Below are 72,089 nucleotides of genomic sequence, written 5' to 3' on the forward strand. Positions count from 1 at the left end.
TCATAACTCTTTAGCTGAGTGTTACTGATCAGAAATTTGCTCATTTATGCCGCAGTACCACCAAGCTGCCACAGGAGCAACACCTCCAGGGTGTTTAAGCAGAACAGCTCCAGGTATGTTGTATCAAGGCTGAAGCAGACATCTGACCCAAACTTTATAAACTGTAGAAGGCAATGTAAAGATTCTTTAATGATCTCTCCTGAAACCATACTGCACCTATATGCACAATGCTTTAGTCTCTGTATTGTATATAAACCATCTCACATATGGGTCCCAATCCAACTCACATTAACACTTACAATGGTGCTTTTTAATCTTATCACTTATTTACATACAAAAACACATGGTCTGTGACACATAAAACCCAGTTCATTTAATATACAATACATACAATGCTACAAAGGGATAAAATTAAATGCACACACCATTATACAAAAGCTACATCTTCATCCAGACATTTCTGTTCTCAACACAATATTTAAATTACATGCATGCTGTTAAAAAGGGCATGAGTGGGAGATTAAAAGAGGAAAATATCTTCAAGTGTGAGTCCTTCGAGCAGATGAGTAGTGCTAAAGGATATGCTTATGTAAGTGTTACACGAAAACACATACACGTAAAATTACTGAGAGTAAAAAGAACTAAGAAACAGACATCAGGTTAAACAAATTCATCAGTATGTTTAAGATTACATGTCCGACTGATTGTGCAGTCACATTCGACAGGTTTAACAGGTCCATGAGATGTAGTGAGGCATCAGGACCTCCAGCTGTAGGAGTAGTCCCTCATGTTGAGGTGTCTGAGGGCACTCTTGCCAAGCGTCGCCTGCTCCATCAGCTGCTGCACTGTGTGTTGCTGCAGACCACACCGGCTTAATTCCTCCAACACGTTACTCTGTATTTAAAAAAGAAAAAAGAGAAGGAAGTGATTATAATTTGCATTTCCAGGCAACACTGACCCACTTCATAACTGTGAGATTACAGATTATTTTCTGCATCCAGAAAACAGTTAAGTGACTGTCCAAAGACCAACCAACCCCAATAGTGGCTTATTCTCTAATTTATCAGTGACAATTGTCTGGCATCATAAACAAAATGAAGCCTGGAGAGCGACATACCTGTCCGTCAGATTCAGCTGGCCTGGTGACTGGTACATTTAGAACAGCAGTGGGCTCGTGTGTGTAAATTGCCATGGAGAAGTCGCCCCTCTGGGCTGGTCTCAGGAGCTGTGAAAGTGTGTGTAGTGCATGCGGCATTATGGGGCCAGTGACCTCCAGACTGCACACGTCCTGAAATCCTGTCCTCACTTGTGTTTTCACATTTACACTTCGTGCCTGGAGTCACAAACCAGTACACATACCCACATATTAACACAGTACACTTTAGATAAACTGATGTTTATTGTTAGAGGACACTAAAATAGACATGAGATTAATTTTGGCTCCTCACCTTCAGTGTGTGCAGTGTAGCTCCTCTGAATGCTGTTGGAGCCAGCAGTGTTGGAGGTAACCCTGCCTGAGGACCAGCTGCAGCTACCAGGCTTTTGCAGTTGATGAGGAAGTTGATCAAGGTGAACGTGTTTGAGCCTTCTACCAGAACTACAGATTCAGGCCTGTGGTCCACTCGTACCTCGTTGTGCTCTTTACGCCTATCAAATAACACAATCAATCAATGTATATGAAGACCTACAGATGATTATTTTGAGGTCTCCAGATAATAAAACTGCAGTCAGGTCCATTAAATGTTCTTTGCAGCTGTGTATATTTTCACTCATTGAATCAGACACATAAATAATGACATAAAACAAACTAGGGCTGTTGCTATTGATTATTTTAGTAATTGAGTTTTCTACTGATTATTTCAACGATTAATCAAATTATCAGATAAGAAGTTTTTTTTTTTATTAAAGAGGGATACTAACGAATAGAGAAAATAGGACAGGTCTCTTAAATTGAGTAATTTGTTTTCTTTTTAGAAAAAACTGCATTGTGTTTTCATGTTTTAATTAAAAATTTTCCAAACTTTGGAATCTTATCCTCGACCTCCTTCATTTTTCATTCTGTAGTGTCTTTTGTGTTCCCTGTAAAGTGCGCTCCAGAGTTTAGTGGGTGGTGCGTCAGTAATAATGGTCCGTGGGGAAACGCAGTTCTCCCTGTGTAGTTAAATGAACTATAGCTAAGAATCGAGGTAAAATTTGCCTTAATCAATTTTTGTAATCGAATTACCAGAGTTACTCGAGGACTCGTTACAGCCCTAAAACAAACCCATTCATCATAAGATACAAGAAGTTACTGAGCAACTAAAAATCTTTGAAGATGGATTTGGACTGAAATATAACTCTGGTACAGGACCACAGTTTGAACAAACAGTTCTGTTTTTACACGCCCATCAGATGAACTAAAATAAATGGACATTCAGCGCCACCCAGATGAGGAGGGGTTCCCTTTTCAGTCTGGTTCTTTTTAAGGTTTCTTCCTAATACCATTTTAGGGAGTTTTTCTTTTCCACAGTCACCACTGGTTCACAAATTTGGGATAAACTTTAAACATTAAGAACAAACTTATAGGCACTAAAATTATACATTCCAAATTTATAATCTTTTTAAAGCTGCTTTGGGACAATGTCCATTGTTAAAAGCGCTAAAAACAAATAAAACTGAATTGAATGACGACAAAAGAAAAAGTGTCGTATGTTGTGTAGCCATGTTCCTATGGGCAGAGATTCTGGCCAAAGTTCCAACCAAAATGTATCAGTGCATTTGTTTAATAAAAACACACAAAAAATGCTCAACATACAGCTTGATTGAGAGGGCATCAGGCTTCTTGATCTTGTCTTGTACCCCCATCTCTTTCAGCCAGGAGAAACATTCATCATCGTCCTCCTCCTCCTCCACTTCGTCCTCCTCTTCTTTATCATCATACTCATATGTCCTGAAACAGAAAGTGGTGTCAGTGTTGCACTGTAATGCTGAAGTAGATGCAATCCACTGAATTCAGTAAACAAAAACACTAACAATGTACTGCTTTGTTCATTTCCATCAGTCAGTTGAGAGTCATTAGAATGAGAGGAGCTGTTCTCTTTGCTCTTCCTTTTCTCCTCCAGCAGAGGGAGTGAGAACTCTATGCCTATAGAGAAACACAACATCCAAACAGACAATGCATCAAATATTGACGTAAACATAGGATATGGTCATTCTCAGAATTTCCAAAATTATTACAATTATATTTGAAATAGGGAAAATAAATAAAATACAGCATATATACATTATTAAGTCACTAAATAAAAAATATTGACTCAAAAAGAAACTATAAGATACTGTTTTATGAAGCTGTGACTTCAGTGATAAAAAAAACAAAAAAAAAGGTGCAAAATGTATTCATTGACATCATCTAGACTATGATCAGTCTCAGTTAAATAGTTCAGCTCTTCTTGATATACTTGTTTATGTAATTAAGGGCATTTTGCATTAAATATTACATTTAACATTTCAGTAAACAATGTGTTTTTTTGTTTTTACCTTCAGCTTTTATGGCTTCACGCAGCCCCCTGGTGGTTGGGGAAAGCAGTGCGCTGATGCCTTTAGCACCACTCAGTCCTGCTGCTCTGAACAGCACAGTGAACTGGTAGGAACAAAGGTAAAAGTATGGACAGAGTTTGGCCTTTAGGAGACTGTACAGAGAAGTCAAGCTCACTGACCTGTAATATGAAGGAAAAGCACAGTAAGTAGTTATATAAATATATATCAATGGCAAATTAATTAAAACCAGGAATAAGAAGGTTTCCAAATATTATTGCAACATTTTAACAAATAAGACATGCTTAGCATGTACAGCCATATAACACCATGTTATCTTTCTCGCTTACCATTCACTCATCAGGCTCTGTTGTAAGGCAGTATCTTGAGCCCATGGTGTACTCTTGTCTGAGAAGCTGCGCTTGGCGCCGATCCGGGGGAACAGAGAGAGCCACGGCAGAGAAGGATGTTGCCAGTACTGCAGACACTGCTGGAAACCACAACGGAGCTCTGCACAGCTCCGAGGGTCCTGAAAAATACAAATAATGAAAACAAAATTTTAATTTTCCTACTTTACAGGTTTCAGGAGTTGTGAAATTGTGAAATGCAAACACAGTTTGGGATTAGTCATTCTACATCCACATGAATGTCAGGACCCAAGTTTTCTCATAAGATCATTGCCCAGAGTGTCACATTGCCTCATGCTTGCCCATTTTTACTGATTTATACACAACTTTGAAGGACTGACTGTTCACTCACTGCCAAATATATATGCCACTCCATGACAGGTGACACTGTAATGAAATAATCAATGATATACAAATCACCTCAGCGGTTTTAATGTTATAGCTGATATAATTAAAATCATCTTTCATTAATTCAAAGGAATGTCCTGTATGCCCCATTCATTGACCGCTCAGAAAATGCTGAAGCAACATGTATGTTCATGGTCCTGCGTTCCAGTGCTAAAGACATTGATTAAAAATATTTTGTAAAGAGATTAAACAGTGAGAAAGGACCAGGGTCATTTTCTCCTCCAGGTCAGCATGGATTATGTCTGTGTGACACACCAGCATATTACATATGTTTATCATCACTTAAATGCAAGTGGAAAAACAAGTCTTTATTAAAAATTTAAGATAAAAACTGATGTAGCTCACCAACTCTAATGAGGAATTAATGCATTACCATTAACTATATACATTTTTGATCTTCCCCAAGTCGCTCACAAATAGACTTTATTGTTCCGTGACTGAGGCATCACACGTTCATGTGTCTAATTTTCTTGACTGATGTTTTTATTAGAGGAGGAAAAAAAATTATTTTGAGTGCTAATTATAGTAGTGTGTAAAAACATTGAATGTACACAATGAGAATAAAGTTGACAACTTTGGCAGGTAAACACGCATCTGCATCATTATTTCTAACACATCAAAACATGCATAAATATAGAAGTAAATAATGGTCTGTTGTATGCATCATAACAATAAGTAAAGAATAAACTTGTTTCGATGAACCAGTTCTTAGAGCAGATGCAGATTTGCTCGAGTATATAAATAATACCTGGATATTCTGTGGTAGAGGAGTGTACTCTGCCCTGCAGTGCAAGCTCAGGCCCTGGGCTTCCTCTTGAGCTTTCAGATGCTCAGCCCAGGCGAAAGACTGTGGAGAGGTGATGAGCACTCGGGTCTTCAGGCTCCAGTCTGCTGGGTATTCTCCACACACTTCTGGCTGGGACTCACTTCTTACATCAGGAGCTCCTGGACTCTATAAGGAGCAAAAGATAGATCTTTAAGATCTAAAAGGGATCCATGAAATTTAATGCTCAACAAACTTTGAAAAGAAAGGACCATCTTAGTGCTAATGAAAATAAGAAAGAAAGACTGATTAAAAAAAAAGTCATATTCGATGAGCATGAAATGAAATAGCACTGACAAAAAACATCCACATAAATGCCAGGACTCAAGGTTTCTCCACAGAATTTTACACAGAGCATCGCAATGCCCCCACTGCTGCCTCTGCCTTACACTTGCCCATTTTCCTGTTTCCAACACAGGAACTATACGAGCTTACTGAACTCACTGCCTAATATATCCCACCTTTTGACGAGCGACGCTGTAACAACAACCATCACATAAAGTCCACATAGGAGTAGCGATAGTACAGTAGTAAACATGGACATGCCACATTATTTGTGTACCGTTACATCCTGTGCAACGTCAGTCACGCAAACAAAACACTTCCTCAAATGACACAAAGATGCCATTCTGTTAAAATGTAAGGAGTTAAACTGCAAATTTGCCTAAAAACAGGTTGTGTATCGAGTCCAGTGTTTATTGTCTTTTTTCGGTTGTTTGTCTGAATCTCAAGAACACAGGACAGTTTTCTCAACACTTCAACTCTGTCCTTTGGCTCAATTTTACAAAAAATGCTGCCTGCAATTCATCATAGATACAGTGCATTGCAAAAGTATTTATACCTCTTAATTTCCACATTTTGTCACATAACCACAAACCTAAATTTATTTAATTGGGATTTTATGTGATAAACCAACACAAAGTATCGCATAATGGTGAAGTGGAAGGAAAACGGTGTACATGGCGATAAAAATCTGAAAAGTGTGGCGTGCACATTCATCTGCCCTGAGTCAAACACCTTTAGGGTCTTTTTGAGAATGTCTCTACCAGCTTTCCACTTCTACAGACTGTAATGTTTGCCCATTCTTCTTTGCAAAACAGCTCGAGTTGAATCAGATTGGATGGAGAACATCTGTGAACAGCAATTTTTCAGTCTTGCTAAAGATTCTCAACAGGATATAGGTTTGGACTTTCTAACATATGATTATGCTTTGATCACATCCATTCCATTGTAGCTCTGGCTGTATGTTTAGGGTCATTGTTCTGCTGAAAGGTGAACCTCCTCCCCAGTCTCAAGTCTTTTGCAGCCTTTAATATGTTTTCTTCCAGGATTGCCCTGTATTTAGCACCATCCATCCTCCCATCAACTTTGACCTGCTTCCCTGTCCCTGCTAAAGAAAAGCTTTTCCACAGCACAATGCTGCCACTACCATGTTCTACAGTGGGGATGGTGTTCAGGCTGATGTGCAGTGTTGGGCTTCTGCCACACGTAGCATGTAATCCAAAAAGTTACATTTTGGTCTCATCTAACCATAGCACCTTCTTCCACATGTTTCCTGTGTCACCAACATGCCTTGTGGCAAACTGCAAACAAGACTTCTTATTCTTTTTTTTGTCAATAATGGCTTTCTTCTTATCACTCTTCCATAATAGCCAGATTGGTAGAGAGCATGACTAATAGTTGTCCTGTGGACAGACTCTCCCTTCTAAGCTGAAGATCTCTGCAGCTCCTCCAGAGTTTCCATGGGCATTCTGGCTGCATTCTAGATCAATGCTCTCCTTCCCTGGCCTGTCAGTTTAGGTGGACATGGTCTGAGGTGGTCTTGGTAGGTTAGCAGTTGTGCCATACTCTTTTCATTTTTGGATGATGGATTGAACAGTGCTCTGTGAGATGTTCAAAGCTTGAGATATGTTTTTATAAGCTATCCCTGCTTTAAACTTCTCCACAACTTTATCCCTGACCTGTCTGATGTGTTCTTTAGTCTTCATGATGCAGTTTGTTCACTAATGTTCTCTAACAAACCTCTGAGGCCTTCACAGAACAGCTGTAATTATACCGGGATTTAAGTACACACTGGTGACTCTAATTACTAATTAGGTGACTTCTGAAGGCAGTTGATTGCACTGGAATTTATTTAGGGGTATCAGAGTAAAGGGGGCTGAAAACATATGCACACCACACTTTTCAGATTTTTTTTGTAAAAAAGTCTTTAATGCCATGCATCATTTTCCTTCCAGCACAATTATGCGATACTATGTGTTGGTTTATCACATAAAATCCCAATAAAATATTTGGGACACATTTAAGTTTGTGGTTATAACATAAAATTTGGAAATATTCAAGGGGTATAAATACTTTTGCAATGCACTGTATATAGGAGTTAATAAATAATAGACTTGTTTAATATGTTTATCCATGTTTTCTTCTGCACAAACTGACAGACCAATAAAACATAGCAGGAATGAATCTGAACAGATACTAAACACTGCAGATGTGCAAACACATGCACGCATGCGCACAAACTTCTGATTTCTGTCAAATATATTTTCAAAAGAACAGAGTTTTTTTTTTTTTTTTTACACACCTTCAGGATGGGTGTGGATTTTTCCACCTCAAACACATCCTCTTCGAATAAGGATTGATCTTCAGAAAGAGAAAGCACTTCTTCTGGCTGTGAGAAACACAATAAAACAGAATTATTACTGAGATCCTGAATATTAACATGAATAAGGACATGGCTGATGTGAGGCTCTTTTATGGTCCTGAAGTCCAGATATGAAAAGCAATTTCATGCCCATTAGGGAGGCACAAGCCAGTGCACTCTTAGTGACGGTCCCAAGCATGGATAAATGGGGAGGATTGCGCTATGAAGGTCATCCAGCATTAAACGTGCCAAATCTAATATGTGGATCACAAACCTAAATTTCATACCGGACTGGTCGAGGCCCGGGTTACCAACGACCACCACAGGTATCGTTAGCCAGCAGGGTACCAGTGGAAATTGGGCTACTGTTGGCTGAAGGAGGAGAAGGAGAGAAGGAAGACGTCTACAATGACAACAGGAAAAGGAGAAGTGTAGGAGAGTGGAGGCTCGGGTTGATGCTTTAAATGTTGGTACTATGACTAGAAAAAGGGAGAGTGTTAGCTGACATGATGGATAGACGTGTGTTCAGTAGACCGAGTGGAAAGAGAGCAAGGCCAGGATCATTGGCAGTGGGTTTAAACTGTTTTATCATGGTGTGGATGGAAAGAGAAATGGTATAGAGGTGATTCTGAAGGAAGAGTACAGTAAGAGTGTAGTGGAGGTGAAGAGAATTTCTGATAGGGTGATGAACGTGAAGCTGGAAGTTGAAGGGTTGATGATAAATCATCAGTGCTTATGCTCCACAAGTGGGTTGCGAGATAGAAGAAAAGGAAAGATTCTGGAGTGAATTAGATGAAGTGGTAGAAGGTGTACATATAATAAAAGATTGGTGATTGGGGCAGACTTTATTGAGCATGTAGGTGAAGGGAACAGAGGTGATGAGGAGGTGATGGGTAGGTATGGCCTTAAGGAGAGGAATGTGGAAGGGCAGAAGGTGGTAGATTTTGCTAGAAGGATGGAAATGGCAGTGGTGAACACTTATTTTAAGAAGAAGGAGGATCATAGGGTGACCTATAAGAGTGGAGGAAGGTGCACACAGGTGGACTATGTTCTATGCAGGAGATGCAACCTGAAGGAGATTGAAGACTGTAAGGTGATGGCAGGGGGAACAGTGTAGCTAGACAGCATTGGATGGTGGTCTGTAGGATGGTTTTGGAGGTGAAGAAGAAGAGTAGGACAGTGAGGACTGAAAGAAGAATAAGATGGTGGAAACTGAAGGAGGAAGACTGTAGTGTGAGGTTCAGGGAAGAGGTCAGACAGGGGCTCGGTGGTGGTGAAGAGGTGCTGGATGAATGGGCAACTACTGCAGAAGTGATAAGGGAGACAGCTAGAAAGGTGCTTGGTGTGACATCTGGAAATAGAAAGGAAGTCAAAGATGGAATGAGGAAGTGCAGGAGAACATAAGGAGAAAGAGGTTGGCAAAACAGATTTGGTATCTGCAGAGTGATGAGAAAAGTAAGCAGGAGTACAAAGAGATGCGGAAGCAGGTGAAGAGGGATGTGGCGAAAGCCAAGGAAAAGACATATGAGGAGCTGTAGGACACTACACTAAGGAAGGAGAAAAGGATTTATACCGATTGGCCAGTAGAGTAGAGCAATAAAGGATGGAGAGGGAAATGTGTTGACTAGTGAGGAGAGTGTGTTGAGAAGATGGAGGGTGTATTTTGAGCAGCTGATGAACAAGTAAAATGAGATAAAGAGAAGGGTGTATGGTGTGGAGTTGGTAAAGCAGGAAGTGAATAGGATTAGTAAAAAGAAAGTGAGAGCAGCAATTAAGAGGATGAAGAGTGGAAAGTCGGTTGGACCAGATGACCAGAAGTGAGGAGATGTTTAGGAGAGATGGCAGGGGAGTTTTTAACAAGAATGTTTAACAAGATTTTGGAAGGTGAGAGGATGCCTGAGGAATGTAGAAGTGTGCTAGTACTGATCTTTAAGAATAAGGGAGATGCAGTTACTACAGGGAAATTAAGCTGATCAGTCACACCATTAGGTTATGGGAAAGAGTATTAAAAGCCAGGCTGAGAGAAGAAGAGGTGCCCATCTGTGAGCAACAGTATGGTTTTATGCTGAGGAAAAGCACCACAGACTCATTATTTGCTTTAAGAATGTTGATGGAGAAGTTTAGAGAAGTTCAGAAGCAGTTGCATTGTGTGTTGTGTGAAATGAGTTTATTAGATGGACCGTGCATGTAGGAGGTTTTTGGGAGAAAGTGAGGTTTGATTGAGTTGGTTTGGACATGTGCAGAGGAGAGACATGGGGTATATCGGTAGAAGAATGCTGAGTATGGAGCCACAAGTCAAACTTTGTGATCCTCTGATTTAAAGTATTAGGAAGTAAAGTCCACAGGCAGATTTACTGTCACCTGGAGCCCAGACAACAGATAAATAACAGTTTCCTCTGAATAATTACACCATAATTACACTATAATTATTACACACATAAAATAACCAGCTTGATAAACAGATGGATATAACCTCTCTCTCTCTCTCTCTCTCTCTCTATATATATATATATATGATTATGTACAACTTAATAATTATATTACATTATACACAACTTAATAATAATATCTAAATGTACAATATGTATTTAGAAGCTATTCAGAATATATATTAAAAAAACAAACCTCTAATTGTTAATTTAATATTAAAATAGTAAAGAATTAAACCCATGTAGGTTTTCACAGCTTCACTGAGACTCCATTCCTCCTGTACACAGTAACCACACGGTCGATTGTTCATCAGTGATGAGCGGAAAAGGCGCTGAATAAACGAACCTCAAACAAATAACAATAAAATAACAATAAAATAACAATAAAATATGCGCGCGCACGTCTATATCATTGATCTTTATTAAAATAGTACCTGTGTATTATCGCCGCGGAAGAGTTTCTCTCCCCGCCACGGTACCGCGGGGTTTTCTCCCTCACACACAGCGCTGAGGGACGTCCTCCACTCCTCCGGGTTCTCTGCACGGTTCCTCTTCTTCGGGCTGCTGTAGGTGTTTTCGATGTTGGCGAACGGGTTTCTGCGCTTCGCCTGGGCGCCTGCTCGGGTCTGAGGGTTGAGCAGTGGCCCGGGGGAGAAAGGCCGGATAGAAGTTCCTGCCGAGCCGCTGGTTGCTGCAGCGCCCCGGCTCAACACCTCGCTCCGGGCCCGCTTTCTCCTCATGCGGAGGACATCACACGGTTTCTTAAAGCTCGGGGAGTAACAGCTCTGATCCGCCATCGCGTAAAAAGGATGATTTAACGTGACACGAGAGACGCGCGGAAACACACCACACCACACCACACCGTGCTGAGGCTCAGCGCGCGCTTCGCTTTCTTCTTTTTTTGCCTTTTCTAAATTTCGCGCGTGACGTGAGCACGTCAGAGTCTCGCGCTCTCGCCGTCACTACACTACTGCAGCTGCGTTTATTTTACGCAGACCCCGCGGTTCCCCGACTGGGCGTTCGATCACTGAAGCTGCGTAATTCTCGCGCTGATGTGTGTGGGTTTTTTTTAAGCCGACAAAGTAAAAGGCTCTTCCGACACACATGAAAAGAGCTGCGAAATGATCAGTTTGGCTGACATGCGCACTAACATTGCTCACTAGCATACTTTACAATTTTTTTTTATTTTTTTTGTACATCAACCTAAACAAGTAAACAAAATAAAAAACAATATAAAAACATTAATCAATGAAAGACTCCCACTGTACCTTTATTTATTTATTTATTTATTTATTTATTTATTTATTTATTTATATTTGGAAATGCCAACCAGCTTAACATGCCACCAACAAACATGCCTTTGGACTGGGAGAGGAAACCGAAATACCCAGAGGAAACCCTGATGCACACAGACTCCTCGAACCTGCAAGCCTAGATGCAGACCAAACATGCTATTGTATTGCATTGAATTATATTATAGGACCAAGATGCACAACGTGAGGCCCAGCATCTCTCCAGATTTCACAATTATTAGTAATTTCTCTACTAATTGCAAGTTTATTTACTCAAAATAGCTTTGCATAAATTTCATACAACCAGCAAGCACTACCAGACATTGGTCACAGACATACTGACATATTTACATATTTATCTGCACTTGTTAGATTGCACAATGCTTATATTTGTACTTCTAGTAGATGCTATTCTGTTATACTGTTATGCTATACTATATTTTGTTGCTGTGTACCTGTACTATGCAATAACAATATTGTATCTATCATATTCTAATATACTGATTATTTTTTAATTAATAATTATACTTATAATTTTTTTTGCTGTGTTTGAATGTATTAGAACATAACAATTTTTATGTATTTTTAGATTTTTAGATTCTTAATTTCTATAAAGCTGCCATACCACAATTTTTATTTCTATAAAAAATTAATGTTAATTTAAAAAGAATATTTCCATTTAGAAAATGGACACAAAATATTTAAATCATCAATAGTAATTAGATTAATTTCATTTTTGTTTGTTGACCTTATTGTTTAGTTTGTATAAAAGGTCAAATATTAACTCAGTTCTGAACTCCAGAATATTAATTTGATATGTAAAGCCGATTCATTGAAGACCTTGTTTCAGTGGGCAGTACAGAAAAGTCCGTGCTTCTCCCCCAATATCATCTGCATGCTGGAAATTTATATTCAGATATTTCCATGATGAGTAGGACATGGATTTCACTCATTTGGGGACTTCTTTTTAATATGTTCCCTCATCTCCTAATCCATTCCTCCAGTGTCAGGTGTTTAGATTAATGGAAGTGTTTTGCCTCTGACCACAGTTAATTTCCCCCTGTTTACCATTATCATTTGTGATTAATCACAGTGTGAAATCTGTGAGCAGAACTCAGCTGAAATGACAGGAGATGAGAATTGTTGAGGCAGACGAGTTTTCAGGGGTTAGTGCCCTGGTTATTGATTGTGTTTGCTGTCAGGGCAGATGCAGGAAAGAAGCGTCTGCTTGATGAATGGTGTGTAATTGATAGGTGAGAGACCTTGACTCTTAATCAGTCTTGGGGTGTTTAGGCTAAATTGTGTACGAATATGGAGATCGGGCCAAAAGATCACGAGGAGTTCTCAGCGGTAAGTGAAAAGATTGGAGCTGAATTTTAAGCAAGTTTTCAATTACCTGGTCGATTTAACAGCAGTGACATATCACTCCTAGATGATACCATCCTGTTTATTTTTACTCTGGTTGCTCACTGGGTTTTAATAATCTTGCTTTTATCTCAGACATCTTTTAGAGCTGTGGATCATATCTGCGAGGTGCGATGACAGTTTTAATGTGGACAATATTCTAATTGCTATAAATAACATTACTAACATGCCATTATAAATTGGGCCATGGTTCAACATCTTTTTGTCTTCGTCTCTATTTCTCTCACACTTGCGTGAGAACACACACGTTTGTAACTGTCTCTACACAGATTTTCCATATTTGTAAATGCTAAGTCTCACTGGAACCCCAGTCACTGGAAATATTTTGAACCAGCAAAAGCTTTGCTTAGTGGTGATAGCAAAATGGTGGAACTGTGCTTTCCAATCGTTTGTGGGGAAAGTAACACACACACACACACACACACACACACACACACACATTAATATCCACATATAAATATAAACATTGGTATGTGTGTGTGAGTGTGTGTGTGTGTGTGTGTGTGCGTGTGTGTGTGTGTGTGGGCTAGTGGTGTCATGCTTCTCCAACACCCTCTGCTTTTTATATAATTTTTAAATATATTTTATGGACCTTGGCTTGGATCCTGGAGCTGGATTATAGCTAATGCTCTGTAGTCTCTCAGTGTTGCATTTATGTAGGCCCATGGCCTCTTTTCTCTCATGTGTATGTGTGTGTGTATATATGTGTGTGTGTGTGTGTGTGTTTGTAGGTAGGGGAGCTGGAATTCCAAAATTACAGGTATCACAGAACATTGTGTGATACACAATGTGCCATAAACAAGATGGCAAAAAACGAGGAAAGGAGACAGACTATAAATCTGGAGTCGAAGAAAGAATAGAACTATAGAGACTGGTGAGTATGGAGAACATAAAGTGAGTGCGTATTTATCTGTAAGATAGTGTTGCATGGCACGGGCAGGTCAGGGCTTGTTTGCTTGTCTGTATAAATTCTTCTTGGGTCAGGAATAGCACATGGAAGCAGGGGCTGGCAGAGGGGGTATTAGAAGCTGGCACCATTTTAGGAGCCTGGCCATTCTTGTCCTATCAGCACAAGATGACACTGAGAGCCTGAGTCTACCCACTTTCCCTGTTGATTTCTTGTGACCCTGAGCGTTGCTCATTGAACAGAAAGAAAGACGCCACACGACGTTGTCTACAAACAATCAGCTTCTTCACAAGGTTTACATTCACAAAATAAAAGCAGTGCTAAAAAAACATATAGGCTATGTAGCATTTCTAGTTTTCTCGAGTGTGGAGGTCAAAGACACTGTCACCGCCAACACCAGTTAACCAGTGAGAAGTAGTTTACAGTCTATTTACATAAAAAAAGGGTGAAGTGTGGGTTACAGCCAAACCTGTCCACTATCTAGTTGTATCTGGAAATCAGGTGGAGATCTGAAATACAATAGAGACGAGTTTGCACTGTAAGAGGACAGCCTTAATAGGGCAGTGACTGATGAGGTAAAGTCTTATAAACCTGGGACTGCATGGGCAACAGTGCTCTAGGTCTCTTTTAACTCTTAAATGGAAATCAGGCAAAGCAATCCAATGTAGCATGGCCAGATTTGTGAATCACTGGACAATCACAAAGGTCTGAAATCTCAGTGCTTGGTCGAGACCTTATTTAGTTATTGTAAATGACCAGGCAGTTATGTGTGAAATTCATCATTCATTTACACAAATGAATAATTTCCAGCCTACAAGCTGTTTTGGCAGATATACATTTTCTGGCTAATGTTTTTCAGTTATGATGGTATAATTTTTCTTCTTCAAGTTTGATGACAGTGCCATGTCAGTGTATTCATCTAGAAATAGAAGGACCTGGTGTAATAATAATAATAATAATAATAATAATAATAATAATAATAATAATTACAACAACAAGAACAACAACAAATTATCCATAATTATCTTAGGAAAAACAAAACTGAGTCTCATGCTGTGGAAAAACGAGTCCATGCACTCCTCCATCAGCGGTCTACTTCATATTGGTCAACATGTCAGTCCTGTTTCGAGTAAAGCTGGTGCTCAGTACGGCCTCCACACTGCCTCAGAGGACATGCTGGTTGGGGAGCTGCTGTGGCTTTCCTCTGCCTCTACAACAATGTCGTTCTGATTCGGCAGTGAGGGGTGGAGGAGGGCCGAGCCCGTTGAGGCGCTGGTGCACGGCGGCAGGATTCTGGGGGGTGAACGGTCTCCCCCACTTCCACCCGACATCATAGAGAACTGGTACGAGCCGGTAGCGCTGCTGTAATAGAGGTGATAGGGGGAAGAGCTGGCTTGGAAGTGTCCGCTCTGGCCCTGGGAGGAGCCGGCAGGGTAGGGAGGAGGTAAGTAAGTGTGGTAGCGGCCAGCGGGGGCAGTCATGGCTGACATGCCGATACCTATAGCGTTGGTGACGGTGGTAGGAGTGTAGGTGAAGGCTGCGGTGGGGTACGGGACGCGGTGGTCAGCGAAGCGGTTGTCTGGCAGTGAGGGGATGGAGGAGAAGGGACGCTCCAAACCGACACGTGGGTCACTGAACAGATCCGAACCTACAGGAGGGAAATAATTTTAACATGGATGTTTTCTGTGGAGAAATGAATCTTCAAACACATGATACTGTATTTACCTTCCAGCTAATAAAAAACATACTACATGCAGACGTTTGAAAGGCATCAGCCAATAACTACATTAGCTAATTTCACTTCATTATAACTGTATTAAATATTTTCATGAAAACATTTTGTAAAAAGGTTAGAGAGACCAGAGAAAGAGTCCAGTCCAGAGTGTTATGAAACAAAATTTTTTTTCTTACACAAGCTATTTCAAAACAATAAACCATTAAAATAAATTGATGATTGTCAACACTGCTGCAAAATGAGTGAAGAGTTTAAACATGTAACATGCAGCACCAAAAAGAGAAGTGTTTTACGCACAAATAGAGAAAGCTTTTGTCTTCTATTCCTTTATTTACATGGCATAAAGACACGATCAATCCAAGTTTTCTCTCATATCCTTTTAATCTACATGTCGTAATAGTGGATTAAGGACAAAAAATTCGAAGCTGAGTTTGAGTTGCTCCGAGATCGCTGTAAATGGAAATGTATGCAATAACATTACTGAGGGCGACAATCTGATAACGAACCACTTTCCAATGTCAACTGCAGACATATTTTTTGTCGAACTTGAATATGTCAGACTTTATTACACCAGATTGAATTAAAGATTTATTTAAGTTTCTCTCCTGAGCAAAGACAAAAATCCATATCCAATAATTTGTGAAAATTACCAGTATGTATAGTGTGCTTTAAATATGAATTAAAACATTATTTCTTATTGTAAACAAATGCACCGACTCACCTGAAGGATTAATATGCTGATAAATTCAAATTTATGTTTATAAATCACACACTGACTCTAAACCTCATGATGTAAATTTTGATAATGCATTGTCATTTTCTGTGTTATTTGCTATTATTATTATTATTATTATTATTATTATTATTATTATTATTAGCTATTGCCCTTACTACTGCCTTGATTTATGATTTATTTCTTTTAAATTATAATATTACTCTGTATTATTAGTCTGCCATGAGTTTGATCATACAGATACACCACATATAAATTTGATTAATAAGAGAACTGTAGGTGGAATTTATTTACGCACGTTTTAAAATCAAGCCTGATTAATACAGGTCTCTCGTACTAGCATGGCCATCAGTAATGCACAGATGATGTGTGATCATACGTAACATGCTGGTGCATTTCAGCTCTTACAGTGTATTGGATTGCGGCTGGGCGAGATGGGCGTCGTGGGATGAATAGTGGGTGCAGAAATAGCACCCAGGTAAGGATAGGATTGATCATATGTCCAGGACGGTGACGTCTGCATTTGCCTGGTGTCTGAAAAAACAAGATGGATTATTATTATTATTATTATTATTGTTATTATTAATATTATCATTATATATTTTATTATTATCATTATTATTATTATTTCATATCTGTAAATAAAAACACTAAAACTCATGTGCTTAATGTCAGTTTCTTTTTAAATAAATAGGTGTAAACCAAAATGTGAAAAAAAAGATGATTTCCATGAGATGTTCTCATATCCTTATATTCCTTATACTGAATTGGTGGCTTTAATACAGATATGCGAAATAACAGTGTAACATTTAAACAGCCACAGAGCCTCCATTAAACACTGAACTCTTTCTTAACATGTGCAAATCAGCGCTGTAACCAGTTTACAGGGCTGGAATATTGCATTAGAAGTGGGTTTTGTGAGAGCTGTTATGTCCACCTGGAAATAAGCATAATATCATTTCATGCTGATGTGTCATAACCAGGAAACACCATTTTAGGAGATAAATCATTGTTTAAGCCTGTGATGTGGTCTGGATTTTCCTTCATCCCATAATGGTATCAGGGCTAATGCATAACAAACACTCTCTCTCTCTCTCTCTCTCTCTCTCTCTCTCCTTACGATCTTATAAATGCTTGCCGATAGCCTGCAGACTTCCAGACAGAAGGGGAAGGCGAGCGATCAGAGAGGAAGCAAATTACGCACGGCGGCCAAAGCGAGCGTTTCAGGCTGTTTCAAGTGGAGCCAGACTGCGGCACAATGCCAACTCTCTACCCCCCCTGAATCCCAACAGCCTTTTCCAGAAGCCTCCCTCTCTCTTCCCTCCACCTCCCCAGGCCTAGTGCTTCTGCTATGGGCCAGGAGTCACACATGGCTGGGTGGGTGGCTTGAGGCGTCGTTGTGCATCCGGTGCAGGCAAAGCTCATTCATGTTTTACTGGACTCCCACATACACGCACATGTGGATACAAAGTGTGGAGGGAGCAGAATAAGGAGCGAACATGGTGCTCATACCCATACACTTATTCCAAGACTACACACAGACAGAAGTGTGACACAAACATTTTTTGGGGGCTTTTCTCATAAATGATGATTTTCAGAAACGGTACAAATGAACAGGTTTGATTTGATCATCTGACCCAGGTGTTGGTAAGTTGCTTTGTAGATTTTTGCATTCAGAATTAATAAGTGCATATGGATTCTCATTCGTGAACTGATGGAGAATTTGTTTTTGAGTCTTCGTGTTGAATAGACACACCTATCCTATTTAAAGCTATTTATTCTTATCAACATTAGAATGGTTTAGAGCATTTTTAAATCTCAGTCTGCACTTCCTAAAATTCCACTTATGCAGTTAAATACACTCACTGCATTTCACCAATGCTGTCACTTCCTGTCAAAGCACTAACTGCTAAACACACACACACACACACACACACACACACACACACACACACACACACACACACAAACCAAACACACACATTCACAACATACGCACACACATACAGTACACGCTTCTCCAATTTTATTTACAAACATGAAAACACCACAAAAGCCTGATCCTCTAAACTCATACAATCTAATACACACACACCTACACACCCATACACAAGCCTGCCTGTGGTGCCAGCTGCTGCTGATTTACTTTATTATAAAAGAAATGTGCAGAGAGAAAAAGAAAAGAGAGGAGAGTTTATGAAAGAGAATGCGAGCAGGGAAAAAACAGAGAAAGTGCTCTTGAATGACATAATAACAGTTTCCGTTGACGGTGTTTCCAATGCTATTTCTGGCGGCAGGATCAGAGAGAGGAGAAAACAGCACGCGGAGGGAAACTCGCTGTTTTAAAGCTCCATCAGTTCCATCAGCTCTAAGCACATCAGCCAGCCATTCTTCCATCTCTCGACCCTCTGCGTTACTGTGCGTTCACTTTATCTCTCGCTTTTCCATGCATTCCTTTCTCCGTGCCCATCCAAGCTCAACTGTCACACCTTACTTTACTTATCATGTACTACAGGGAGCATGTTTTCATTCAGTTTTTATTTAATAATAATTATAATAATAATAGGGAAATATTATACTTACTCCTACTATATTTTCGCAAATATTAGCTGCTAAATCTGCCAGTGTTTATATATTGCTTAATACTGAATTATTCCCATACGCCTGTATTAATAAAATGTCAGATTTTCTCATACAGCTGCTTCCTGTCAGTGGATTCTCACTTCCCTATTTCCCTGGTCTGCTTCCTCTACAGATGCGTATGCAATCTCTCTCTCTCTCTCTCTCTCTCTCTCTTACACACACACACACACACACACACACACACACACACACACACATGCCTCACTCCTATTTACACTTCACAGAGGAAGAGAAAGTAACAATCAATCTCTCAAGCAGGCCCTCCTGTTTAACTACCCCAATTAGGTATTACCCAAAACAATGAACAAAAAAAAAGGAGAAGTACGCCTAACATGCTAATATAATACCTAACTGTTCTGGTCAGATTCATTTCCCAGAAATTGGCTTCTGTTTTCATCTGGGAAATGGGTTTAAAAAAAAAAAGGCTTACTCACATTTCACAGTAAGCAGTTACTCAAAATTAATGTATAAATACTAAGCATATGTGAACAGCACCATGATGTGGCTTTTACCACATTGGCGTCTGTCATGCAACCACTTTTTGTTGCACTGTTTGTGAATGAACTGTGATTGAAAACAGTCTTGTGTTTTTATACTGTTTTTTTTTTTCACCCAGCAGGATGAAATGGGGCTTTCCAGCCGAAAAGACTCAAAGTGAAATTGAGAAATGATTTTTTTATGGCCTCAGTTACATTTCATAGGACTTGGGTGTATGTGTATTATAGTGTCTAAGTGGTAATGTTTGTATAGTGGCAATGAGCATATGTGTTTGTGTGTGTGTGTGTGTGTGTGTGTGTGTGTGTGTGTGTGTGTGTGTGTGTGTGTGTGTGTGTGGTGCTCTGCTCAGGCACGCTCATCTAAGTTGCAATCAAAGGTGGCCTTGTTCTCTTTATTTGTTATGTCTGTATCTTCGATGGTGTGTCACTACATACCCTCATGTCACTCGGTAAGAAAAATAGGACATCAAACAACTTCACTGGTAAATGATGAAAAAATAAACTACCATCAGTTGTGACCTAACTGAAACTTTTATTTTTACACATGTAAAACATCTTAATTATGAGCTAATTGATCTAATATTTCCTATCAAAGACATAATTCCGAATAATATTTCATTCTGTTTGAAGTGATTTTAATCATAACACTAGGTTTAGTAGGTTGTTACCTTATTATACAGGTTTTGACCATATTTCACTATTTGACTATATTTCATGTTTTTCACCTTAATGTTGCTTCTAAAAGGCTCCTAAACAAATAATTAATAGAAAATAAAAGTATCCGAGGCAAAAAGTGTGTATTTGAGGCTGTCAGGAAATATAATTCTATCGGATATGTGAGCTAAACACATGTTTAAGTGACAATGCAGCTCTTTTCATTCATTAGTTTAAAATCATCAGGTAACTTACCAGGTATTTGGCTGTGGGTGGGGCTACCAAAAGGAGGCGTGTTCAGGGTGGGGCGGGGATTGGGTGCAGAAGCTTGGTGAGGACTGCATCTCATGGCACTCCTCCGCAACTGCTCAGAGAAGGCCAGAGCACCAGGCTTTACTGCTTCTTCCAGCTTTTGTCTATGACCTTAACACACGAAAGAGATGTACGTAAAATATGGGAAGAAAGAGAAAGACGATCACATCAATCCCAGGTGGCTGAACAACATGTAACACTAATACAAGTATAATGGTCCTTATTTATAAGCAATACTTCAGTGCCCAAGCCATGATATACTTTATTTTTTATTTTTCCAGCTCTTTTTTTTAAAAGTCCATTTTAAACGTTAATAATGACTCCCAGACACAGCGGTTTCTGCTGTATATCCTGCTGGTGTAGTGGCACCACAACAGAATGTTTCAGTTAGATGAAGAGGAAGCAACTTGGCAGTGCCTGTAGACTAATGTTAGGGATAAAGGGAGGAGGGAGGGATGGAAATATCAGGAAGGAATTTAAGTGTTATATTGAAGTATATGGAATATCCTGGTGGATCAAATGCTTTTTTTGAGTATTTCACCTCAGAGATTTAATTCAATGTAATTATATTTTTGTAGCAAGCATTTAACGATGGACATTGTCTCAAAGCAGTTTTACAGAGATAAAGCATTTATAAAGTTGCATAAGTTTAGTGACTATAAGTAATAAGTAATGAGTGAACCAGTGGTGACTGTGGCAAAGAAAAACTCCCTGAGATGGCATGAGGAAGAAACCTTGAGATTCCAATTGGACCCCATCCTCATCTGGGTGGCAATAAATGTAAATAATTGAATAAAAAAACCATTAAATTAATAAATTAATTAAATGTTAATTCAGCATTCATCTAGGCTGTGTTTTGTGAACTTGAAGCAGTGTGAAAGAGAAATGATCATTTAAAAAATATTCTGGGTTAACCAAATTTCATGCTATGGCTGTTGAAGTTTCTAGATTTTGAATTGTATCTCGAAGTAGTATGTTTTCACATGTGTGTTTGTGAGATACATTTCTTATTACAATTAGTCAAGTACAACTCTGTTACATCCTGCATGAAGTATGAAAATGTATTGCTGTTTATATTTGGAAAGTGCATGCAGCTGCTAAGGGAGAAAAATACAGTCCAATTTATTGCCAAATACATACAAAAGCTGTCCTCAAATGTTACTGAGCTAGTCAGTAGGTTATGCAAACCATCCAGGGAAAGGAAAAATCTATCTATCTATCTATCTATCTATCTATCTATCTATCTATCTATCTATCTATCTATCTATCTATCTATCTATCTATCTATACACACACACACACACACACACACACACACACACACACACACACACACACATACGTGTACGTGTATATATATATATATATATATGTGTGTGTGTGTGTGTGTGTGTGTGTGTGTTTTATTCTGTGCATAAGTTCCACCGAATAGCATTTTTGCATGTGAAAGTTGTTTATGCGCTGTATACTCCACTTATACACAGTCCACTCCCAACTGAGCATGAATGTCTGAGTGTCTGCTCCTGACCTCACACATAGACAAGCAGGAAGCAGGAGGGATTAATGATTGCAGGCGATGAAAGGAAGAAGGGGGGGCATAAAGGGACAAAAAAAGACAAGTCTCTCAGCTGTGCGAAACCATCAGACACACTTGCCTCGTATTCTCATAGGCACATGCACGCCGACACGAGAGGAGGAAGTCCTCCTGAAACCAGAGCTCCGGTTCGAGGACGTTGAAGAAGAAGCCAGAAGTGGCGAAGCCTCCATATGGTGGCATAGCCCTACAGCTTCCATAAGCACAAGGGCTGGGCATGATGTGCTCTCATCTAAGACCCATCCACCCACACGCCTACACACATTTACACCCCTCATATTAAGCAAAGTATATCAGTGATTCATGACAAGAAGCATCTAATGTTTCTATTGAGTTCTGTAGTGAAGTTTTAATATAAATAATTATATTCAATTGTATTTAAATACTGCACAAACAGCTATGAAGGAACCACGTCATATAAAAGTACATGTTTCAAAATAGCTTGGTTAATGTGAAAAAACCCAATGATATACATTCAAATTCCTATTGTATCTGATGAAACTCAAAACAGCCTATTGAGTAAATGTGAAAACCTGAATATTTCACACGTTTTCCCTTGAAAGCTTTTCTTCTCCATTTTGTGCTCTCTACAGCTACTGGAAAAAACTCACAGAGGTACACCACAATCATCTGCAGACCTCAACACCCTGTTTCTATTAACATACCACCAACCACCACATTAGCATAAAAAGCTGTTGGATAACCATCAACCACAATAAAACATACCTAACCACACACACACACACACACACACACACACACACCACTAAACATGCTTGACTCAGTTCTGGGCATTTCAAATCACATTGATGTGAAATAATTAATACTATGAAATAAAAATAGATATGTGATGAATAAATCCTTCGTTAAATCTTTTTTTACTGGATTTGATTATTCAAACTTACGCCGGGGTTCCCTTGGACCGTCGACTGTAATCTTGATGGCTCTCTGATAGGTGGCCACTTGAGGGGGATTAGTGAAGACAGTGATGGTGAGTGTAAAACTCTTCCCTAAGAAAGAGAGATATAGTGAGTAAGAGAGAGAGAGAGAGAGAGAGAGAGAGAGAGAGAGAGAGAGAGAGAGAGAGAGAAAGAGGACAGTCAATTTATCAAATTATTCAGCTTTATATTAAGTATAAATAGGAAATATCTTGTTACTGTTTGCAATACAGCTTCTGAACAACAGTGGGTTCATCTTTTCCTATTTATACACTCAATCAGCTGGACATTTGTGTTAAATATGTGTAGACACACATGCAAGTTGTCCATGCTACAAACGCTCAGAGGACAACATGGTGCAAGAGAGAAGAAGAAGAGGTGAAATGAGAGAAGCGCCAGTAAGCTGCACCGACTGTCTTTACTCCTCATAAACACATCCACAGACAGACTGAAATGCAAAACATGCTTATGTTAATCCACACAATTACACACACAGATGCTTACATGCACACATACACATGCAAATATGCAAATACACTCCCAATAAATGATTAATCTAAATAAGAGACATGTACAATATCTCTATCATTTTTGCTCAATTCTATTTACACAAGCATGCTAAAATACAAGCAAACTCTGAAACCTTACGTTTAAATCCAATAATGATACAATGTATTCATTATAATAAGTACAATAAATTATTTGTTGATTTCTCTCAGTGTGATTTGTCTAATTTATTGCTGCTAATACTCTGAGACATGTGCAGGAAGCCAGAGAGAGAATTCCTGCACAAGTGGCACACTTCCTCCATCTCTGCCCTATCACTCATCACTGCAATGATGAGACGGACCCGCGAGATGGTGTGGACTTAGAACTGACGCTAGTGTGGAGTCACAGCTGCCCGTGACACAATGCCACACACACACACACACACACACACACACACACACACACACACGCACGCACGCACACAAACACACAGATGACCCGACAAGTGGACATACTCATGCACAGTCTATTACTTAGTGAAGCAGGCCTGGGAAGAACCCTCAGCTGTTCCCAAAAATCTGATAAACTACCTCAGCTACACACATACACACACATATGTATGCTTACACACAAACAGTTTAGAGTGGAGCTGGAGCTGGACAACACACACTCGGTGTGCTATTCTCAGCTGTCAACTCTTCTTTCAGAAATGACCTCAATGCACAAACCGGCCGGTGTATAAATATTATACTTCAATATTCCTGTTCACATAGAAACAATTCTCTCAACATACCTCGACACAATTTCAAAAGCTTTTCCTCAGATTAATTTCTATCTGAAACACATGTTTATCAGGTCAGGTTTATCCTGAATCACAGATACATCCACATGTCATTTACTTAATGTGTGATAAAGCTGAGAAACTACAACTAAATACATGGGTTTATCAACAAAAAAACAACATAATGAAGCTTTTTGTTAAGGATTGCCACACTATCTTTACTTGGTTATTCATTTTATGACAGAAAAATTATTTTCGACAGTCCAGATAAAAAAAAAAAATCTATGTAAAAAAACATACATATAAACACACTCACACACACACACACACACACACACACACACACACACACACACACACACACACACACACATGTATATATATGTAATAAATATATCAGTAATAGAATCTAGATTCAAAATATAATATCAGTGGAGTATAATAGCACAGATAAGCACTACTGACCAGAAATAACATAATAACAGAAATAGAAACTTTTCACACACACACACACACACACACACACACACACACACACACACACACACACACACACACACACACACATACATATCTGTCACATATGCTATACACACGCCCACACACACCCAGACACAGACACACACACATTGTGGTTCAGTAGTTTTAGTGTTTGAGAAACAGACATAGAAAAATAGATAGAGAGAGAGAGAGAGAGAGAGAGAGAGAGAGAGAGAGAGAGAGAGAGAGATTCAGAGAGAGAGAGAGAGAGAGAGAAGAGAGATTCAGAGAGAGAGAGAGAGAGAGAGAGAGATTCAGAGAGAGAGAGAGAGAGAGAGAGAGAGAGAGAGAGAGAGAGAGAGAGACGAAAGAGACATTCTGTCTGGGAGGAGCAGAAACTCACTGTCCAAACAGCCAGGAAATGTGCTGTGTTCCTTAAGGGGATGTCTCCCCACACACAGAGTCTGTTTGTGTGCTGTGTGTGTTTGTATGAGTGTGTGTGAGTGGGTTAGTGTGTGAGTGTGTTTCTGTGTGTGCAGACTGTTGCCTGAGGACTGTGTGTGACTCACAAGTCCATCCATACACAGACTTTGAGGAAACAAACGACAAAGAAAGAGAAGGAAAAAAATAGAGGTATCGATGAAAAATAAGAGAGACAGATGTTGTCTTTGTTCCTGCTTATCAAAAACTATTGGCCATCTTTCAAGGTAGCGAAAGTATGTATTTGTGTGTGTGTGTGTGTGTGTGTGTGTGTGTGTGTGTGTGTGTGTGTGTGTGTGTGTGTGTGTGTGTGTGTGTGTGTGTGTGTGTGTGTGTGTGTGTGTGTGTGCAGTTTACATTTCTCCTCTTCCTTTATACACTCTATTACATTTGTGCCACCCACACTAAACTCGTTTCCATCACTGCGGAGAGCAGGGGTTATCACACACACACACACACACACACTCACACAAACACACACAAACATATATATTTACAGTATTTACAGTGGCTACACATGAACAGACTAACAATTGAACACATTTAGTCACCTGCCTACACACATTCATGTACCAACAAATACACACACACACACACACACACACACACACACACACACACACACATACACACACACACACATACACACACACACTCTATGTAGAATAAAAGGCTGCACTAACACGTGTTCAGCATAACAAGCTCCGGCATGTGTGTTTCAGGCAGCTGCAGGTAAGCCAGGTGGGTTCTATCTGTTAAATCATATCAGGATTGTGAATAGACCCCCATGGTACTTCCTATTTCCCAGAAAACCTGTTTGTGTGTGTGTGTGTGTGTGTGTGTGTGTGTGTGTGTGTGTGTGTTTGTTTTTGAATGTTTTGACTAATCTTTTTGTCATTGTGAAACACCCCCCACACACACACATACAGACACACAATTGCCTACATTATTTAGTAATGTTACTAATACTAGTAAGATGAATTCATATTGCGGCTATTTCCATTCCATATATACTTCCATCGTTTCAGAAATAGCTCGTTTGATCATCGAGGATATAAATTTCATCCCTCGGCTGAGCTAAGCATAAGGATGCATCAGTAGCAGAGTTATTTTGAGATGGGCCTTAATACCTGCTCGTTACAGTAATAAAGGCCGCGATTTCAAAACTTTTATCTGGGAGAGTGATGTTAATCGAGCCGCGAGACAACACCGTGATGTGGTTGCTCCTGCATAAGGTTTGACAGTCTACACAAGACAAAGACAGACATGATTTGAATGCAGAATGCGTAGAAACAGTGTAAGCAGCTGTACAGATGCTGGTTTGACTATGCGCTGATCAAGGGCTAGACGCTTTCCTGGTGTAAATAGAGGCCTGTGGGTTTTCAGAAGAGTCTGCATTTGCACCTGACTTTGCAGGAGTCACATCTAAATGTGTATTATTGGAAATGCAAATAGCAGGTGATACAATTAATATACACACAGGTAAGTATATAATATAAACCTTATACTTATTTTGTCACAGTCCAGCTACTTTGTCTCGGCTGTTTCTGTGTGTGAGAGAGAGTGAAAGAGTGAGAGAAAGATATGTGTGTGCAATACATTAGAAAAAGTTTGTCCTGGACTAATACAGTATACACAAGTGATGTATTTTCCCTGCCAGCTCAGTGAGAGGTTAAATGCAAGCTGACAATGAGGAGCATGAAAGTGAGAAGAGGGAAATAAAGCAACACACACAAACACATGCACACACACACACACACACACACACACACACACACACACACACACACACACACACACACACACACACACACACACACACACACACACACACACACACACACATACCTACATGCACACAAGATGAAAGTGACATTAATCTGCATTAGATGCCTATTAAATTGCTTACCCCTTCCGCTGCGACCAACAAAGCGCAGGTCATTGAAACGTGCCACCTGGTTCTTAATGGCTGCTGTGGCATTGCGGAGTTCTGCTGAGTAATTCTCATCATTTCCTGCCATCACTGTCACGAGTGTGCCATCAGGGATGTCACCAAGGGCAACTACCTATAGCAGGACATGTCAGATTCATTACTTTATTATTATTATTATTTTTTTTTTTGTATTTATTTTATTTCATCACTTATTTCTATTCATTTCACCATTAAACTTTATCCAGGAAGAGCCCAGTTACCAATCCATTAAATAATGCAATAATAATAATTTGTATTATTTTTTAAATTATTGTTTAATTAAATTCAATAATCTTATTCTTATCTTACATTTTACTTTTCTTTTGTTTTCATTTAAATATCAATGCAATTGTGCCAGTAAGTTGGTCCATCATCTGTCTAAGCAGCATTATAAATATCTTTATACTGAAATCTATTTGTAAATATTCTGATATATATACATATATATTTATCCAGTACTGTAATTAATTTACACACTTTTTTAGATTTTCATGGAAATAAATTCCATTTTCATTTTTATATGTACTGATGTCCCTGTGTACATTTTCCAGTAAACTAATGCAATGATTAATTCAGGGCTGATTTATTTATTTATTTATTTTTTGCAGACGGACTTGTCTGGATTTGGATTAATTCACTACTGGTCTTGTTTGTCTGAGTGCTGCTCGGGATCATTTCCCGGGCGCACGGCGGAGAAGCTCTGATGCGGTGCGGTGAAGGAACGTTAATTCCGCCTTCAACCCCACGGACCTGCAGCTAAATGGAGCACAGGGGCGGTTGAGCACCTCAATGACCGATTTACAAATATTTTGTTGACACAACTGCGGTTGTATTAAAAATATCACACAGAAGCTACTATGTAGTAAAAGGAAAAAATAAATAAATTACTAACTGGTTATCACTATACATTTATTTCATATTACATTAAGTGTTTGATCCATTGTAAAAATCGATTGTTCTTTTTTATTCATTTTTTATTTATTTTAGAAATCATTTAGAAATAATTTAGAAATCAAACATAGAAATTAAATATGCATGCAAATAATAATGTTGAGTCTTGTACTGCTAAATAAGAATGCGCACGTGGATATAATTTCCAGTGTTAATAATTGAAATAACTTTTTGTTGATGATCAGGATGCTGTGTGAGCGCGTGAGCGCGGATTCTGCAGAAGGCGTGGAGCCCCGGTGCCCTGGGTGTAGTTTGGTTACCTTGAAGGCGATGGGCAGAGTCTTGTTGCAGCGCCAGTGCGTGGGCAGCACCGAGCACAGGAAGTTGGGACTGTCGGTGCGCACGAGCTCTCCCGGGTGCTCGGAGAGGACCTCCATGCTGCGGTCACACATGCGCAGTTTCCCGCCGCCCTCGTGCGCGCTCATCGCGGGCAGAGCCTCGCTCATCTTCCCCGTGGCCAGGCTGGAGGATGGCGGCGTGAATCGGCGATGGGGGGCCTGGTCTGAAACACATCCGCACGCACACGGGTTCAGGCTCATCCGCATAAAGACTGTTCAAACGCATTACTTGTAGATATGCAAAAAAAAAAAAAAAAAAGAAAGAAAGTGGTTTCTGAGTTCTTTTTTTTTTTTTATGTCCAGAAACGGAATCAGTCGTACAGGCTTTTGCAATATAAAAACGGTTCCTAAATAAACCCCAGTTTTATTATATTTTCCATTAACAAGTCGGTAAAGAGACGCTTCAGACAATGAACAAGAACAAAAAATAAATAAAATAGAATGAAAAAAAATGAAATAATAAAAAGGTTCAGTGTCTTTAACTTGATCATTAAAATAAAAGCTCAAATGCGCACAAAAACCGAATCAAATGCGCGTGTATTCACTTTTACAGTGTTCTCTACAACGTTCTTTAGTGTTTTTACTCTGTATACGGAAATTAAACGGCGTGCACTTGTGCAGAAAATGTTTCTTCCAAAATAAAACAAGTTCCCGTGTCTACGTGCGCGTGGGGTTTAACCCGGGTGACATCCTTTCAACAGGGCGCGTGCCAGAAAATCGCCTCCGAGGCGCATTGAGCGCGTGGAACCGGCGGCGCTGTTCCTGACACTGAGACCGGCCTCCTGTCACTCAGACAACCACAATCGATGCCACATGAGTGTGGTTAAGAGGTTTTAGCTGCTCCGCTCAGCTTACTACTGCTCTGTTCTCTGCAAACACCCCCATACACACACACACACACACACACACACACACACACACACACACACACCCGGCCAGTAATAAACGCTTCTCCAGTGCACCGCACCACCGGGGCGCGCGCGCGCGCGTGTGTGTGTGTGTGTGTGTGTGTTACGAATTAAATTTTTAGCAAGACACAGCTGTTTAAAGGCAGGATTGATGAAAAGAGTAAAGTAATTATGAGCAGGTTGACACCAGTGCGCAAGACAGCAGTGAGGAAACGGAACTCACTACATCACTCACATGGAAACTGCAACGCGTGCCAAACAACAACAAAAAAAAAGAAAAGAAAAGAAAAGAAAAAGCCGCAAATGAATATCATACCGTATTTGGCGTCCCAAAGGAAAACCATTGGTATCCGATTCGAGGTTTTACTTTTCGACCTGTGTGTAAAACCCAGTCTCCAAACACTGCTTGCCAGCGGACAAGGATTAGTCTGGCGGTGGATTTTGACAGCCCGCGCGCGCGCGCTCGCGTGCCTGGTTAGCCTTCGTGCGTCTCTCGTCGAGATGAGGAAAGTTGCGGCGCACTTCGTTTTAAAGCTCTCCGATCACATCTACCATTTGGACTCACCAGCTCGTCCGACACATCTTCATTAAAACACGAGTCATCCCCTAAACCGACTTTCACTTTTAAAACTCGAAACTTGCACACGTGACGACCTGGTTCACGTCCGGCGTGAGTTCTTTAAGAGTAGAAACGAATGCTTGTCGTTCTTCTGGAGCGGTATAATTGTTTAGCAGCCCATGGAGCGCGTTCTGCGTGAGGATTTGGAGCTGTGTCACCCCTGCCTGGAAGGTCCGCTGATGTCGTATGAATGAATCTCCAGGCGAGGGGCTGGCTTTTACTGGCATTGGGCAGTGCAGGAATGCCGCCCGGAGCAGCTCGTTTGCATGCGGGAGGCTGTGAGACAATGCGATTGGCTGGGGAGAATTGCTTCGAGCAGGCTCGACCAATCAGGAAGACGTCCGAAGAGCGCGATAAAGTCCGAGTTGGGACGCCAAGAACCGTCAATGAAATTCCTTGTGCCGGCGCGCGCCCTTATTCCATATATTTTTATTACTTGAAAAGAGATGCGTGCAAAAAAAGTTTTCTTTTCTTCTTTTTTCATCAATGCATGGATAACTGAGGTCAAAAATTCCAGATGCCAAGTAAATCAGGTAGATGAGTGTGTTTAAGTAACCCATGTCCAATAGATTTCAGAGGTTTTCCAACAGATCCTGCATGAGATGTGGTGAGATCGGGACCGCTCCAGTGACCAATCCCTTATCACTCAGCCAAAAGGGGGCAGCAAACGACCTCCTGCATGGAAGACGCCCGGTACAGCTTTTCTCTTCATTTAGACAATCAACGAGCTATCAGCCCATATATCTCTTTCTTGGTTAAATCGGCGTGTGTACATAATGCTGATGTCCTTGCCCATTTGTAATCGTGAACATCTTCAACGTGCTCAGCAGGTTGTAGAAGTTAATGTAGATGTTCACTTTCTTCCCTATTTCCATAAATGTATTTACTCTTACAATTTACTTCTGGATAAAGGGAATACCTGACCTTCTGACCTTCTGACCACTAAATCCAGCTGTTTTGAACCCTGGCACACATGCATCCCAGAATACAACGTTCTTAAGTTATTCTTAAGTTATACTTTTTTGTGAATATGATATATTCTTTCTGTTAGGTTCTATCATACTCAATACTCATACTTCATTACTACAACATTTCAAAAGGAAGACTATATATTTTATAGTCTATGGTACAACTAAAGCCTTATAGTTTCAAACCAAACCATCGTTCAGTGTTATATGGAAATATAAGAACGCTCCCAAACCATGAAAATGAAACTGAAACAAAATGTTTTTATTCAAAGTTTTAATATTTTTCCAATGCCCAAAAGAAATAATGACAGCATTTGTTTAATTTAACGGGGACACGCTGTTATTTATTTTAGATAAAAACTGTTTGATGTGATTTGTAAAAATGCTTTAAATTTAATTCCCGCTTTTTAACACCCCCAAAAAAAAAAAAAAAAAAAAAAAAAAAAAAAAGAAAAATCCTTGTGCTCAAACTGGTACCGCTGCACAACGCTTTACACACCTGTCTATTATAAATAGAAACAAAATATTGGAAAACAACATTTTAATAGACATAGCTACATTAATACCATGATAATATTGAAACATAATGTATTTCTAAGAATAAAACTGTTAGCAAACTTATTAACAGCGAACCACAATAATACCTTGTTCATTCCTATGAGACGCGCATTGATCTAAATGGCAAATTTTTCACATTAATAGCACGATTATCGTTCTCATAATATAATGTCAATTAAATTGCAGAAATACCCGAAAAAACTAAACTAAGAGCCAAAAATATGCATTGTTTGAGAAAGATGAGGAGCTTGAAGACACCACTGTATTCCTCAGCTCTGGCTTGGTGTCATCTGATAACTTTTAAGTCTACAGATCAATAGCGCTTGTCAGCTATAAAATTTATTGACCAACCTCGAAAGGTTACACACTCGCCAGTGTTGTCAACGATCCGTTTCAACAGCTTAACTACATAAAAAACACTTAAGGCCCCAAAACTACAACAAATAATTCAGAGAGGCAATGCAAAAAATACAAGAACAGGCTTCCTTTACATTTCCAACAATGCAATTAAATTCTACTAAATTGAGCAGATTTAATTGAGTAGAACATAATTACACTGCTGGACAGAAAGATAACTGAACTAAAAAGGAATCAGGTGTAACAAAGAAAAGCCATAAACACGAAAGAGTGGAAAACAGAAATGTTCTTTTGTTACCGAAGAGCCTGTTGCTGATTTGACTCTTCCCCATGAGGCACATGGCCCAAGATAGAGGTCCAGAGGGACAGAAGTAGTTCATACTGTATCTGTAATTTGTTGATCTGATTAAGGATAGTCTTCAGAGTTTCTCCATAATGATCCAGACTATTCCTTCCACAGCTTTCCTTATATACTCATTCCCTACCCGCTACCCACCAAAATAGTAAAAAAAAAAAAAAAAAAAACCCCAGAAGAAAAGACAAGGGAAGGTTGAAGAAGGGTATGACAGGATGCAGTCATAACTAATATATTCTTTCACTAACCCTGGCCACAGGAGACGAGGCAGGCTTTTTGCCTTGGGGCACTTCAAAACCTGCTAATTTCATTTAGCAACTGAAATGATTTTTACTCCTTTTTTGTCCTTACGTCATGGCTGTGATGGCTGTGAAATAAGGACAGCATGAAGTTTGCATGAGCAAACAAGCCAAGAGGAACAGACAAAATGTAATGTTAGTTTCAACTGTTTTTAAGAAAGTGGCTTCCTGTTATACTGCTACACCTAAACTCACACTGTATAGGATATAATTTCCCACACCATCATCGTGTTTGAAGAACATGAGAAAATTGTCGATGCATTACTTTTGCAGGGCTTGTAGACAACTCTCTGTCTGATAAATTAATGAATGTGGAGTTCGCTTAAGGGCTGATCTATGGCCATGTGAATAAAACTTTCATAGGAGTCAGTGGCCACACAGGAATGCCACGAGTTTTGCCAAACAGTAGCTAATTCATGACAGAAGCATCAGTAAGGCTTCTCTTACGGATGCCACAACAACAATTCAGGACAACCTTACTGTAGTGGTCAAGCAGGGAGAGAACTGGCCACAGAGAAGCACAGTGGCTTTGTGGGACATATCAGAAAATCTCCTCTTCTAATGTAAATACACTTATTGTGCCACAGAAAATGACTTGCCCATGCACTGATTTTTTTTCCCAGATGAAGATGTCCTCTTCTAAACTGGCCAGAAGCAGTCTGTCCCCTCCAGGCCCCCAGAGACAGGAGACCCTGAGGCCAAGAGTGCTGGGCACACAGGATCAATAATGCCCCTTGAGCTTCCTGGGGCTTAGACAATCAATGCTGCCCGAACCGGTAGGCATGCCGGTTTTTATACCTTTTGTCAGAGTCAAATACTCAGTATCTCATATTCATTTTCTCATAGAGAAGGGTATCAGTAGTTACAGTAAGTATCAGAATAGCTTCTGAAGCCATGCATTTTTGATGCCAGGAAAGGACCTTCCTTTCTTGCCACCAATGACCTTTTGCTTACCCATATTATACCCAGTGGCCCTCCTTCCTCCCATCCTCATCCTCTATTTTCTTTTCCCCCCTCGTTTCTCTTATTTCCCTTTACTCTGGACCTTCTAGTTAAGAGAGGGGGAGGAGAAATAACTCAGCTTTAGCTCTCTTCAATAATTAATGCAGCTGTATTGTGCGGATGCCGTTAACTGCTACTTAAAAGTAATTAATTGATTTTCTGACATATCAGTTAGCAGCTCAGTGAAGTGACAGAGCAAAGTACTCAGCCCTGTTCTCTCAGGCTGGCTAACAGATACACATAGCACAACACTGGGTCACTATCACTACACAGGCAGTGTACCACTGACTGCCTGTGTGTGTGTGTGTGTGTGTGTGTGTGTGTGTGTGTGTGAACATGTACACACTCTATCCCACTTTAGTCAAGATAATACATTCCTGATGGTAATCTAAAGCAGTCATCAATTTCAGTTGTCAGGCACCACCACAAGGAAACACAGGATTCAGGCTTTCATTAATTTTACAGTGTTGTGCACATAATAATAATATAATAAAAACCAAAATCAAACAAAACAACTAAATAGACCAATTTTGATACAGGGCCTTGAGGAAAAGCTCTCCAGAAGATCTCCAAAGATCTTAAACAAATACTCCACAGCTGCCTGCATCTTGGCTTGAAGATAAAAGCACTATCAGCAGCCACAGTGTGAGTGATGAATGCGCTGGCAAAGCTATTGGCCTGTCCCTTAACACAGCAGTGTAATGGTCCCATTGTGTATTTCAACTTATTCACATCACAGCTCCCCATGGATTCTAACAGCACCTCAGCACTTTATATTATTGGTTTTGTTTTAAAACATTATTTCATCCTACTGTATATGGTATTTCTATTTATACAATAGAATATACCTTCTCTGTGTAAAGCTGCTTTGAGACAATGTACATAATTAAAAGCACCATACAAATACAAATGAATTGAATTGAATTATTTAATAGTCATTAATAGTATAAAGGAGTTTACTATTATTATTCAGTTATTATCTGAGCAATAATGAGAATCCTTCCATGCAGTGCATGATTAATCTAATCAGGGACTAAAAAATGTTCTAATCATTAATAACATTCCAACAAGATCTACACTACAGCACACAAATGGATCTCAGAAAGTCTTTCATGCTGATTAATAAAAGATGTGGTATGGACCAAACAATAACTGAATGTGCATTTAGTTTTATGGAGTGACAAAAAGGAGAATACAATTTTCTTTTGGAAAAGAGTTATTGAATTTTCTAGACTGTCAATATTTTGTTATACTTCAAACTTATGAAAAATATTAAATGTGGATCTTTAATGTGTTATTTGGTTTGTTCCTCTGGGAAACTCTATGAGGATGAACTTGAAATGCAGTTAGTATCAACATTATGCTACAATGGTTTAGGACTGCAGTTTGCATGAACTTCTGCATTTAAGCGCCCAACTCTGAACAGTACACCTCAACAATAATGGAAAGTACCATTCAGTGCCAACCAGATGATTATGAGGTTCCCTTTTGAGTCTGGTTCCTCTCAAGGTTTCTTCCTCAGACCGTCTAAGGAAGTTTTTTTCTTGGCACAATCTCCACTGGTTTGCTCATTAGGAAAAAAAAGATTAAGACTGAAATGAAGGCATTACTTATAGGCATTAACCTTATACATTTCCAGCTTCATAACCTCTTTATCTTTACCTCTTCATCTACCTCTTTTATGCTTTGGGACAATATCTATTGTTAAAAGCGCTCTACAAGTAATATATATTATAATATAATTGAACCGCTTCAATATGCATGATGTAATGACAACCCTACAATAATGGGTTTTTATAAAAGAAAATGTGCTAGCAACTGAAGAACTTGAACTATACCAGATTATGAAAAAATCTTGAACTCTAAAACATTTAGTCCAGTCACGGCATAACTTAAAAGCTGTGATATGGTGGTGGTGTTGTGGAGCTCTAAGCCAACATCATGCGTGGGAGGTAACAGGCCCACTGGAGATGCGCCTCAGGCACCATTTAGTGAAATGTTGAATTGATGAGCGGATGAGCAGATTCATTCAAGCAGAAGTGTGCATGCACGCTTACACACACACACACACGCTTACACACACACGCTTACACACACACACACACACACACGCTTACACACACACACACAGACACACACACACACACACACACACACACAGAGTTAAAAATATTTGTAATAGGTGAAACCATGCATAGTGAGTCATACAAAACTTTCTCTCTTCAAATCTATAAATTAAAGATACTCTGTCATCCATTGTGGCTTACACGGCTGACTTTGATGGGTCATAAATGATTTTATATATCATAAAGCAATACAGACAAAGTACAGATAATTTCATTTGCTCTGTACAATTGCCATAAGTGAGGGCTTCCAGTAATACTTTGGAATGCAAAGATTTCTTATCAAAATACTTTTAAGTAATATGGCCTTGTTTACTTGGATACCCTCTGTAAATATGAATATTGTTTTTTATGCATTCAAATCAAAGACACTTTGAAAGACTTGTGTGTTTTTTTGCCTTTTTATATAAAGCTGACGTAATTTGATTTATTTCTACTGCTGCATATTTTATCTGTGCCACAATTATATGCATACATTTATTTTGTTCTTTTTATGTGCCTTTTCTCTTTTTATTTAATTTTACATCTGTTTTTATTATATTATTTTAATATTTCTTTAGCAGGTACATTTGTTTTATTTTATTTTTTTTAGAAAATAAGGAAGATAGTACCAGATGAAAACATATACAGTGAAGGAGTCAGAGTCACATGATTCTGCAGCAGAAATGGAAAGGATAACAGAGTAATCTGAGGTGTCTACAAACAGTTTTTACTTTAAGAATATTACATTGTATGAGTGCAATTGATGACCGCGTAAAATCATATACTGTCAGATAACCAGATGAGTGGGATCATATATGTTATATCTTCCTCATGTCATATCAGGGAGTTTTTACTTGTCACAGTCACCACTGTCTTGCTTATTAGGGATTAATTTACAATTATAAGGAACTAAAAGTTTACACTTTTTATACAACTTAATTACTGTTTTATCTCTATAAAGCTGCTTTGAGACAATGTCCATAGTTAAAAGTCCATAGTTATACAAATAAAAATGAATTGAAATGATTTGAATATGTTTAATTTAATTGCTTTCTTTATATGTTTTAAGTTAGAAATATTTTTCTGTGCACTGTTAAATTCAAATAGTGACATACATTTAGTTGTTATATACATAGAGTGAGATAAACTCTGATGCCTTCTTATAAATGAACTCATTAGAACTCACTAGATCCCTGCTGTTGAATAACCAATCTACTGATTGGTTGATTCATTTATTCATTATTGAATTGGTTGATTCATTTATTCTTTTCCCTTCTGCTCAATTCTTCCACTTAAATCGCTCTTATTTTTCTATGTACAGTATATATATATTTTTTTTATTATTATTTTTTTTTTGTAAAACCACTCCCTGGGAAGGTGGGGGGAGGCATACAAGGGATGATAATTTGTTGCTATATGCAATTAATATCGTACATTAGCTGTTCAGTTATAGGAATAAAATCAATTTAGACTCAAAACAAAACACAGATTCTTCTTACAGATCCAGAGCATTATGACTGATGTGTGCAGGATCTCAGTGCCCAACGAATGTTAAAAAATGGAGTGTATTAGTTTCTGCAATGATTCATTAAAAATTTGCTGACTTAGAAAGGCCCTGGCTCAAGCACATAGTGGTTAAACTAGGCTTTTTCTCCATTTAAATGTTTATGTAGACATACTATACTTTACATACCTACTTTTTTACTTTATATATTATCCAACTGTAGCTTCTGTAAAATAACTCAAAAGAATTCTTGGAAATATGTACCTTCATCTACAAGGCCACATGCTGAAAAATGTTGATAGATAAATAAATGATGAGCATTCAAATGTAAGGCCTGCTAGAAGTGCAAAATGCATCTCAGACACCATTTACATCTCGCCCTCATTAACCACACTGATGAAGTTCTGTGGAGTTTCGTTTGGGAACAGTTCCCTTTAGGTTTACTGCAGCCTCGTTTTGTTCATTACTACGGTCTGAAAGAGTTTCTGTGGTCACAAAAAGCCCTACCCAGACTCAGCCCTGCACCTTCACAGTATTGACCATTATATTGCCGTTTCCTGTTGCGGTTTCACAGCAGAGGGGCAGTAATGGCAATGGAGAAAAGCATGATGGCAATTGCAATATGGCGGAGCTCTAAGATGTCCCCACCCATCACCATCAGTGCATCCTTCTACCGAAAGTAATAGAATAAAACTAAGAATGGCATTGCATGGATGTTTTATTTTTCTTATTCCTCACTGGCCACTGCATTTAAAAACTGCATGTGTAGCTGAAGTGTGTATCCACAATATTTGCCATATTTACAAAATAGGATGAGCGTGAAGGATGTAAATTTATTTATGTATAAGGATGTGCCTTTATTGTCAAAAGGCAATTAAAACTCATTGAAACTCAAAACAATTTAAAACAAATTTGATAGAATGCTAGTCCTTAAATAACACCTAGGGGCAATTTAAAATAGCTAATTCATCCAGGAAACTGAAGTACCGGAAGATAACCACATGGACACAAGGAGCACATGTAAAATTCCACATAGACAGTAATCTGAGCTCAGGCTTGGACCCAGGACATGTGAGATGAGAAAAAATACACCATGTATGTAATGTGGAAGTAAGAGATGTAGATGCTATGAGAAAGATTAGATTGCTGAAAACGAGATGCCTTTCTATCAAGTTTGTAAACTTTCCATTCCCCCAAATTGTAATGTTACTGATACAAATGAAGAACTTGTGTAAAAATGAGAAGGTTGTGTTAAAAGCCTGGAGCAACCAACCATCCAATTTTATTGAAAGGAAAAATGGTTTCCCTGCTTTTTGTATAGAATGAATAAAAGACAACATATATCCTGTTTTTATTAATGACAGGGTGTTGTGACCGGACCTGACAAAAAAGAGAGCTGCTAATAAACCCTTTTTAAATATCAACTAGTTTCTGAACAACTAGCTTGCTGTTGTCGGGTCTCGTTTTCATATTTAATTTAAGCATGTATTTTATAACATTGTGTTAGATCCCTAGCAGTGGTTGGGGAAATGTCTTGCTTAGTACTAACTAATACTCCTGAGGTGATTAGATGTAACTTGTAAACAGAGACAGAACCAGTCATTTAACAATCATTTGGGTCTATAAAACAGCAGACAAACCTTTGGATGTGAAGCGATTAGCGCATTTGGTTACAGTCTGAGAGAAGAACAAAGAGACTCCGATCAAGAGACACGGTGCAATCAATGGTAACACCTACCTTCCCTGTCCTGATCTCTGTCTAACCCAGTCTATTCATGCTTTATGAAAACAAATCAATAACTCCAGTCTGCCATTGGCTGGTCCAAGCTTATGCTCCCAATACCATAGCTTTCCTATGCAGCTGAGGCCAAATGTGGAAGACTACACAATATCAAATTAGCCACCACAAGCACAGCATTTACACTCAATTAAGTGTCTTATTGACCAAATCCAGCTCGATCCTCACACCTAAGCTTTAAAGGAAAGTAGGGTGACGGGCTGCTAATAAGAAAAATCTAACTAGAATAAAAGCACAAGAAAGTAAATAGACCAAAGTAAGAGTTCCTGAGGCCGAGATAAAAATTTAAAGGAAATGAAAGAACTTTATTAGACATCCTCTCACTGCACCATGGATATCGTGTGGAGCAATGAGCATGCAGATCAAACGTAGCAGCTTCCCCTCTGATCACTGGCCAGTCCTCCACATGGCTTGAACTCGCCTGGGGGTGGAGGCAGGCCAGAGAATAGGAGCACAAGCAAGAGGAAAAAAATGCATGACTGAGTGTCTCCACACTTCACACGTCAGCAACACAAAGAAAAAATAATTAAATTAAACAGGGCTACCATAAGGTGATCTCTATAGCACAGAAAATGAGTTTCTGTGTGTGAGATCTAGTTTTCCATGAAAATCTGCTGATGTATTATTACTAAGCTTGCCACACATAAAACAACTAAACAAAAAGATTCATGGCCAAAACATGATATTAAACACAATTAATTTGTTTGTATATCACATTCAACATTAGACAGTCAAAAAGCTGCTAATAAATTTTTCCCTATATAAAGTTCATTTAATAGATCTGTAAAAGTAAACTGTAAAGAGTTGTTTGCTTTACCCTGCAAAAGGAAAACATTCGTTACAGGGGTTTCACGAAGGACTTTTCACTTAATTATCATTGCATTTATCACTTAATTTGACTTTTTAAGACACATTTTTTAAACCAAACTTACTATAATATATAAAGATATATCAGTTGTAGAATAATCAAGAGAGGAACAATGCTACTTTCCAGGGTGTTTTCATGGCTGGTGTGTTTTCATGGTTTTGGTGAAATCAGTCTCAGGGTGTGAAATTTCCCTCTGCTGTGAATACTGTCTAACAACAATGACTGTCCTGTTCCACAGATATGCAAATATTAGACAATGACACAGATAATAATAATGTCTGAGTGTTGGTTGGAGGTATAACAGACAGAGATGGACCAAGAGAGCCTAATATGCATGAAGAGAGAATTCCCCTATCCTCTGGACTTTTCCTTCTATTTCCCCCCTTTTCTTCACCAACTTCCTCAGTCTTTTTTCACACACTGATACATATCTTGTAGCATGGGTATTCATATGAATTTGTTAAGATTCAGTCAGGCATCAAGCATGACCAGACAGAGAGAACATTTATTATTAAATGATAATTTTATGGTTTTAATTAAGACCATTTAAAGTGTAATGTTTTTAATAGAAATCTAGATTTTAATAAACACTCTTCTTTATCCGGTTGCCGTTCAGTTTTCAGTTTCTGAGAAAGTGGGTGAGAAGTGAAAAGGGTGAATTAAATGAAGCATCTGTGAAAACACTCTTTGACCTAGTGTCTCTTCTCTGACCTGTAGCTAATCTTAGATGGATGATGCCATATCGCTGGTCCTTTCACTGGATGGGTTGCCTTTAGCTAAATGATTTAAATAATGCAGTTGATTGGATGAACCACAACAGATGACCTCCTACAGAAGGGTTAGAAAACTAGAGTCTAAACTTTATCGGCTCTGCTGCAGTTTGTTTGATGTACAAAGTAGATTAGTTTACAGGAATGCTTTGCTGGCTCCACATCCACACTGTGATCTGCCAGTTGTAGTTTCATAAGGCTAAACCTCTGACTGTACCCAGGCTCTGGACATGCTCAACCATGAGCTCTGTAACTAAACTTATCACTGCCTAAGCAAATATTGTTTTTTTCTCTTTATCTAATACTTCATGCAATGCCAATGAGCAGTAATGTCAGGCGCCCAGGTGACTGTGCTGGAAACAGGTGGTGCTAACTGCATCCAGGAAATGGGCCAAGAGAGGCTGAATCATAGAGACATAAATGCTCCAGCAGACTCAAAGCTGTAGTGCTGCCAATGGAGCATTTACACATCACACATAGGTTATCCACTGCTCTTGTAAAAAAGGAAGCATGAGTGAGTTATGTTATGGGCATTTGCTTGGAAGACAGTGTGTGTTAAGGAGTGAGAGACTCAGAAATGCCTCATGGCAGAGTGAGTGTGAGAGAGTGGTAAGCATCAGATATACTAACCAACCTATCTTTAAAAGAATGAAGAAATGATAAGTAATAAATTCTATAAAAATAAAAGCTATGTTGAAAAAAATCATGATAGCCTAATCCATGACTTTTACATACAATATACATTAATTATGTACAATATATATAAATATGTGACCTCACATTTCTTTGAGATTTTTTTTTATGCAGATTTAGCTGCTGGAGTTTGCTAAAGCTTTGAAAGATCAAGCTTTTAAAATTTATTGCATTTGGTCTTTCTCTTCTTCAGTTGATAGTGAGAAGGAAGGAAGCCACAGATGTAAGGATACCGTTAGGAACTCTGCCTATGTTTAACTGACAGGTTCCTTGTGACATCTCAAACACATATACACACACACACACACACACACACACACACACACACACACACACACACACACACACACACACACACACCTCTTTGGTTAACAACCAGAGGTTTCTGATGACATTTCACAAGGAAATACCCCTCAAACAAACTCGCCATTTATTTAACATTGTTAGGATTTATCAGCTTTTGTGTTGACACTAGTTCTGGAGCAGAAGTTGATCACAGCTCTTTAACACCACTTTTCTATCCTTATAACAACATGATGAAGCACCATAATATAGTTTAGGCATCTGAATGATATTTATATGCTCTAGTTTACAGCTTATGTGTATGTGTTTGTATCAGTGTGCAACACTGGGATAAGCTCTAGATCCACCTTGACCCTAAAAAGATACAGTGATTACTCAAAATGCAGTAAAGATTCTCTCTGTTGTCAGTATTATTAAGTAAGCAAATTTTAAGCGTCCATATATTGTTGTTATTTGCTAGTGGTACATCGTGTGAGGGTGCCAGTGTATACATTTGTGAGTGTGACTCTTTATCTGGCTGAATGACTGGTGTTCAGTTCCTGGCATGCCTGTGACTCTGTGTTTAACAGCTTGCAGATGAATAAGCCTATGGTAAGGTTACTTTGCATACTGGTTAGGCACTGAGGCTAGTCACATAGCCGCAGTCATTGCTGTGTTACCACAGACTAGCCACAGAGATACAGTAAAGAGCTAGCGACTAAAAAGCTGTTTTCTTTAATTAGGCTCAACAAAGTGTCGGCATTTTCAATGTTTACAAAAAGATATGTCACTTGGGTTCATTGAAAAAGAATCAATGAACCTTTGTAGCATGTCTGTTTTTAAATAGATCAAGGCTTCTATCAAGGCGTTAAGGTGTTAAAGCCCAAACCCGTAATTATCCTGACTGACAGAAATACGGTTATTTTCAACAAAACAACATCTTCCATGTAGCCCGTACTTGCTGGCTGACAGGAAGGGGGAAGGGGAGGGTGAAATGTAGTCCAAGTTCACAAACCCTTATCTGCACCAGCAAAAACTTCTCTGTGGTTTTGTGCATCTGAGTTTGCAATGAGGAGCCCAACTCCCTCCCATCAAATACTATAGAAAGTGTGTTTGCCAAACTATCAGGCATAATGGCAACTGAGAAAAGGTGAAAAATCTCATTCCTGAATACTGTTAGAATATATTAAATAACTTTTTTGTGGATTTTTTTTTTTTTTAGAGATTGTGTAAAATCATTGTGTAAATGTATTTAACAAAGATAGCAGAACAGCACAATATAACGAGAGGCCAAATATCCAGAAATGATTTAGAGGGCATCAACATTTTTAACAAGCAGATTTAGTCTGCCATTATATCACCAGATGCTGTCTGCTGCTTCAGTATAGCTCTCAGAGTCTGGAGTGTAGAATGATGTCTGTTCAACTGTTGTAAAATAATGTCACAATAATCTGTCTCTCCATGACTTTCTGATATAAAAAGCCACTATAGGGGCATTGGCAAATTTCCCTTTATACCACAGCATTGTAAAATTCTTGAACTCAACTGGTCATAAAATCATGTTTTTTTCTGTAATGCAGAATTCAAACAAATTTACATGAATACACTTGTTCTGTATTGTACATATTTACAGCTAATACGCAGCAAAGAATCTGAAGCTGTCAGAAGAACAGCTGCAACATAGATTCTTTATAGAAACATGACAAGTAATATGTTTTTTTTTCTATTAACGAAGAGTAAAAGAGGAACATGAACATTTGGTTGCTGGAACTGGATCTTGAAGATGTTCCACAATGTGAAATAAATACACATTAACTATGCATAAACAAAAGCATGGCATCATTCTTTCATACAATAAAAATAGTTGGGCCAAATTTCATTATTATTTATTAATTAATTTATAGTGGTGGCATTCTATTTTGCTCTAACAGTGGACCTCGTAGTGTTTTATTCTTTACTAGCATGCTGACTCTTTCAAAACTTGCAGCCAACCAACTAAGTAGCTGAAGTCATATGAGATTATGAGTAAATAGATATTTTATTTTATTATTTTGATATTAACATGTATATATATTTAGTATGGGGTAAATTATTTTAGGTAGAATGTAATACTACACTAAATGAGACAGGATGTTCTGTAAAGATGTAAACTATTCTATGACTTATTAAAATGTTTATTTCAGAGGCTCCATCTTTGCTCATGCTCCCTTTTCAGTGTCCAAGACCCATTTCCCGGCAGCTTTATCTCAGCTCTCTGAGACTCATGTACAGCAGTGGCGCCGCACACTGCCTCCCTGTTCTGCTGCTGTCCGACACTGGGGCTCGATAGCGGCCTGTCTGCTGGACAACAGACTCAATTTCAGCAGTTCCTATGTTCTGCAGTCACAGAGTCTCTGTAAAGGAAGTAGGCCAGCGGAGTCGAAAATCCATCCAGTCACAGTGATACAGTGAGCGCAGTCAGGAAAAGAAACCTAATAGATCCCCAGCCACTGACCAGCTCCATGGCTCCTACTGTCACTGGAGTCTGTTATGATGACATCAGCATTTATTGAAAAATTTCTTTGAACTGAATGAGATATTAAAGATTCAGATGTCCCAGAAATGCCTCTGCTCAAGAAGAAGCGCATGTAGCTAAGCATTTGCAATGCACAAGAACTAAAGGGGTATGGCTATAGCATTTATGTGCATCACTGCATAATGCAACTACTGTATGATATGTGATGTGTAATATAAGTATGCTTAATTAAATATTAGCAAGTGATGTGTTAAAATACATTACTGCTCACACTATTCAGACCCCAGCTTTGGCAACTTTGACCATAATTCATGCACAAAGTGCACAATTTACATTAGCTATCCATTTGATCAAGGTCAAATAGAAGAATTATAGGCTTGTGTGGGTCCTGTTTTAAATTTGTGGGGATCTGGCAGGGTGGCCAATTTCCTTCTTGACCGCCTGTGGATGCTGATAACCAGAATCAGCAACGGGCAGGCATTCGGTTCATACTATGTAGGCCCTTTGGCTCCATCCTCAAGCTTCGGACACGAAGCATGGAGACCGTCATAAATCCTTCATAAGGGAGGAGGTGGTCCACAGGAGCACAAAAGCGACCTTATGCAGCCATCATCTGCAGCTAGACACCTGTAGATATATGGGCCGGTCACCAGGGCTGGAGGTGCCAGAACGGATGTTGAGAGTTTGGGAGGAGGAAGCTGGTAAAGATGAGTGACAGAATAAAAGAAAATGGATTCGCTGGGAAAGTATTGTGGACAAAAAAGTAACAATAAGGGAATAAATGGTGTGTGAATATAGCCTAAACATAATGTTATTGAACGTATATATAAGTCTGCCATGCTGTGGCACTACACACCAGTCTGCCATGTTGTGGTGCACAAACGCTCAATAAAGTGCTTCCATGATAGAGCTAGAATCATTGCACCAATGTATTTTATTACAAGCTTATTTCAAGTTATGAAAAGTATGCTAGGCATACTAAGAAATGAAACTGCTGAATGTGTCAACAAAAGGTATACAGCAATATCTTGAAATATTCATCATCATTCTATTATGAGTATTTGAAGAGAAGGCTTTACATTTTGTATGTTCCTGAAATAATTGTGATGCATTTCATGGCACAACAGTTTCAGGTTCATGTGTACCACATGTAAAGATGTGAAGTGAGCATGTGTATGAATCAAAGTTGCATAATGAATGCACGAAGGAAGAATCCTTATGCGTGTGCAGGCTTGCAGGTGAGCAAGTGCATGAACGAAGTGTATTTGGGGAGCAGAAAAACCACAAAAACTGAAACCCACCGCTCAGATTCTCATACATTTTAAAAGTAAATGCATACTGTTTTTTTTTTTGTGTGTGTATTGCGTACACCAATGCATACAGTATAAACCACAAAAGGACATGTGTTGCATACACTAGTGCCCCATAAAGTGATAGCCTTTTGAGAGCATAATGTTCAAGCATCTTTTTCCAGAGAAGCTCATGTTCCTGCACACGTTGCTCAGGCAATGCAGTTTAGATATCTTTGTTAGTTCAAAATATAAAATGATTTACAGTATGAAAGTATGAATATATGAAGACAAAACAGTGATCATAGAAAATAGGTGATCACATTGTGATACTCTTCCAAATAAATATTAGCAAATTCAAAGGCCTTCATAAAGAAACAGAGGAGAGAGTGTGTGAGAAACATTAAAGTTCCTCCGAAGCTGTTAGGTCTTGAGCGAGAATCGGGTGCGACTGATAAACTTCCTGTGTTAACTGACAGCGCTTGCAAGAAACACAAATGTGCATGCACCAGAGAGTCAGGAAACAAAAACAACACACTTTCATTAAGAGCACAGTGCTTACGAGTCATTAAACCTGTGAAGATGCATCCGATTCCACCAACAATATAAAAAAACAGACTAACAAAAAACAACATTAAAATTTTATCTTCAAAATAAACCATTGCTTTGTCATTTGAGTGTTTAAACTTAAGCTTGAGAAATATAAAGCTGAAAAGGTTTAATAGGATGTTATATGCTACATAAAGCTATACCTAGATAAAAAAATGTGTTTGGGGACTGATGAGAATTCAAATTTAAATAAATGTATTTATCTTTATTAGAATTTTTTTATATAAAATAATGATAATAATCTGAATGATGAAAAGACAGTTTTAATTTTATGGATGATTTTAGCAAGTCTTTAATATGAGTGGACAGCTATTGAGCCTGCACTTGATCAAGTCCTTTATTTCACTGGCTCTGATCCCAAACCTCCCTCTGAAATCCACCAGCTGTCTACGTTACAAACAAACAAACAAACACATAAATCATGTGTCAAAAGTCTTGAACAAACTTTGAAAACAAACATAATTGCCATAAAATCTGCAAGCTTGTTCATTTTCAGCAAAGTTGTAATAATCCAAACCCTAATCGAAATGAAAGTAATTCACTTCACTCATGATTAATTGAACAGAATCTCAACGTGTAAACACAGTAAGATTTCACACGGCATTATTTTTGCTTCGGCAAACAATTTTGAGCTTAAAATCGTCTCGGAGTCCAAACGCATGTATTTACAGACCGCCGTGTTGTTGATGGTGTAGTGAGGTTAACCAGTGAAGCACTCACTAACCCACAGCCCTGTGGTTTTCAGATTCAGCCAAGATATTTTACTATACTACTGACACAGCAAATCAACAATCATGAAATGTCATTTTTTCGTATACTTCTCTATCTTGCGGGTATATTACTTTGCATAGATGCACTCGAAAACCTGTCCCTCAGTTCCTCAAAACTTTAACAAAAGACAAAAAAATATCGCAATACTTGCTGATGTAGTTTAAAAACTATTGATGTAGACGTAAAGTTATTGACTCACCCCTTGTAAAGCAAGACTGGTAGGATGGAAAGGTCTCAAAGATGCTGTTTGAAGCCATGTTGAGGGGCTGCTTCTGGAAAACACCATCCAGCACTTCTACCTTGATGAGGCTCTTAATTTTGACCGGCTCTGATCTTTGCTCTGCAAAGATCAATAATACAACGACGATGATAATTTATAGCATTTGTATAATAAAAGCAAAATAAATAAAAACATAAATTCATCATTCTCCATTCTACCAAATCTAAACAAAATCCCCAGCATACACACCCACACCCTCAGCCACATGATTATCCAATGCTGCTCCAGTTGTGGTGTCAGGGCAGTTGTGTCCTTGGGTGTTGTGCATGGTTGAGAGACAGTGCAGATAGTGATCGGCGGTCAGACTGCGGTCGACTGATGCTTACCCTTGTGCAAAACAGAAGGAGCAGAAATGTGTCGCTGTGGTTTCTTTTTTTTTTTCTTGCAGTAATCCGGGTTATTCACACTGACTTCAGCACGTACACTCAGCAGCTTTCTTGCCTCAGTTTCTCATGGTTCCCTCTCTCTATCTTTATTTCACTTTTCCCTGTGGCTCACAGAAGCGTGACTGGTCACAGTTTTGGTTTGTGGTTTCAGTGGCCCACAGAAGGCTTTACCCAACCCAGGCAACAAGTTTAACTCTTCTTTCTATAAAAAAAAGCTAACCCTTTCTGCTCAAGCCCCATTGGACCACTATGGTCACATGTTCTTCTGTGGTGGATATTTCATTCAGACTTTTTTTTTATCTGCCTTTCTTTTGTATAATCATGTGTTCTGGCATTACCCCTTAGCTCTCGTTTACCTGACAAGTAAAACTGCTCTATTTCTCCGCGTTATGTGACAATGCAAAAAAAGATAACACAAGCGTAAAAACAATTGCAAAAGTTTAAGAGTATGTGTATGTATGTGAATGAATGCGTAATGGAGAAAAAAGTCACTGTGCAACCAGTCCACCCATGCAAATCTCTCTCCAGGAGAGCACACAATTAACTCTCTGTCTGTACCATCATTTGACAACTTCAGCTTGTCCAAATTTACATGTCATCCTTTTTTCATATCACTTTCATCAAATTATTTTGCAAGCAAAGTATCTGTTTACTTATTTACACACTTTAAACATAATCAAGTGATCGTTTGAACAAAATGTGTTGCAGATGATATGCTTATTCTACAATCTACCCTAAAATGTGAGGGTGTTTATTATATCTCACATGCTACTAATATGTGTCAGAGGAAGCTCAGAGGAGTTTGGTCTGTCAAAGGACAGATTAAGTCATTACGAAGGTCTAATTTTGTTCAAAGAACACCATGATCTGCAAGGCCTCTGGCAAACCCTCAACTCCCATTATATCACACTCAGACACCTGCGTCCACTCCCAGTCTCTACGCCCCCACTTGTAACGTACCCTTGCACACCTCCACCTCCACCACGCCCCCAGCACATGCCAAACACACCCACACCTGTGCTCACTTTTCCACACAATAATATGGGCACTGAGGTCAGGTATGGTGGGGCGGAGTGTGGCAGTTCGCAATAGCGTGTGCGGCCAGCTGCTGCTCTTCCTCTCAGGTTTCTAACTTGGACTCAGATACACTTTGGGACAGGAAGGCTCTCAGTGGCCAGCTGAGTCATATTTGTGGGGGGATTAAAATAAAATAAAATAGTTTGGGGATTGTTAGTTGGGCCTCTGCTTGGTTTAATGATTAAAGCTTTCATCATATGTGTATAAAGCACAATCAGAATTGTTCTTGTTCAGATTATCAGTTTTACAGCATGTTGACTGATTACTGTATGTTACACTCATCATTCTACTGATAAAAAGATCGGTCTGTGTTATCAAATCAACAAACATCAGCAACATGTTACAACTCACCAAATAATTACATGCTATTCTTAAGTTTAAATAGATAGTACAAGATCAGAACTTGCTGTTCTGGTGACTCCACTGACTGGTGTTTCAGTCTGATATCATTTTATTTATTTTTTAACCATAACAATACTGTCACCCTGTCAATGTCTAATGGCAATTTATTGATTCCTAATCCTTTAACTAGTGTTTTCTCATCTAGGGTCTGGAAAAAAAGAAATGCCAAGATGTGAAGCTATATTTTTATGTTGAATTATGTTGTTATGTGTAACAATATGTGTTAAGCAAATTATAGAAACAAATATAGAATAAATGCCAATTAAATTTCTTAATTCAATTATTAATATTTTCATTTAATTCATATCACAAGAAGCTTTTATATGAGAATTAGAATGACATGCTTTGGGATCACTGTCAACTTTTACTTTCACTGACACTGTGCATCTGCAGCTTCCTGGGGGATTCTTAGTTTAAAATCAAACAGGGGAAGGGTCAGTCTAAATAAATTTTATTTTAAAAAGAATCACTCCATTACAACTGTATTAATGTACTAAATTTTAATTAGAATTTGTTTATGACTTACTTCAAACTCATTGTGTTGTTGAGTGAATATTAGCAAATTAGCTTTCCTTGGCCTACATGTTACTGATAGCACAAACACAAGAAATCAAAGATTGAACAAAAAAAAAACATGGCTGTATAGAGGGGTCGTCTTTGATCTCTAGGATACACAGCTGTATACGTGCATGCTTCCTGCTGTGTTCCCACAACAGCTTGCTGTGTTTCTGGAGTTGTGTTTCCCCTTCTATAAAACAGAAGGTTTCTAAGTAGGAAGCTAATGGATTCCCATGCCATACATGAAAAACTGTGTGTGTTGTGTACAATCAGCTTTTTTTAAATTTCATCACAAATTAACAAGGCACTCAGTTGGTTTTGGCCAGCAAAATTTTGTTAGCTAACATCTTTATGAATTGCTAACTGAATCCTATCTGCACCCCCTAAACACAAAAAGTAAATGACTTTAAACTTTCCAGTTTAAAGCATAGACTCTAATTTAAGCAGGTGTTTCAGAGTTATTATGGCTTTATCTGTCTTTTTTATTAAACACACACACACACACACACACACACACACACACACACACACACACACACACACACATTAACACCTAGGGGCAATTTAGTGTAGGAAATTCACCATTTGGCATATTTTTGGAGTGCTGGAGAAAACTAAAAAACCTGGATAAAACTTGTATGTACATGGGGAGCAGATGAAAAAACGGTTTGAGCCAGGGACCTGGCTCAGCTCTAACCATGCTGACCAAGGGCACTATTCTCACCTTGGATCTGAACAAAGACAGGATCAAACTAAGTCAAGCTTCCACTCAGCATTTAGAAATATGGTATTTCAAAGCAAGCAGAAATCTGACGAAATATGGAAAAAGGAGTCAGTCAGAAGAAAAAGGAGAAAGGCTGGGAAAAAAAGGAAAGGGAGTAATGGAGGGGAGCAATGGGAAGACTTTATGAGAGAGGGAGTGAGAGTGAGCCAGAGAGCACCTGCTGAGATTCTCATCTGTGTGGGAGGATGAGTCAGGACATTGGCAGCATGTGTACATCTTGAAACAGACAGAACAGCAAACTGTGAGAATTCCCCTTCTGGACTCTGTTCCTGTCAATCCACAAGCTAGAATTCACACCATTGAACCTCACCATGAAAAGAGCAGTATTATAGGTAAATTAAACATGTTGGTCACTAATGTGTATACATTATTAAGGCTTCTAATGCTAAAAATAGCTAAATGAATGGCGTGTCCAAAAAATAACTGGGTAAGACATATCTGTTGCTTGGATCTTTTTTTTTTTTTTTTTTACATATGGGATTTCCACCAAGCTTCTAGACAGGATAATTAGAACTGGTTTGTTGTTGTTTTTCATTTTTGACTCACTCACTACCTCCTATATAGACACCAAAAATAGTTTTCACGTATTTATGTTTTGTCCTTGGGGGGTTTTGTGTAGACATGCACTGATAAAAGCTGATACAGACAATCTGTCCGACATGAACTGTGTCAGAGTGCTTACGTCTAGCAAAACACCTTTGCATGTTCCTGAACAGTAGAAAGGGAAGTGCAGCTTTTGCCTAATTGGCCCATGTTTACTATCTTGAGGTATGATGTGTCTGACAAAGAGGAATGATAATCGTTATGGTGGGTCATTACAGTTGCTACTACTTAAAGTTCTTAATGCTAGTTTCACAGGATGACTTCAGTTCATCAGTTCATTCTCGAAAACTTGTTGAGTTAAATCAAAGCACAAGAGTTAGTGAGAGAATGATTGAAGTTTAAAGGAAAAAAAATTAGATGAGTATTCAGAATTGTAAAACTGCCCAGTCTGTGTCTCTACGGGGAGGTAATCGACTTACCGGCAGGCCGTATCTGACTTCAAACAGCGATGATCCCTGAAGAATTTAAAACATAGTCTGATTAGTGGGTTTTTAGATGATTTTATCATCTGAATACACAATCAACAATGTATTTTTTTTAATTGTTAGAACAAGTTGAAGTCTGTTTCATTTTTCTGATCCATATAACTAATGTTTATATGCCATACCCCCCCCCCCCCACCCCCCCAAAGTGGTGCTGTATACTGGAGCAGAATAATTATAATTAGAAAACATGTGACTGTGTCAGTACAGTATCGGTGTGTGTAAATGTATATCTCATCTTTTCTGTTTATAGGAACAAACAAATGTCTACTGTGGCTATGGTTAGGATTCGAGTTTGATATTGTCACGGCACTATTTAGCCAATGTAAGAGAAAGAAATAAAAAATTGTTGGGGAAAAAACACGGAAAGCTTGAGGACTGTGTGAATATTTAATCATGTGCTGGCATAGTCCAAGTGTAAAGCACTGACAGTAACATTAATAACTGTCAGTTGCTCTGCCTCTAGCTTGCCACACAGTGAAACATGAGACCAGGTGAAGCAACAGGAGGAGAAATAAGAGAACACCTCTCCCTTGTGCTCTCAACAAAAGCAACTGGCTTGCTTTGATTCTCAAACATCCACCATTAACGCCAAGAAGCCAAAACGCCTGAGTCACAGAGAGCCCCCAGGGGAGAACAACATATGAGTGACCCACAGTGATTATACGCAGTCTGAAACCCTCTTGTCACCCACACACTCATAGTATTTCGATAGAGGCCTTTTTACCAAATGGCAGTTAGAAAACAGATGCACGTTTTATGCCATCGAAGCGTCACATGCCAGGCATCTCCGGGCTGTAGAGTATATCTGTCACTTTTAGATAGAATACAACACAGGTAATGCATCCTGTTTAGTTTCAGTGCTTTCCAATCAATCATTCCCTGTGAATATTCAGAGGGTGTTGAACAGTAATCTCACTGTTATATGTGTTATAAAGCAATGGATGTCATGTGAAGACAGCAGTGCAAGGCTCTTAACTGGGAGATGTAGCAGCCAGACGTGACCTCAGGAGGCCTGGATATGATCATCTAAATTATAAGAAGTATGTCTTCGCACTAAATAAATTCTGATATACCAGACAAGCAAGGAAACGCCTGGCTTGCTCAGCTTCTTAAGACACGTGAATTGTGGAAGATGTACACCACAATTCACAAATATATTACTTCCTTTCACAATAAAAATATATTGATATCCAGGCAAAAAAAAAAATAGTTTCACACAATAATTTCCCAAGAAGTAGCTTTAAAGTCACATATACAAACAAATCTTTACAAATATACAGAACCACCCCAAGTGCATTTTTGTATAGCTTGTAACTAACACTGACTGATGATGTCACCAATGAATAATCGTCCAGCCACCCTGTTGCTTCAGCAAGCACAAATTGGTGATGAGACAGCAGTTAAATGCCTTGAATTCAGGGAAGAGTGAGACAGCCTTTGTCTACTTCAGCACATAAAATGTGTCTGCCAGCAAAGATATTTAAAGGGACGTTTATTACTCTGTATCTCTCTTTCAAATCTCTCTCTATCTCTCTCTGTTTGTGTGAATGTATGTGTGTGTGTGTGTGTGTGTGTGTGTGTGTGTGTGTGTGTGTGTGTGTGTGTGTGTGCGTGTGCAAGCTGTGACTTGTGATGAACAGTGTTTCTTGAGTAAGAAAAACAATCACACAGATGCAAATATTCTCACACACATGTCTCATCATCATTCCAGTAAATGTATATAATGACCCTCCTCCACCAAGCAGAAGAAACACATGCAAGTCATTGGAAACGTGAAAGAAAGACAAAAAAGAAAGAAAAAGAAAGAAAGAAAGAAAGAAAGAAAGAAAGAAAGAAAGAAAGAAAGAAAGAAAGAAAGAAAGAAATGCACACCTGGCCTTTTTCTGCTTTTACAGATTATTCTTTCACATATTTCATAACAACAATGGAGGGGATAGTCCCAAATAAAATTCTAGTTGCAATTGAAATGTGATACCTGGTTAGAATTCCTTGGTTCAATGTGGCTTAAATCAGAGACATCAAGGGCAGAGTTCTGCCAAGGTACATCAAAATGTATTTTAAAATAAAATACCTTAACTTTAAGTGTATCAAAACAAATTACAATATACCGTAGCCACACAATGTATCAAAATAAACTACTGCATTTTTTTAATAAATAAAAATTAATTCATGTTGTTAATGAGAAATACTTATTTAATACATATTTTCATATAATGGTGTCCTGTGTGAAGTTTAATATTAAAGCACAGGCTGATAATGCATGACTAAATCCATCCCAGACGTTTTTCTTTTTTATCTTAAAATATTTTTTTTGTCACCTGTCCAATCTCCTTGAACTGTAAAAGTTATTGTGAGTCGGGAAATCAATGGATTCTTTTTACTTGGTTTTACACGTTTTCAAGTTTTTCATGTTTTAGCCAGGTATATTACACAAGCAAACTGGTCAGAAAGTCAAACTGGATGACTTTTTTTTTTTGTTTCTCTCAGACAAATGTTAAGCCTCAACCTTTCACATAGAACATTCTCTTACAACTTGAAACTCACTTCTAACAGTAACAGTGATGTTGGCGGTCTGTCCCCCTACTGACAATGACATTTCTGTGCAAACCTTCTATCAGTTGGCCTGTTTGAACTTTTCCTTCACAATTACACTGACTCAATTGATTAAGTAAACAATGTTTAATAACAACAGCTTTTCTCTGTCTGAGTCATGCAATAAATCTGACATATGCAACCAGTTAACAGCAATCAAATATTCACATACATAATCTATGTGATCTCCCAAATGAAGGTTAGTTTAATGTCTGACAGTTTGCAAATGACTAATAATTGTATCATAATTTAGTTACTTGGTGTTTGGTAACAAAGGGCTACTTTGCATCAGCAACACTGACTCAATTACAAACAAGTCATTCATAAGAAGATAACTGATGGCACCTGCATTCATAGCAGCTAGTTTCTAACTAATAAATCATTTGATTGTTAATCATAAATATAATGATATATTATGTGTCAGGAAGTCATTAATGCAGTGGGATGCAAAATTATGATCCTATTTAACAGCTTCTTCAATTAGGGTACAATATTCGGCAATTATATATTTATTAATCATTGAACACCTATTTGAAAGATGGCAGCCTGCTCGTTTCTTACCTTCACCACCTTCTTCCAAATGGATCAATTTTCGATTCTGATCTCAACAAGCCTGCTTTTTTATTATGATGTAGTATTTTACAGTATTTTAAAACTACAAAAATACAAAACACTAAAGTATTTTGACACAAAATACAAATACAAATACAATACAAGATACAAACTTCTCAAATTCAAATGACAAAATCCTATTTAATATTTGAAAAACATAAATACATGAATCATAAATACTGCTCATCCCTGAACATGGTTGTTACTTTTTAATGGCTCATTATTCAATGAATTTGTACTCTACAGTGGCTAAGTCATCACAGACTTTTTTGTGTTAGCATTGCATTACCACTTAATTACTTTTGAACTATATAATACATAGGCATTTACAGACCACTTTATTAGATACAGTGATGTAAAAAACTATTTAATGCTTAACCCCTTCCCTGGCAGAGGCATGTCTAGTTGCTTTGTTCCTCATCTGTTCTTGAATTTCTTTAGATCGTGGCATGATTTGTTGGGGTTTTTTTTGGATCTTTTTGCATGCTTTACTTCGTCAGCCAGTTTCTATCTACATGATTTGATTCAAGTGAGCTCAGCTTTCCAAAATGTAGTTTATCATGAGTTCAATCATGAGAAATTGAGCATAAATTTTGTATTTACTCGGGTTGTCTTTGTGTAAAATTAAAATTACAGGCAAATGCTTTTTTACAGCATGTACATGTGAACCCCTGTTCATTCATCTGATTTTACATTTGTGGCATTTAGCAGATGTCCTTATCCAGTGCGACGTACAAAAGTGTCCAGTACTAGTGACGTACAGAGCGATGTACTATTAAAATGGCCAGTGAGAGTATTTGGTAATTATGTTTGAAAACCCCCTCACATTTACTGCTTGTACTGTATAGTTTATAATATATATATATATATATATATATATATATATATATATATATATATATATATATATATATATATATATATATATATATATATATGTACATGCTGTAAAAAAGCATTTGCCTGTAATTTTAATATATATATATATATATATATATATATATATATATATATATACAGTACAGACCAAAAGTTTGGACACACCTTCTCATTCAAAGAGTTTTCTTTATTTTCATGACTATGAAAATTGTAGATTCACACCGAAGGCATCAAAACTATGAATTAACACATGTGGAATTATATACATAACAAAAACGTGTGAAACAACTGAACAATGTCATATTCTAGGTTCTTCAAAGTAGCCACCTTTTGCTTTCATTACTGCTTTGCACACTCTTGGCATGCTCTTGATGAGCTTCAAGAGGTAGTCACCTGAAATGGTCTTCCAACAGTCTTGAAGGAGTTCCCCGAGAGAAGCTTGGCACTTGTTGGCCCTTTTGCCTTCACTCTGCGGTCCAGCTCACCCCTAAACCATCTCGATTGGGTTCAGGTCCGGTGACTGTGGAGGCCAGGTCATCTGGCGCAGCACCCCATCACTCTCCTTCTTGGTCAAATAGCCCTTGATGCCTTCAGTGTGACTCTACAATTTTCAATTTTAAAAATAAAGAAAACTCTTTGAATGAGAAGGTGTGTCCAAACTTTTGGTCTGTACTGTATATATATATATATATATATATAAAATGCACCATAAGATGTATTGTAGAAAGATGTTTTACTAGATATCTGAGTATGAGTAAATAAACATGGAATTGTTACATGCCTACAACAAATTTTTTCAACAAGATATTTCAACAAGATTTTCACAAGATTTTTTACTGAACAAGCTCTGTATTGTACAACTTCACAGGCACCAGTGCTTCAGCAAAGTTAAACTTCTTATAATAAAGAAATCCTGATTAAAAAAAAGCAAGACATATATTTATAATAATATATATATAATAATACAATAATTTATAATAATAATAATAATAATAATTATATCAATCTTAATAAATATCTAAAAGATCCATGAATGGAATCGGTAGCATTGTAACTGCAGGTTTAACGCTTCGCTGAAGAAGAAATTCTGATTACAGGCAGCATTCTTCAATTAATATGTAGGTTCTGGTTGGGATCAGGAAACTGTGGGATTCAAAACAGCAACTTGCTTTAGTGAATGTAGAATGTATTGTGGTTCATGTACATTAAACAGATTGTCTGAATGCAAGAATATTGCCAGTGCTCAGGAAGGCCTAAATAGTACAGCATGAAATAAAAAAAAAAGAGCTGATGGTCACAGTTTTGGGGGTCCCGGAGACACCAGTAATTTTCCACAATGTTTCTGTTTTCCTTATGCAACCTGGTTCATGTTAGAAACCTGGCTGCAGCATTTTGGATTAATTGGAGTTTCTTGATGGATTCGGAAGGGATGCCGGCAAGAAGTGCATTACTGTAATTTAATTTGGAGAATATAATGCATGAGGTGACTTCTCTACATCATATATGAACCTTATCTTGGCAATATTAAAAGACAAAGGAGGGTGTAAAATGTTAATCAAACATTTTTATAAAAAATAAATAAATAAATAAATAAATAAATAAATATATATATATATATATATATATATATATATATATATATATCTTTAGCTGTAAAAACATTATAGCTTAATTTTTCCGGTCTTTCATTATATGTCCACCAGTAAAATGTCTGATTATCAATAAAATAGTGTATTGTAAAATACTATTGATGTATAAAGTGCTGTAGTACTTGAGCAAACCTTTGGTATTTTATGATCCAACATGCTTGCATTGATCAAAAGGTGCAGGGTCTTTGTTGGTACCTTAAATAATAGACTACAGCAAAAGGCAACCGGTATTTTATTATTTTATTAATTTATTTTTTTTACAAAGCTCAAAGGTACAGAACAGCCTTCTAATTATTGCCTGGGACCCCGTCACTATCCCAGTGTTTAAGTTGAAAATATGTTTGTTTAGTCTTTTGTTAATAGCTTGCTCTCACTAGACATCTTATTTCTGCGATACTAATGACCCTCAAGTCCTGCCCTCCAGGTCTGCCCAACTTATGCTCAAAGCCTTAACATTTGTTGTTATTATGTTTCCTTTGGATTATCATTCTTGGATAGTCTAAAGACAGAAATTGCTAAAAACAGTTTACACTCTCTATCAAAAGCATAGAGTTATAGCAGATCATTAATTTGTACCTGCACATTTCTTTGTCACCCAGATGAGTGGGGATGGGTGTGTGAACATCATCACAATCACCTCTAGTTTGCTGATGATAAATAGAATTTTAAATGTACAGCATAATACAAATAACACAGATATGGCTTGGATTTAAGAAGTATTTTAATTTGGACTCACTCAAATTTGGATGTGATCTTGACTTTGACCCCCTCTAACATTTGACTATTTCTGTTCTTGTGCTTGTCATGATCTTGATTTCAGTCCTACAATACACCTGCCCCACAGGCCTACATTACACATTATATACATTATATTATTGTATGCATGCATACCTCTGTCTCAATTTTTTTGGTAATAATACACTATAACAACTAGATAAATAGTGACACAATAAAATATTTGATCAGTAAATAAATAACAAAAAAATCAATAAATAAATAACAAAATAACAAAAACATATTCCCTTATAAAACCATGCATTAGAATTGTCAAAAATTCCCGTATAATGACTGGGATATTGTGATTTGTGGTGAGAGTAGAGAGCAGGTTGAGAAGAGCCTGGAGAGGTGGAGGTACACGCTGGAGAGAAGGTGAATGAAAGTCAGTAGAAGTAAAACAGAGAACATGTGTGTGAATGAGAGGGAGAGCAGTGGAGTGGTGCGGTTGCAGGGAGAAGAGGTGAAGAAGGTGGAGGAGTGCAAGTGCAATTGAATGTAGAGAGTGTTAGTTAGAGAAGTGAAGAAAAGAGTGCAGGCAGGGTGGAGTGGGTGGAGAAGAGTGATAGCAGGAGTGATATGTGATAGAAGAGTATCTGTGAGAGTGAAAGGGAAAGTTTATAGGACTGTGGTGAGACCTGTGATGTTGTATGGTTTAGAGACAGTGGCATTGAGTAAAAGATAGAAGGTGGAGCTGGAGGTAGCAGCGCTGAAGATGTTGAGGTTTTCGTTGGGAGTGATGAGGATGGACAGGAGAAACGAGTTTATTAGAGGAACAGCGCATGTAGGACTTTTTGGGGACAAAGTGAGAGAGGCGAGATTGAGATGGTTTGGACATGTGCAGAGGAGGGACATGGGGTATATCGGTAGGAGAATGCTGAGGATGGAGCCACCAGGAAGGAGGAAAAGAGGAAGACCAAGGAGGAGGTTTATGGATGTGGTGAGGGAAGACATGCAGGTAGTTAGTTTGAAAGAGACAGAAGTAGAGGAGAGAGTAGTATGGAGATGGATGATCTGCTGTGGCGACCCCTAATGGGAGCAGCTAAAAGAAGAAGAAGAAGAAGAAGAAGACCTGTATAATTACTGTGCAAGTCAAGATTCACAATGATGGCACAACCATCTATAGCCTGGTGTATTTGACATGGCTTTCTGTTTTGGAATAATGGCCGTTCTGTCTCCTAAAATGATTAAATCTATTCTATTCTAAATCTATACTATTTTTCTCTATGTATCCTGTGACTTTTTGAGTACTCAGTCAGTTAATTCCTAGTTTAGATTAGCTGCTTTGAACATTGTACAAACTGGCAGCAAGTTGTTATTAACCAGGCAATAAATTGACATTCTCATACTTTTTGACACATTAGCTTTTGACGGTAATAAATAAGAAAGGTTTTTGTGCACAAATATACTTAGTGGTATATGTTGTAACGCTAACTTGATGGGGTATATTTAATTTTTGCTTTAATTAAATTGTGTTTTTGTTACCACTCAGTGGTTATTAAATAATGCTTCAATGATGATATGGATAAAGAATATTACAGGAGGCAAGACAAACCTAATCCCACTCTCGGTATATTTTAGAAGGGTTTAAAATGCTAGTCATACACAGTACATATTATCTCTGAGTATGTTAGCAGGCGATCTGGAGCCAGTCCTGGTAACACTGACCTCAAACGCAAGAGAAATCTCCCAGGATGAGACACCACTGCATTGCAGGAAGTTCAAGTCAACTTCTTCTAATTTCTTACAACTGTAATTGCTTGTTTTGTGAATGAATGCTCTTTATGTCATTCCACATCAACCTACATAGGCTACTTTAGACAACTACGAACTAGACACTACTGACTAAAGTATTTTCTCTATAACAAACAAATAGGTTCAACAAATCAAACAAATAGATTAATGTTCATTTAATTCCATCATAAAGACAAACAGTTAGACAAACTGTTGTCAGGGATTGTTGTCATTTCATAGAAGTCTAATTGTATACAAATAAAACTGTGGCCAGAAGTTCATACTTAATTATAAACACACAAAAAAATAAATGTATTTAATAAAAGTAAATTAAAGCAAAACACACATTTTTACATTACATGGTTCTTTGCCAAAGTACTGAATTTTCTATATGTCACAAAAGAACATATCTGCCACACTAGCATAATCAAATACTGTAAATTATTTTACAGGGCGCTCAGTGTTTTGTTGCTATTAAATGTTCCAGTGCAGAGTGCAAGAAGTTACCACTTTGTACTAAATGTGCTAATAAATGAGATAAATGAGAATTGTTATGTGACTCAGCACATTGTATATTCTTTCTTTTCAACATAACAAAAAAATCGTTCCAATAAGCAAAATAAAATACAGACACAGAAGACTCAATTCTTATAGAAGTTCTGTGGCCACAATCCAACTCAATGAACTTTAATTAATGGAGTGTGTGTTATTGATGGTGTTTACTTTGCTAATTAGTCAAGCTTATAAAAGCTAACTTTAGAACAGCGGGTCAAAATGTCTACATATACATTAACCCAAGACCAATCACAAAGTCAGACAGTGTAGAGTATTTAAAAGTTTTATTCAAACAAAGCAGACACACGCTCCCTGTCATGCCTTTTCTCTAGTGAATTCTGTTGTCCTGCAGTCAAAATGAATGTATTCATTAAATGTAAATACTTTGTAAAGTACATGACACATTCAGCACTACATAAATTCTCTGTCATTCTTTTCTTATATTTTCTTTCTGCTTGATTTGGTATATCTAAAATAACAGCAAATGTGTTTGCCTATATTTACCAATAGTCTATTATAAATGCTGTACATGGATATTAAAATACACTATATGGATAAATGTTTGTGGACACTTGACCACAAGGTTGCTATGTGCTTTTTGAACATCTAATTATATATTTAGTACCCATTTCCCCCATTTTAATAACCGTCACTCTTCTTGGAAGAGGTTCCACTAGATTTTGAAGTGTGTTTGTGAAGATTTGTACTCATTTATCCACAAGGGCGTTAGTAAAGTCAAATAAAGATGTAGGGTGAGGAGGCCTGGGGTGCTGTCAGAAACAGAATTCATCTCAAAGGTGGTCAACTGGGTAATGGCAGAGCTTTATATCAGGCCACTCAAGATCTTCCGCTCCAACCCATGTAAAGTATATCTTTATGTATCTTGTTTTGTGTGCAGAGGGCATTTTCATGCTGGAACAGGTTTGAGTCTTTTATTTTAAAATTGACTGACACTGCACCTAAAGACATCCTGTACAATTGTGTACCTCTAACTTTGTGCTTGTGGAAGAATCACATATGGATGTGAATATCAGGTGCATCAATACCCAGTGATTATTAATTGTAAATTCCATTCATAATACTAACTTGAATGTTACTTCAGGTCATTACATATGACCCTAAAACTGAACCTTAAAATGAACATAAGATCAGATATTTGAGTAGTGCACAGGATGTCAAAAAGAGTTTTGTGTGAATATGTAATTCAGAAAATAAATACTTGATGTTACTATGAATATATACAGTATATATATATATATATATATATATATATATATATATATATATATATATATATATATATATATATAAAACCATAGAGACTGTGATGGGCTGATGTTTGTGCACACTGTAACAATATTTTGGTTCTATATTCTGTCCTTCCTCTTCTTCCTCTTCTTCTGTTTCTCTCTTGTTAGCACTACAAAGAGAGGATCAAGAGTTTGACTGAGCATGCTAAATGGGATAATTGGCCCCCAGTGGACCAGTTAAGGAGGGTGTGCAAGAAGGAAGGAGAAAGAGGAGAATGTAACATGTCCCTGAATTAAAACCATAAAAGGCATACACAGTAAATGTTGGTTCCAACTACCAAAACATACACACACTGATAAGAGTGTTATTCAGCAAAGGTTTATAACTTTGGATATAAAACTTTCTCAATTATATCAAATAAAATAATCAGTTTGATATGTACTTAAGAAAATTGTTCTGGCTGGTCCTACCTTAAAGACTACCTGAAAATGTTTTAGCTTATAGTTTACAATGCAATATGTACTGTAGAAGATTAACAATTTATAATCACATCTGTTGTCATCCAAAAAAGGTTATCTTTAGATTTATGTTCCTCTTAATGTTTCTCCCTCATATTGACTGAATTTTACCTGATGCTGTTGTCTCTGGTTTAATAATCAGCAAAAGAGGATGCAAATCTACATTCAGATTTTAATTGAGCTACTTTGGTGTTAAAACCTTTATGCAAATACAAAATAAAGAATATATATTAAAAATGTAAACATGCTTTACTAAACATAAAGCAGTGATATGGCTGTGGGCCTTACTATCTTTGCATGGTTTCATTTTCTTTTATTTCTATAGAGCTTTTCACAACAGACATTGTCTCAAAGCAGAGACATTGTCTCAAAGCACTTTTAATCACATCTAAGATTGGAGCAGAAAATAAACTGTAGTCCTTAATTCAACATTCACATCAACAAGTTATTTTATAACCTTGCTTCAAGGATCTATAATTATTGTCGCTTTTTTTCTAAGTGTCATCCTCTAAGGAGCCACAAACCTTAACGTGTCCTTCTAACGAGAACCAAACGGTTGTGTGATGCTTCATGAATAGACAATTACATCCTGAAAGCCCCAGTGGGGCCAATCTGCCTGGTAATAAATCCATCATTGCTTATCATCATTAACATGATCATCCTAACAGGGTGTAGCAGAGTGCTAAATTTTGGGATTGGTGACTCATTAAATGATTAGCTCATCCATTCCACTAAGACTAATGGAAAAAACAATAGAAACAACCCAAAGTTTTATGATGATGTATGAATGGTAACTATGAAAAGGATTCCAACATTTAAGGTCAGCACGGTGTTCAGAGTAGTGCTCATCTTCCAAAAATCGTTGGTTATCATCAGGCAAAGCACTAAAATACTCCTTATTTATCTCTTATTTATACAGTATGTGTATAAATGTCATTCATGCAAAAGTCTAACAGTTTGTTGCTGCCTGTATAAAGTTTCACATGTTCCTTCTAGGTTCTCCCATCAATTTTTCTTGCTGAAGTTTCCTTCCATCTTCCAAAAACATTTTAATTGTCCTAGGTGTGAATGTGTGTGTTTATGATGCCCTGTAATGGACTTGCTATTCAGAGTGTGTACTTATCATAGCCAGTGTTCTGGGGATAAGGATCCAGAGTGACCTGCGCAAAGATGAATAGTTGAAGGAAATACTGAGACAATGTATGATTGCTAAACCTATTTGTAACACTGCATATTAAACTAATCTGCTGACTGATCAGAATTGCTTTAAAGATCAATGTAATTATGAGAAAAGAAAATGGGTGCAAAAAACTACCTTTAATGCAACACTAGGTTTGAACTTATATATTATTATGCTTGGTCAACAATGGTATAACAATCTTAAGTATAAACTATTTATTTGTAGTTGTATCTGTGTGAGTATGTCTCGTATGAACCATTAGTAGCTCATAATGGCATGATATATAGGGGGTCAAACACATTCTTTGGCCACCTGCCTTTTCCCTCTCTTTAACTTTTAAGCAGACAAAAGATGTTAAGTACCAAATGCTTCTCTAACACTGACACAGTGCGAGCGGACGGGTTGTATCAGTGTGTGGGTTGCACACACAGTAATTACTCCATGCCTCGCCCTTCTGACACATGATCACCATGCAGCCATAAAGCACTGTAATTACAGCTAACACACATATACACACACACCAGCGCTTGCAGGCACACATGCACGCACACGGACACACACACACACACACACACACACACACACACACACACACACATACAAACACACATACAAACACACACACATACAAACACACACAGTCTCTGTAATTATTCCTCACACACACACACACACACACACACACACACACACACACACACACACAGATAATCTGCCTATAGTGTAATTACAGACAGCCTTGCCTCCAAGCCTGCCAAAACGGGAGCTAATCAGCCAGCTAGCAGGTGTGAAGTATCATGTTTTAGTAGAGTGAAGCTCACCTGCATTTCTCCTCAATGGAGCTCAGATGGAAACACCTGCAGCTAGAGAAAGTAAAGACGAAGTATCTACATACACAAGGGAGGAGATAGAAATGTTAGTCCCATCTGTATAAGGCATTTCACAGTTAGCACAGTTAGTCTACCGCCACCTCTGTTTTATGGCAATAGAAAATTTTTATATATATATATATATATATATATATATATATATATATATATATATATATATATATATATATATATATATACATATCTCATATATATCTTTTATTGCCATAAGAAAATTTTTTATTAAAATATCCAATCCAAATTTTCTGAAATGATTGGGATGGATCTTTGTGGGTAATGTTTTTAAACAAGGTTGTTGAGGGAAATGAGGGTGTCTGATTTCAATATGGAATTATTATATAAAGGCTGCTTTGTGCAGGTCAACAGACAGTTTTTTATTTGAATTTCAGCTGCTCTAAAAATAATTTAGAATGAACTGAATTGTAATTTCAATGTGAGCAGCATCAAGCACAAATGGATATAATTGTTTATACAAAAAAATACAACATTTGCTTTTTACAGAGGGAGGCATAACAATAAAAATATTTTTTATAAATGGGTCAATAAAGGCTGCTTCATCTTTGCTTGATAATATGTTCATATAATTGTTTAATGATAATTTAGTTGAGAAACTTGGATTAGATCCAGTCAATAGCCATAAAAAAACAACACAGAGCAAAATCTAACTGTTACAAATGTGTCTTTCTCATTTACTCACTCATTCACCTTTAGCAACCACTTTATCATTGCAAAGGTCACCATGAATCCAAAAACTTATTTCAAGAACACTGGGTGGGATAAATGCGATGCACCATGAATGGGACATGAGTCAACTTCACTTGCTAGACCACAGAGACTTAAAATAGTTTAAGTTATGGAGGATGTCTTACTGCCTATAACTTAAAAAAATATATTTTTGTCATATTTGTCAGATTATTTTCAAAGTCTTTAAACATAAAGTGTACAAATTTGTGGGGTATTCTGTACATGATGAATGTCAATTATTGCACTCTAATAAATACATATAACATGTTCTCTTCTTTCAATCTTCCAAAACATGCCAGTAGGTGGATTTTCTAACTTGTCCCAGGTATGAATGTGTGTCCATGATGCCCTCATGGACTGGCTGTCCAGTGTGTATTCCAGCCTCATTTACATTTATGGCATTTGGTAGATGCCCTTATCCAGAGTGACTTACATTTAATTCATTCAAATAACTAATCAGATATTGGGTTAAGATCTTGCTCAGGGACCCAGAAGTGGCAGCTTGGTGTGCCTTGGATTTGAACTTACAACCTTCAGATGCCCAATGCCAAAGTCCTCTAAGCCACCACCCCCACATGGTCAGTGTTTTGGGATCATCTGTCTCCATACCACCCGGTCCTCTACATCTGCCTCTTTAAAACCAAAAAGTGCTTACTTACTAGTAAACATATTTGTAACGCTGCATAATAAAGTAGTGGGGTGAAAAATTTAACAGTTGGTCAGAAAAGTGAAAAAGTATTTCAAAAGAAAATTCAGTTGCTAGCAATAACTCAAATGAGCTTACTGTAAATGACTGCAACACATAGACAACAAGTTGAAAGGATTACCTTCAAGAGGTTTTTGCCAGTAAGCTTACTTGAAGCTTAAATTTACTTCCATTTTACAACGTCGTACATCTTCACAAATAGCAATTGTAAATGCTGGTCGTTTCTATGCATCACACATAAAACTTTACAGCAGTTGCTGAGTAACGCTATCCAACTCAACTTCCTAAATTTGCAGTTCCTATCCAGGGAGAACTGACCACTGACTTAACCACTGACCATGATGCAACCCATAGCTACAACATGCCCTAAATTGTATAATACATGGAAATATGAGAACATAATATAATAATGAATGCAAAGGGCCAATCTAAAGGTCTGTTGATTATCTACAAAATGTTTACTGAACATTAACAACTCTAAAACTAATAATATACCCTTTATAATTTGTTAAAAGCCATGTGTTAGTTTTCAAAACGCTACTTTAATGCTACTTTAAAAACTTTTGAAAGTAGCATTCATGTCGTTTAAACACTAAAACCCTGAAACAGAAGGATGTATATTTTCTCTATTAATACTGAAGGCTAAAATGTACAGAGAAACAATGTAAAGAATACATTCTATAGCTTCTTGAACTGACCATAACATTCTGGCAGTAGTGGTTCAACAGATAAGGTTTTGAACTACCAATTGCAAAATTGTAACTCCTGTAGTAGTGAAACTTGTACTATAAGATATGTTAGAAAAATACTTATGTTATAGAAATGAATTAGTATTATATGGATCAGGTGACAATCTCAAATACCACATCATAAAAAATAACGACCAGTCATGTATCAGTACGCAAATACAAACCATGCAGACAGAATAGGCCCATTTCTAATTTACATATTTATGCGTTATTAATTTAGATCTTTGTCTAGGCTCAATGTGTGCTTTTATTTTTGTCCATGACTGCCACAACAAAACATGTATTAGTAAATACAAATAATATAGATCCTTGACATGCTATGTATGAATAATAATCCGAGCTAATAATCCAAGCTCTAGAAATACCAAGTTGCAAATTCTGCACGCTTAACTTTGGTTTCTTCTTGTCTCTTGTTCTGTTTCTCTTTTCGGTTACTATGAAACAGCTTACTTCCTCTTTCCAGCAACTTCGAATACAACAGTCACTTTCATGCAAAATACCTTCTCGCCCAAATGGAGCAGTTCCGGAGCATCGAAACAATAAAATGAGAGCAAATTATGTATAATGTTGAGATACCTAGGAAAAGGTGTTGCACTATTCACAAATAATTACAGACAGCAGGCCAGAATAAATGTTTGTTATAAGTAAATGTAAAAGTCACAGGCTCATGAGTTGTCTGGTGCATTGAAGTAATCCCATTTTCATCACACCTCTCTACTTTACATGCAGGTAAAGAAAGACTTAATGGAAACCAAAAGTGTGCACAGCTGATTTTACATCCACATGGTCCTGATAAACCAGAAAATCCATGTCTGCAGTTTTTAGACACATATCCAGACACCAGCATGAGGTGATGTCTGTGAGCATAAGTCTGTCCTGACTCAGTCTGCATACATGACAAGTGAAGCATGTAACCCGACCTGACATGACCTAATATGTTGCCTGAAAGTATGCTGTGAAAATGCACATATACCTGTTCTTTGCAGAGAGTGAGAGAGAGAGAGAGAGAGAGAGAGAGAGAGAGAGAGAGAGAGAAACTTAGCTTTTAAATAGTGCAATAGGCAACTCAGTGTAGAATCAGAAAGTTGCACAAAGTGGTGCAAAATACAAAAAATAGTTTTGTCTAAGCTGTTAAGAAATAAATAATGACTTGAATAATAATTCTCCGCATTTTCTGAGAGCAGTAAAGCATCTCAGCCTTGTGGTGGATGGGCTACAACTGCAGAAGACCAGATAAGGATCCACTCCTGTCAGCCAAGGACAGGTGTCTAAAACTAGAGAGTTTATGACCAGCAAAAATCAGGCCAGGCAGTGTGACAAGTGCTTACATATAAAAAAAAAACCTTATTAAATAACATTTAAATCTAATTAAAGAGCTTTAAACTAATTAAGCAAAATGATCTCAAGGCCTTAAATATGTAAGGTTGCTCTGTAGTGCCACCGTTAGGCTGAACAGGCCCATTTCGCCTGCAGGAGGGAGTGTTATTTTGGACCAAATTTCACATCTCCAGCATGTGTCTTGGTCTACATAGTTCATTTTAAGGGGGAAACGTAAAAATAACAAGACTTTAGGTATCCAGGATTCTGTGCTTCTACTTTTAATGAATTCATTTTTAATTAGATGCAGATGTTTAGTCCTGCTAAAATAGAAGAAGCAATATACCCATCACAAAAATTCTAAAAGCTCCCAAATACTATTATAAACCATCAGCTGTTAACCATTAAAGTATTACTGAATAGGTCCCATTATTCACTGTCAGGAAACCAAGGAAAACCACAGATGAAACTTATTGGAATCATAATGATGTCCCAATGGTCCCTATTGGTGTCTAGTAGATACCAAAATGTAATTTACATGTTGTCATTGGTGTTGTATTGGTTCTTAATGGTATCCACTAAACATAACATGCCATCAATAGAAGGCAACAAATTACTAGTAGAGGCCCTCAGGGACCATTACAGTTTCCATTAAAAGCAAAACAATTCCCATTATAACCATTAAGACCGTTACAAATTCTATGAGGGTTTCTAATGTTTTTTCAACAGCGCATCTTCAATCTTCGCTATTTGGCTATTCTGTAGATTTTCTAACATTAAAGTTTACTTTCAAGCGTTCAAACTACCTGTCTTGCAAATATCTCAAGGCCACTTAGTCTGGACTTTTGTGTAACGACGCCAGTGGTTTAAAATAAATCACACAGTGGTATGAAGAAGCAATGCTGAGGCTGATTTCTTTGTAACCCAGGCTGTAGATTTAAATATTCTATCAGTGATTACACAGAGTGAAATGCCTCTTGGATATGATTTTGATTGAATTGGCCTATGTTTCTGACATCTATTACACATCATTAGCATTTATTGTGATTTCAATAAAGTCACGGGAATAATAAGGTTATAAAAAAATAAAGTTTAATAAAGTTATTTGAATCATTTGTTTTCCCAAAATGCCTTTGGAGGTGGCAAAAGTAGCACACCTTGTGAAATAAAGTTGTTTTATTAAGCTTACAAACCTGACCAGATGAAGTTGTATTGTATTTGGATTAATCTTTTTAATTTGCATTTAGAAAAACTGCAGCAATACCTTCGAGCCTGATGAACTGATGGATCATTGGATAGTACAAGCCTCATAAGAACCATAGTTCTGCTGATAGACACTGTTCACAAGCAACGAGAACAACTAAAATGAGATTAATTCACAGATAAGGCAATGACAGTGTTTTCACAGAGCAAAAGGTTACTGCAGCAAACTCCCAAATCCTGTGGCTGAGTTTGTGGTCATATCACTTTTGCCCTGTGGTTGAGTCACACACAGAATGTTTTATAGCATAACCAAAGCCTTGTACTAAAGCCATAGTGGTTGACTTGAGTACATACACAACTAATTAAGCTAAACTGTATTAGGCATGCTGTTAGTTGCCAGAAAATCCTATATGTTAAGTAGATATAATAGATACATTTTCTTCATCCAAAAACAAAACAAAAATATAAGGAACACCGGGCATGCAATACTGCAAAGTAACTGACTAAACTGTTGTTTCACTAACATGATGTTACAGACTGAGTAGCAGATAGTTGCCTCAGTGGGTTACAAACAGCGGACGTTTTCTCATCGATGTCACAAGCATAAATTATGTCATGTGTGTGGAATATGCATGTTTAATTTCATCACATACTCATGGGAAAAACAGTGCTCCTTTATACAAAAGTACCTTTACTTCCACTGGACAAGAATGCATTGCTCAGTCAATGATTCAGTGGTTTATTCACTGTAGTCATCCTCTGCATTAGTTCATCTGGGAATAATTAGGAAATCAGTGGGAAACATCTGCATAGTGTCAGTAAGGCAAAACGTTTCTGTTCTATTTTATTTAATTTGAAAAAAAGAGATTTAATTTGTTGTTTTACACTGAATCCAGAGGCACAGTACGCACCTGAGTCCTGAGTGTAGACTGCCACCTGTGGGCAACATGTTAAAGTGCACATTTTCTTCATTAAGCTTCCTAAAACAAGCAATTTTAACACTGAAAAATAAAGCCATCCTTAAAATCATAATAATATAGTGATACTACTATGAAAGAAAACGACACAATAATTAACCAGCTTGTGCATCTTCATACACTGTACATGAATGTGATGTGAATAAAGAGTGAATGACACAATGTAATATATTTAAAGGGTAAATGAACATGTAGATAGGAAAAAGTTTTATTTACAAAATCTTGAAAAAGTCAGAGAGCCCCTAGTACCTAGTTTGTTTTATTTTTGTATTTAACAAAAAATACTTTTCAAGCCCAGAATGAATTACGTTTTTTTTAATGTCATGAATGTTTTAATTCTAATACAAAAACAATTAGTTGAATTTTGTATTTAAATAAATGTTTTTTTATTTATTTATTTTTTTGCTGGTTATTTCCCAAATGTTTCATAGCTTTCATAGCAAAAATCACAATCTGGCCCCATCTGATGTTATAAATGTCTGATGTGATAAAACACTTCTGATTAATGTGTTGCATGATGTTGAAGCACCAACACACAATTATCTCCGCTCTGTCAGAGAAATCAGATGGTCTCCAGAACCATCACCGGCTATTTGTGAGTGTGCATGTGTGAAAGAGCAAGCAGCTATGAAATGGCTTTTCATCTACTGACATTAGCAAAATCACTTATGGGTTTTGTTAAGAAGCGATAAAGAGCTTGAGAACAAGCAAATGGCAAATGTGAAGTAGTGCAATGTGATACAGTGTCTAATGCTTAACAATTGCAAAATAGGAAATGCATGTAATGTTCTAGAGGAACTACAAGAAAAAAGACATTTTTCCATAAAGCAAAGATTCTAGTCATAATTGTGACTATGAAAGAAAACACTTGAAAGTATTATATATAATTTATCACATTACTATCCTGCTTTGAACAAATATAATACATGTTTGACTGAGGTAGTTCTTATAATACATTAGTATATTAGTACATTACTAAAATTGCATTAAAGTTCAATTTTGAAATATTTCTATGAACAAGTAACACTTACAACAGACTTTTTCATGCGAATGATATATTTTCATGGTACTGTTACTTCAGTATTTTGTCTAGACAGTAACCCATACTATCAGCAAACCACTATATTGAAGTTTCCCATGATCCACTTTGAATACAGAAATGCATCACTCCTCAGCTGGTAAAACCTCAAACTGCTGCTCACTTCTCAATTCACTTCTACATTTTGAGGTAGTGTTTTTTTAACTGACCACACAAACCGAGACACACACGCACAAACACACACATGCACACACACACACCACTTCCCGAACACACAAACACACCACATGCACCACAAACCACAGGCTCCCGTGGAAGGGAGATTCTGTTGAGCCCTTTATTGCACCATCCGTCTTGGTGCCATGTGCCTCACATTGGGGTAATAACTACAGGTGTCATGATGTCACACACCAAAGATATTGTGCAAACAGGATGTGCTGACTGCTGTGGCCAGCAAAGATAGAGTAGGCCTTTCCAAACCAGAGGCATTCTTTGTAAGAGCAGAACAACCTTTTGTTTTCTTATCAGAGACTCCACTCAGCTTTAGTAGCATTATTTCAACCCCAAGTTGTAAAACCATATCATCTCACATTCACTGTTTCCTGACAACAGTGAGATGAGGATCAAATAGAGAACCCTTAAGTAGAAAACAAAACAGACATATGACAGATAAAATAAAATAAAATGAATAGTGGCTTTTTTTTATGCTGTGGGAGAATTTCGAGTGACATGGTTTGGGTCAACATAAGCACACTGACTGATCACCGGTGTCAAAAAATAAACAGAATTTTTTTTGTGGTCTCTTCCAGGATAAATAATGCACCCACTCACAGGGCATGAGATCTCACTGAATGGTTTTGTGAATGAAATTATGAAAATCATATGCTTTGGCTCTTGCAGTCACACACCTATGTGAAATTGTAAACAGAGCTCTGCATCAGCTTTATCGGAACATAAAGTATGCTGAATAACTTATAATAACTTAGTATAATGGTGTCCATCCTTCCAGTAATGTTCCCAGATACTCCTATTTATGCATTTAATGCACAGTTAAAATGTTCTGGTGGCTTGTACTGGACCAACTCTGTATTAAGACAATTTGTTTTTCTATGAATATATATATATATATATATATATATATATATATATATATATATATATATATATATATATATATATATATATATATATATGTCATTCTTTTCAACATTTGTATTTTAAGTCATTTTAAAATTTGTATAAAAAAAATTGTAATTGCAAATTATTTCGTTGAAGATTTCAATTACTATTATAGTCTTTATAACATTACCTCAAGTTCTTTTGTAAGTTCATTGTAAGTTCTTGTAAGTAGCCTTAATCACTGAGCTACTAATGTACATCCCCATAGAGCCCAGATGTAGCCACCAAATATCCAAACTTATATCTTTAAA

At 37.7% G+C, this 72,089-nt stretch overlaps 2 protein-coding genes and 1 long non-coding RNA gene across 5 annotated transcripts; 1 reads left to right on the forward strand and 2 right to left on the reverse strand.

Annotated features, from left to right (window-relative positions):
• Positions 1–288: 288 nt before the first annotated feature.
• On the reverse strand, positions 289–11,261 carry LOC124377798 (protein downstream neighbor of son homolog). The gene is made up of 10 exons (XM_046837082.1): positions 10,659–11,261; positions 7,736–7,822; positions 5,077–5,280; positions 3,864–4,042; positions 3,517–3,695; positions 3,013–3,124; positions 2,795–2,929; positions 1,449–1,647; positions 1,118–1,333; positions 289–894 (listed from the first exon to the last, which is right to left on the reverse strand). Exons 1-10 carry the CDS (start codon positions 11,019–11,021, stop codon positions 757–759), a joined length of 1,812 nt encoding a protein of 603 aa, XP_046693038.1. The 5' UTR covers positions 11,022–11,261; the 3' UTR covers positions 289–756.
• A 2,853-nt stretch (positions 11,262–14,114) lies between these two features.
• runx1 (RUNX family transcription factor 1) lies at positions 14,115–47,548 on the reverse strand. 3 transcript variants are annotated; one of them, XM_046837675.1, is made up of 8 exons: positions 47,322–47,548; positions 46,915–47,055; positions 28,368–28,609; positions 27,094–27,250; positions 22,922–23,026; positions 20,366–20,533; positions 16,725–16,850; positions 14,115–15,496 (listed from the first exon to the last, which is right to left on the reverse strand). In XM_046837675.1, exons 2-8 carry the CDS (start codon positions 46,970–46,972, stop codon positions 14,991–14,993), a joined length of 1,362 nt encoding a protein of 453 aa, XP_046693631.1. In that variant the 5' UTR covers positions 46,973–47,055; positions 47,322–47,548; the 3' UTR covers positions 14,115–14,990. The 3 variants fall into 3 exon arrangements, with proteins under 3 accessions (XP_046693631.1, XP_046693630.1, XP_046693632.1); XM_046837674.1 differs by lacking the exon at positions 47,322–47,548 and adding an exon at positions 47,185–47,315; XM_046837676.1 differs by lacking the exons at positions 46,915–47,055; positions 47,322–47,548 and adding an exon at positions 29,670–30,148.
• On the forward strand, positions 30,345–34,397 carry LOC124378143. The gene is made up of 3 exons (XR_006924162.1): positions 30,345–30,665; positions 33,133–33,285; positions 34,051–34,397. It is a non-coding gene; the product is annotated as an uncharacterized LOC124378143 (long non-coding RNA).
• Positions 47,549–72,089: the final 24,541 nt, after the last annotated feature.

The sequence above is a fragment of the Silurus meridionalis genome, chromosome 24 (genome assembly GCF_014805685.1).
Source record: "Silurus meridionalis isolate SWU-2019-XX chromosome 24, ASM1480568v1, whole genome shotgun sequence".
NCBI lineage: Eukaryota > Metazoa > Chordata > Actinopteri > Siluriformes > Siluridae > Silurus > Silurus meridionalis.

Coding starts and splice junctions, on each gene's coding strand:
- LOC124377798 (XM_046837082.1), bottom strand. CDS start 11,021: ATGGCGGATCAGAGCTGTTACTCCCCGAGCTTTAAGAAACCGTGTGAT. Junction 4,043..5,076: donor CTCTACCACAGAATATCCAG/GTATTATTTATA, acceptor TGTATTTTTCAG/GACCCTCGGAGCTGTGCAGA. Junction 3,125..3,516: donor TGAAGCCATAAAAGCTGAAG/GTAAAAACAAAA, acceptor GTTTCTCTATAG/GCATAGAGTTCTCACTCCCT.
- runx1 (XM_046837674.1), bottom strand. CDS start 47,263: ATGCACAACACCCAAGGACACAACTGCCCTGACACCACAACTGGAGCA. Junction 27,251..28,367: donor CTCTGCCCATCGCCTTCAAG/GTAACCAAACTA, acceptor GTCCTGCTATAG/GTAGTTGCCCTTGGTGACAT. Junction 20,534..22,921: donor CGGTCCAAGGGAACCCCGGC/GTAAGTTTGAAT, acceptor TCGTGTGTTAAG/GTCATAGACAAAAGCTGGAA.